Below are 72,089 nucleotides of genomic sequence, written 5' to 3'. Positions count from 1 at the left end.
TAACACACTACAACCATCTGTTTCACCATGGAAACTTTTAAATGAATATTTCCTACATTTGTTATTTAAAACTGGATACATTTTTTTAATTTAATTTAATTTTTTTTACATATTCACTTTGCATATCACTCACTGGCCCCCTCCTGGTCAACACCCAAGATCCTTCCCCTTTCTCCCCCTTCCCCTCTTCCTCTGAACTGGGCCTCCCCCGACCCCTCTACCCCTAGCATATCTCCAAACCCTGGTATTCCAAGTCTCTATGAGGTTAGGTGCTTCCTCTCCCACTGAGGCCAGAAAAGGCGGTCCAGCTAGAAAACTATATCCCACGTACAGGCAACAGCTTTTGGGATAGCCCTTACTAAAGTATTTCAGGACCCACATGAAGACCAAGCTGCACATTTGCTACATTTGTACCAGAAGGCCTAGTTAAAGTCCATTTATGTTCTTTTGGTTGGTGGTTCAGTCTCTGAGAGCCCCAAATGGCAAGGTTAATTGATTCTGTTTGTATCCCCTTTGGTGCTGCAATCCTTCCTCCTACTCTTCCGTAAGAGTCCCCAAGATCCATTCACTGTGGGTGCCTGTATCTGTCTTTGTCAGATGCTGGATGGAGCCTCTCAGAGGATAAACAAGCTCCTATATGCAAGCATAACAGAGTATTATTAATACTCTTAGGGACTGGTGCTTGCCAGCTTGGACTAGGTCTCAAGCTGGGCCAGCTACTGGTTGGCAATTCCCTCAGTCTCTGCTCCATCCCTCATGCCTGCTTTTCTTGTAGATAGGATCAATTTTGGGTTGAAAGTTTTGTGGGTGGGTTGGTTTCTCTATCGCTCTACTGGGGTTCCTGCCTGGCTACAGGAGGTGGCCTCCTCAGGATCCATATCCCCAGTGTAATAAGTCACAACTCAGGTCACCCCTGTTGATCCTTAAGAGCCTACCTTGTCCCAGGTCTCTAACTCATCCTGGAGATACCACCAACCTCTGTCACTTGAAGATTTCCATTCATTTTAATGACCATCTAGCCAATCTCTCTTGTGCTTCCCCACACCTGATCTTGAACTCCACATTCCCTTCCACATTCCCCTCCCTCCTAAGTCTTTCCATCCATCTGCCTGTTATCATTATTAAATCCCCCTTCTAAGTGAGATTCAAGCTTTGTTGCTTGGGCCTTCTTTTTCGTTTAGCTTCTTTGGGTCTGTGGGGGGAGTGTAGCATGGTACCTGTATTTTATGGCTAATATCTACTTATGAGTATGTATCATGCACATCCTTTGGGGCCTGGGATACTTCACTTACAATGATATTCTCAAGTCCCAACCATTTGCCTGCAAAATTCATTATATCCTTGTTTTTAATAGCTGAATAATATTCCATTGTTTAGATGTATTATACTTTCTTTATGCATTCATCAGTTCTTTTTTATGCTTTTTTCTTTCTTCCTCCCTTTCTTTCTTTCTTTCTTTCTTTCTTTCTTTTTTTCTTTTTTCTTTTTTTAGAAGAAAATGTGAGTTTGGTACCTATTTTCATGGCTTTTCTCTTCCCAAATGTTTGAGGGTTTGATTAAAATCCCTGTTTAAGATTGAGCCCTCTCAAGACAAAGTTTGGAGCTAAGACGAAAGGATGGAATATACAGAGACTACCCCACCTGGGGATCCATCCCATAATCAGCCACCAAACCCAGACACTATTGCATATGCCAGCAAGATTTTGCTGAAAAGACTCTGATATAGCTGTCTCAAGTGAGGTTATGCCAGTGCCTGGCAAATACAAAAGTGGATGCTCACAGTCATCTATAGAATGGAACAAAGGGTGCCCAATGGAGAAGCTAGAGAAAGTACCCAAGGAGCTGAAGGGGTCTGCAACCCTATAGGTAGAACAATATGAACTAACCAGTACCCCCAGAGCTTGTGTCTCTAGCTGCATATGTAGTATTCATCAGTTCTTGAACATCTAAGTTGTTGCCAGTTTCTGGCTATTACAAATAAAGCTGCTATACAGAGTTGAGCAAGTATCTTTGTGGTATTGTGGAACTATTCCCAGTTTTTTGAGAAACCACCAAATTGATTTCCAGAGTGTTTGAAGAAATTGGCACTTCCACCAGCAATGATTAATTCTTCCCTGTGCTCCATGTCCTTGCAAACATGTGTGATCTCTTGAGTTTTGATCTTAGCCTTTCTGATGGGTGTAAGATGAAACCTCGGAGTTGTTTTGATTTGCATTTCCTTGATGACTAAAGACTTTGACCATTTCTTTATGTGCTTCTCGACCATGTGAGATTCCTCTGTTGAGAATTCTCTGTTTAGTCCAGTATCCCGTTTTAATTGTTTTTTTTTTGGGGGGGGGGTTGTTGGTGTCTAATTTCTTGAGTTCTTTGTAAATTTTTGATATTTTCAAAAAATTTTAATATTTACATCTGTCAGATGTAGGGTTGATGAGGCTTCTTTCCCAATCTGCAAGCTGCTGATTTGTCTTATTGACAGTGTCCTTTGCCTTACTGAACCTCTGCAGTTTCATAAAGCCCCATTTATCCATCTTGGAGCCTAAGCGATTGGTATTCAGTTCACGAAATTGTCTACTGACCCATTGTGTTCAAGGGTATTTCCCACTTTCTCTTCCATGAGATTTAGTGTATCCAATTTTATGTGAGGTATTTGATCCACTTGAACTTGAGTTTTGTGCAGGTTGATAAATATGAATCTATTTTCATTCTTCTACATGTAGACATAGTTAGCCCAGCACCATTTGTTGAATACGCTTTCATTTTTCCACTGCTTGGTTATGGCTTCATTAACAAAAATCAAGTGTCCATAGATCTGTGAGTTCATTTCTTGGTCTTTGATTTGGTTCCATTAATCAGTGTGTCTGTTTCTGTACCAGTGCCATGCGGTTTTTATCACTATTTCTCTGTAGTACAGCTTGAGGTCAGGAATGGTGACTCCCCCAAAAGTCCTTTTATCATTCAGAATTATTTTAGCTATCCTGGCATTTTGTTTGTTGGTTGGTTGGTTGGTTGGTTTTTCCATATAACATTGAGAATTACTCTTTCGAGGTCAATAAAAATTGTGTTGGAATTTTGAAGATGATTGCACTGAATATGTCGATTGGTTTTGTTAAGATGGCCATTTTCACTATGTTAACCCTAATTATGGAAGATCTTTTCATCTTCTGAAGTCTTCATTGATTTCTTTCTTCAGGAATTTGAAATTCTTGTCAGATATATTTTTCACTTGCTTGGTAGAGTTACACCAAGATATTTTATATTATTCATTGCTATCGTGAAGGGTATTGTTTTCCTACTTTCATTATCAACCTTCTTATCATTTGTATAAAGGAGAGCTGCTAATTTCTTGGAGTTAATTTTTTTACCAAGCCACTTTACTGAAGGTGTTTATCAGCTGTAAAAATTCTCTGGTAGAATTTTTGGGGTCATTTATGTGTAGTATCATATCATGTGCAAATAGCAATACATTGACTTCTTTCTTTCCAATTTGTATCCCCTTGATCTCCTTTAGTAGTTTTATTGTTCAGGCTAGAACTCCAAGTTTATTGAATAGATAGGGAGAGAGTGTGCTGCCTTGTCTTGTCCTTGGAATTATTTCAGTTTTTCTCCATTTAGTTTGATGTTGGCTACTGCCCTGCTATATATTGCTTTGATTATATTTAGGTGTGTGTGCCTAGTATCCCTGATTTCTCTAATACCTTTAACATGAAGGGGTGTTGAATTTTTTTCAAAGGCATTTTCAGGATCTAATGAAATAATCATGTGACTTTTTTCCCTTTCAGTTTGTTTATATGGTGGATTAGGTTGCTGGACTTTTACATATTGAAACATCCCTGTGTTTCTGGGATGAAGCCTACTTGACCTTGATGGATGATATCTTTGATGTGTCCGGAATTTTATTTGCAAGTATTTTATTGAGTATATTTGCAGGTTTGTCTACCTTACTGATTTTCTCAAAGAATCAGCTCTTGGTTTTCTTGATTCTTTGTATTGTTTTCTTCCTTTCTAATTGATTGATTTTATCCATGATTTTGATAGTTTTCTGCCTACCACTACTCTTTGGTGTGCTTACTTTTTTCTAGAGCTTTTAGGTGTTCTTTTAAATTGCTGGTATGATAACTTTCTAATTTCTTTATGGAGACAGTGCTATGATCTTTCCTCTTTGCACTGCTTTCATCATGTCTTATAAATTTGCATATGGTATACTTTCATTTTCATTGAAGTCTAGAAAATCTTTTTTTTATTTCTTCCCTAACATAGATATCATTGAGTAGAGAGTTATTCAATTTCTATGCATGTGTAGGCTTTCCAGTGTTTCTGTTGTTATTGAAGTCCAGTTTCTTCCATGGTGGTAAAGCACAAGGAGTTATTTCAATTTCTTGTATCTGTTGAGGTTTCCTTTGTGACTGACTATATGGTCAATTTTGGGGAAAGAGCCATTAAATTCTGAATAGAAAGTATATAATTTTGTGTTTAGGTGAAATATTCCATAGATGTCTGTTAGTTTCATTATTTCCATTTTTAGTTTTTGTCTCGATACCCTGTCAATTGGTAGTGGGGTGTTGAAGCCCCCCACTATTAATGAGTAGGGTTCAATGTGCAATTTAATCTTTAGCAATGTTTCTTTTACAGATGTGAGTGTCCTTGTGTTTGGGGCATAGATGTTTAGAATGGAAATAACACCTTGGTAGAGTTTTCTTTTGATGAGTACCAAGTATCCTTCCCTGTCTCCTTTGATTAATTTGGTTGAAAAGTGGAAAGTTGTATTAGATATTAGCATGGCTACCTAGCTTGTTACTTGAGTCCTTTTGCTTTGAAAACTTTTTTCCAGCCTTTACTCTGAGATAATGTCTATCTTTATTGCTGAGGTGAGTTTCTTTTGTGCAGCAGAATTATGGATTCTGTTTTCACATCCATTCTGTTTTCCTGCATTGAGCAGGGGGGGTGGGATTGAGTCCATTAATTTTGAGAGACATTAATGACCAGTGATTGTTATTTCCTGTTGTTTTAATGTTGTTTTTGGTGGTGGTGTGTGTGTGCAAGCTTGCACTTTCTTTGTTTTGGCTGGTATAGAATTACTTATTTCTTGTGGTTTTTTTGGATGTAGTCATACTTCTTGGTTTTAAGTTTTCCTTCTAGTATTTTCTGTAGGCCTATATTTGTGGATAGATATTGATAGAATTTGGATTTGTCTTGAAATATCTTATTTTCTCCATCTATGGTTACTGAGAGTTTTGCTGGCTATAGTAGTCTAGGTTGGTACCTATGAGTTTTGGGTTTTTTGTTTTTGTTTTTGTTTTTGTTTGGTTTGGTTTGTTTTTGTTTTTAGAGGTTGCAAGATATCTTGCCAGGCCCTTAGCTCTTTGAGGTTGTTTGTTTGTTTGTTTTTGTTTTTGTTTTGAGGTGTCAGGTTTAATTCTGATAGGGCTGCCTTTGTATATTACCTGGCGTTTTCCCCTAACTACTTTTAATGTTCTCTCTTTGTTCTGTAGACTTTGTGTTTTGATTGTTTATGTGGCTAGAGGATTTTCTTTTCCTGTCCAGTCTAATTGATATTCTATGTTTCTTGTATGTTTATAGGCATCTCCCGTTTTAAGTTGGGAAAGTTTTCTTCTATTCCTATTATTCTTAGATTAGGTCTCTTCAAGGGATCCCAGATTTTCTGGATGTTTTATGTCAGTAATTTTTTTAGATTTAACATTTTCTTTGACTGGTGTATCAGTTTCTTTGCACTGTATCTTCTACGGGAGATTTCCTCTTCCATCTCCTGTATTCAATTGGTGATGCTTGTTGTATCTGTTGTTCCTGGTCTCTTCCTTAAGTTTCTATCTCCAGGATTTCCTCAGTTTGTATTTTCTTTGTTGCTTCTATTTCCACTTTCAGGTTTTGCACAGTTTTATTTATTTTCTTCACCTATTTCATTGTATTTTTCTGTATGTCTTTAAGGAACTTATGTTTCTTCTTTAAAGATCTCTGTTTCCCTGTATCTTCCTGTATTTCTTTAAGAAATTTATTTATTTTCTTTTTAAAGACCTCTATAATCTTTATAAAGATTGGATTTAAGGTAATTTTCTTGTGTTTCAGTTGTGTTAGGTTATCCAGGGCTTGCTGTAGTGGGTAGTGGGTAATTTTGCTTTGGAGGTGTCATGTTGCCCTTGATTTTGATTATGTTCCTTTGAGGGCCTTTAACCATCTGGATGTTTGTGGTCTCTGGATGTTCTTGTTGTAGTAGGTATTGGGAGGGGGTGAATCTCAATGGTCCTGTTCTTCCAGGCCTCTGATGGGTATCCTGGGGCTGTATTGTTTCAGACCTGTATGGTTCAGTAGTCTGATAGAAGTGGAGGAGAGGTGGCACAGAATGTAGAATAAATACTTAAAGCTCAATTAATTTATGTGTAAAACCTAAAATTAGACAGAAATTGTTTCTGTTACATTTATTTTTTCAAAGCACAGTTATAAATACATGCCACAGAGATAAAGATCTACCCAAAAGAAAATGCATATGCATAGAATACTAAATATGAAAAAATATATTCATAACAAGTTTACTGTGACCATATTTGTTTTACATGAAACACTAACCAGCTTTCTTTTACTGAAATTATGGACACAAAGTAAGAAAACAGTGCTTGATTTTACTACAACAAGCATTACAGAAAACAGGAAGGAAAAAATTGTTCCTTTTTCAACTCCAACCAAGGTGAACAAGGATATCTTCTACTTGGGAAAGGAGTCGGGGGATGGAGCTCAATTCTTATATATAAAATGTAGTAGGCCTGTCACAGAGATGCACAGTACCAAGCAGAGCTCTGCCACTGTGGTCTTTACAGCAATACTCACCAGCAGCCTTGGTACTGAATTGGGCAAGAGCTTGCCTTCTTCCCTCAAACATTTTCCCATTTATCACAGAGGATACAAGACTGCACTGATGGGGAAGGTTTCACAAAGTTAGTACTGACTTTGTCTTGGGGCTGAGAGGTGTGCCTGCTGTGGTGAGACCAAGTATTAGGCATAAGTAGTCTTTATATTCATACTACTGCTCATGTACATTCAGTCTCTGTGATGCAGCATAAATGGAACCTGCATATAATGTCAGTACATAAACTTGACTTTCAGCCTACATCATGCTATGATTTAGAAAATTCTTGAAGAACCACCCTATCCTGAGATTGTACCAGTATCTCTAGTTGCGGGCCTCTGTTAGAACCTACTTTAGTGTCAGATTTGTGACTGAATAACTATCCCAAACATTCTCAAACTTAGGTAGCACAAGTGTTACCTGGTTAGTGTATGCAGATTTAGTCTCTACACTGGCACATGTGTCAAGTAGAAACCTGTATATTATGCCACAGGCTCACATTTTTTTACTTCATACCCTCCATCGAATATGATGGGCCTATTTCTATCCATAAGTAAGCACTCCAGGACCTTGAAGATAAGAGATGCACACATGACCCAGCTCATCATCAGCACTGTGGCAAACCAAATAAACACACTATCTTCACCAACACCACTTGAACATTGGGAAGCATAGAGAAACACTGCATTCATTGGAGGTAAGAGAAGTTAGATATCACAAAACTGTGACTTGAAATTCAGTTCAACCTCATAATGAACACATCAGAAAACTTCCATCTCCTGATTAGTGCTTCTGTATTTAACCTCAGGAACAACCAACCCCATTGCCAAGTAGAAATAACCATACCTAATTTATCATATTCATTCAGATAAACATAACCTGAGACTGATTGAAGCCTCTTTGGGCCACGAGTTGACTTCGGCATTAAGCAGTGCACAGTAGTCAGTAAAGGGCACAGTCTCATCCCAGTACCTCATCGATCAGCGTGGACATTCTAAAGACAATCTTGCTCAACAATAGGGAATGGTCAGAAGAAACCTTTTCCACTGTAGTGCCAAGAAGAAGTTTGGACTATACTTCCAGGCACTCCCTGAGTCATGTGTTACAACCCAACTTTAGATTTCAGACAGACCTGGACTTGTGCTCAAACTGTAACACATCAGGAGTGATATCATGTCAATAAAAGCAGAAGGAATTACAGGCACAGAGGAAAAGAAAAAGCACGAAACAAATGGCCTGTTTAGAATTAGGAGACGTGCAGGGACATGCAAACATGATCAAGAGGATTGGAATATTCCTTCCACATTAAGATCAGATTACTTATGAAGAATTAAAAAAACACACTTGGAAAATCATTTATTACCTCACTTAATGATTAAAAGAGTTGTCTAAAAACACCCAAATTGTAACAAATACATAATAAAGATTTTAAACCACTGCTTAAAGGAAACATAATCTTTAGGAAAAGGCTGACAGATAATTTTAAAAACTAACAGGGGGATGGAATTAATTTAAAAATTAAAGTGGAAAACTTGAGACCCATCCTGAGCAAGAACCAATCTCTAACACTATTAGTGATACGCACTGTGCTTGCAGACATGCACCTAGCATATCTGCCCTTTGTCCATCCAGCAGCTGACCAAAACAGATGCAGAGAGCCATAGCCAAACATTAGACAGAGCTCAGGGAGTCTTTTAGAAGAGTTGGGGAAAAGATTGAGGGACCCAGAGGGATAGGAACTCCATAAGAAGACTAACAAAATCAAATAAGCTGGACCCTTGGGAATTACTAGAAACTGAACCAGAGTGTACATGGGCTAGACCTAGGTCCCCATACATATGTAACAGAAAGGTAGCTTGGTCTTGATTTGGGTCCCCTAACAACTGGAACAGATGCTGACCTTAACTCTGTTGTCTTACTATGGATCCTGTTCCCCTAACTGAACTGCCTTGTCTGGCCTCAGAAGGAGAAGATGTGCCTAGCCTTTCAGAGACTTGATGTGCCAAGGTGAGTTGGTACCCACGGCAGGAGTTTCCCCTTCTCAAAGGAGAAGGGGAGGGGGTGTTGAGGGAGGAACTATGTGAGGGGGAACCAGGAGGTAGGGGGTTGTTATCAGGATGTAAAGTGAATAAATAAATAAATAAATAAATAAATAAATAAATAAATAAATGGAAAAATCACTAAGATAAATTTAGAATATGAAAATTGAAATTATGATAGATACATCAACATGCTAAATCATATGGAAATAAGAATACTGAATGTAAAGACAAGCTGAAAATACATATTTGGAAAGGGAGAAAAGAAAACTAATCAGAAAGAATGAAGGAAGCCCACAGGAACTCAGAAATCTTGGGACAACATCGAAAGGTCAAATATTTGTGTTGTTTGAGTTCAACAAGGAAATGAGGGTGGCACAAGGACAGCATGATTATTTAAAGTAATCATAGCAAATGGTTGTGCACATGACATGCAACAGCTCAAGAACACACATTCTTTTCATTACCACATGGAACATTCTCCAATATATAATCAGATAAGTTACAAAACAAGTCTAAACTGTAATATAAGAAAGTAGACATCACTAGCAAGAAAACTGGAAACTATAAAAAGTGAATGTAAATTAATTAACCCACAGTTCAAGACCAATGGTTTGAATAAGCAATCAAGAAAGAAAATATCAAAATATTTGAATATATTGAGAGTATAGACATACTTTACCAAAATTAAAGGCCGGCAGCCAATGGCATTCAGGTTGATTGTATTCAGTACCTGTGCCAAAAAAAAAAAAAAAAAAAAAAAGTTACTAGAAAAACAAAACAAAAAGTGAAATAGAGAATGTAGATAGTAAAAAAAACAAAAACATTAACAAACCTAAGTGCTAACTCTTCTAAACTATAAACAAAATTGGCAAACACTTCGCTACGAAATAGAAGAGGAAAATTTCAAATAACCTCAGAGATGAAGAGGAAGACATTGTGACTGATAGCACAAAATTGCAAAAGATTGCTCAATATTTTCATGAGCAATACCTGCCAGCTAATTTGATCATCCCTCAAAATGGATAGATTGTTTGAAATTTATATAAAGGATATTAATATGGAAAAGTTTTCTCCAAGTGCAGATTTTCTGGTAAATAGAAATAATTAAAGATGGTATTAAGAATTATTACAGCCCCAGTTGTTTGTTCTGGTAAAGTCCCAGTTGCTTTGGGAGCCATGGATTACAGTGAAGACGTAGCCAAATCCAAGAACCATACCACATACAACCAGTTCCAAAATTGGAAAAGAAAGAGCATCCTTAAAACCTTAAAAAAGATTTGATTCATTTAAGGGGATCAACTACAAGTTACTGAGGAACATGAACTTTGCTAAAAGGTACGACCAAAAAGGTCTGAAAAAGATTTACATAAGCAATGTGAAAGCAATGAATGCATGCATAGCTATCATCAAGACATCTGTCAATCCTACGGTCTTTAAAGCTAAAACGCCAAAGGGCCCTGACTACAACCTGCTTTAATTGCCCACCACAAGTTTGAGAAGCAGATTTGTGGCTACATGGTCAAGGGTCACAGAATCGAAAACCAAAGCTCAAACCAGAGCTGAGGCCACAGCTCCAGTTCAGGCCTAGGCTTCTACTACTCAGGCTCCCAAAGGCACCCGTTTCCATGCAAGGTCACATAGAAAGGGTTTTTACCCACCAAGGTGAAAACAAATGGATTCCTGTGACCTACCATGCTATTTGCAGATGGTTCATGTTCTGTACTGTTTTTGATAAGTGAACTTGAGGCAAAATAAAATTAATAAAATAAATTTAGCCAAAGTGATAAAATAGTCTAAGATGAAAATTATATAAAACTGATTAAATAAATTGAATGGAACCGACATGTAAAAAAAATGGGAAGACAGTCCACTTTCATGGGATCTAAGAATTAATTCCATCAAAACAAACAGATGGGCCTAAAAATTTTCTCATGCCTAAAGATGTCTCAAGAGTCCTTACAGGGAAGCTACTACTGTCTTTTTAAAATGATTATGGCATTACATTGCCTTCAAAATATCTATTTTGTGTTCATTGAATTACACTGCTCCCAACCTTGGTTGGAGAAACTTCAGTTTGATAGAAATTAATGTAGACCCATACATAATTGATCAAAGTCCTGTAAATAAGTATCCCTCAGGTAGTCAGCCCTAATAGAACATGTCAATGTTTACCACCCTAAGTCTCAGGAAACAACACAAAAGAAGAGTCAGAAAATATACATGTGTGAGAAAGGTTGCTGAGAAATGTTTTATCTTAGAAACAATATGGCTGTTGTACTGATGGACTCACAGCAGGCATGGTTACAAAACTGCCACATATCAAGCTACTCAATGGTTCTACATGGGTCATGGGAGGGAACCATGCAGTTTTATGCTCAATTAAGGAGTTGTTGACAGCTAATGGCTGCTGGTAACTCTCTGTGTTTCTCTGGATGGTCATTTACCCACTGTGCTCTCATTGGTCTCATTGGTTGAAAATTAATTCACTAAAAATTCACTTTACATTTTTATACAACATATTTTGGCCATATAATTTTCTGTCCTCCAACTCCTCCCATATTCCCTCTGCTCATTACTCATACAGCTTCATGACATTCTCTCTCGCTCTCCTTCCCTCATTCCCTCCCTCCTTCTCTTTCCACTAAAAAAGCAAAACAAAAGCAAAATAGAATGTTAAAAATAAAAACAATCTAAAATATTAATAATATTAAAAATACAAAACAAAACAAAACTGCACAAAGAAGACACAAGGTCATTTTTTGTTGACCAACTACTCCTGGGACTATCTTTGAGAATGGTTCACATACCCAGGCACACTCCATTGGAGAAAACTGACTTTCCCTTTCCCAGTAAACTATCAGATGCAAACTTTTTGTTCTGCTGTTGTATGTGGTTTTAACCTCTACATGTCTTATGTGTGCTGTCACAGACTCTGTGAGTTTGTACATTTATCAGTTCTGATGTTTGTGGGAAATGCCTTTTCCTTGAACTCATCCACCCTCTCTGGCTCTTATACTCTTTCAGCCTTCTCTTCCACATAAATTTCTGAACCTAGAGTGGAAGGGTTTGATGACATTATCTCATTTACAGCTGAGAGCCCTAAAATCGTTCCCTCTTGGTACATTGTCCAGTTGTAGGAATCTGGATCTGTCAAAAGAGAAGGTGAACCATAGGTTGGAACTCTCTTCCACTGGAAAGGACTTTCTGAACAGGACATGGATAGCAGGGGCATGAAAAGCAACAAGTTATAAGTGGGATGTTATGAAGCAAAAAGCTGGTACAGCAAACTGGTATCATATAGAATGGAAACCATCTGTTTCACATGTGCTAGAGGATCAAAGGATAGTTCAGCCCCAGCAGAGAAAGTTCCTTCAGTATATGGTAAGTAACACAATTTTTAATATATTTTTTGAATAAAATAACTTTTAAAGTACACAAAGGTAGGAGAAAGACACATTGGACGGTATCAGTAGAAGTGGGAGAGGGAGCAAAGATGCATAGAATAAAGAGGCATGGCATACCCCTCTGCATATATCTTATGGCTGTTAGATTGGTTGTTTTATGGACTCTCAGTCAACAGTGGAGCAGGTGTTTCTCTGAATCTTTTGCCTGCTCTTGAGACTCTTATCCTCCCACTAGGTTGCCTTGTCAAGTCTTGGTAGAAGGGCTTTTGCCTTGTCTTATTGTGTCTTGATTTGTCATGTTTGGCTATTGTTACTTGGAGGCCTATACTTTTCTGAAGAGGAAATACGGCAAGAGTGATCTGGGGAAGAAGGTAAGCAGTGTGGAGCTGGGAGTTATGGAAGGAGGGGAAACAGTGCTCAGGATGCGCTGTATGACAGAAAAATCTACTTTTAATAAATATAAAGATGCATTGTATATGTGCATAATGTAATCAGAATAAAATACTAATTAAAATCTGAAGCCCTTCAAATAAATCAATATTCCTATCCTACATATTTATTTTGTTGTATTTTAATATGTTACGCAAGGAAACTCTATTTAAAAATATAAAGTCAAGCTGGAGAGATGGCTCAGCAGTTAAGAGCACCGACTGCTCTTCCAGAGGTCCTGAATTCAGTTCCCAGAAACCACATTGTGGCTCACAACCATTTGTAATGGGATCAGATGCCCTCTTCTGGTGTTTCTGAAGACAGAAACAGAGTACTCATATACATAAAATCAATTAATAAATCTTAAAAAGAATAAAAGGGATTCTGGTCACATACTTTTAACCCCAACACCAGCAGCACTGAGAGGAAGATGTGAATACATTTCTGTAATTTTCAAGGCAAATATGGTCTACATAGTGAGTTCCAGGGGAGCCAGGGCTATGTAGACCTTGCCAAAAAAGGAAAAAGAAAAAAGCATGGAGTAGAAATGTAGAAATACTACATACAGAGCTTCATTCTTAACATGACAAATAAATTATTCTCTTTGCATGGTTCAGTTTTACTTAAGGCCCATTCAGCTACATGAGTTGCAGATGTTCTCATGGCAAGGCCTTTGGGATGTGAATGAAAAGTGAAAACAAATATTTAAAAATAACTTAAGTAACAGACAGTAAAAAAATTACATTTGAAAACCATCACTGTAGTTTCACGATTACCCATGGCCCTCAGGGCAGTAGAATGTGCATCTTGTTGAAATTGTACACCCAGCAGTGTGGGTGTGTGGAAGGTCACAGCATGTCACTTGTGAATGTGGGAGGAGAGATGCTGTAAGAACGTCACTTGGCAGATGACAAATGTCCTCCGGGCCTGTCTAGATTAAAACCTGCCAAACATAAAATTTCTGCATAAAGCTGTCAACTGATCTGTGGCACTATTGTAGCACTAAAGATTTCAGGAGAGATAGCCAACAGAATGCAGCTGAAACAAATGCACCAAGATTAAAAGCAGCATTGAATGTTTGGGAGCAAAAGAGGACAAGGAAGCTACAAAGAGAACTTGAAATATGTGGAGGAAGAAGAAAAAAATATATAATGGACAAGATAATAACTTGACTGCAAGCAACAAAACAAAATTCAGATCTCTGGGCTGTCTATTTTTCATGTAAATTTCAAGTATGAGAGCTGAGAGGGATTCTAAGAAGGTCAGGGAGCAGGAAGATGAGAGTTCCAAATGTCTACACCATAATGGACCCCCTAAGCGTCATCCTTAGCTCATCTATCTGTATTTTATCTTAGTAAATCAGTTTATTGTTACTCTTCACATAAATATCCTTTTCTCTAAAAGGGGCAATGATATCCTTTCCAGAGTTCCAGGCTACGGGTTAAATTGTATAATACAGTCAGAGATCTTGGCTATACTGCCTCCAAGGTCCAAATGAATGGTACATACTTGTGCTTAATCAAACAATATGAAAATTGCTCTCCATAAACTAAATGACATTTTCAAAATCACAGAAAACTTGCTGTGATAGCAACCACTATAAGATTTTTCTGTTTTCACCTTCAGGTGGTATGCTGGAAGGACACTTGAATATGTTTTTTGTTGTTGTTGTTATTGTTTATAGATTGACATGGTCAGTTTTAGTTGGCAAAGTTGAGGTGTTTGAAATCCATTCAGTTAATGTGATCATCAGTAATCAAGATAAGTGGTTCACCCAAATTCCCATCATACTGATACTGAGTGATAAGTGACCAGGAGGTAGTTTATTTTATACCTGCATGTACACTTTATTCCCTTTTCATTATTTTTTTTATTTTTTTTATTTATTTTTGTTTTTCTGAGACAGGGTTTCTCGGTGTAGCCCTGATTGTTCTGGAACTCACTCTGTAGACCGGGCTAGCCTCCAACTCAGAAATCTGCCTACCTCTGCCTCTGCCTCTGCCTCTGCCTCTGCCTCTGCCTCTGCCTCTGCCTCTGCCTCTGCCTCTGCCTCTGCCTCTGCCTCTGCCTCTGCCTCTGCCTCTGCCTCTGCCTCTGCCTCTGCCTCTGCCTCTGCCTCCCAAGTGCTAGGATTAAAGGCATGTGCCACCACTGCCCAGCTTCATTATTTAAAAAAAAACAAAACAAAACAAAAAACAAAGTGGCAACATAAAGACCAGGTCTAGGAGGCACAGTCAGGCTTATTATGGTCTTACTAGAATGTCCTCAATGCTTTATATTTACTTGATAATGCAGCTTATTTCAAATATTTACAACTTGACATTCCATGCCTCCTCATGGGTTCCAGGAGCCTTCCTCATTCTGTGACTGTGTTGAAGATGAATTTAGGAAAGGTCATCTGTAATTATTAATGATGTACCCAGCATATTGACGTCAAACTTCTCACGGCTAGATGTGAAGGCAGTGGTGCTGCTGACTCTAATTGATGCCAGTGATCAGACTGCAAACTGGCAGGAATTGAATTGTTCTGAATACCTGCGAGCTTTCCTATTCTGTTATGCCTAACTTCTCACAAAACCATGCTGAAACTGGATGACTGCTATCTTAACACTATTCCAAGAATCCTTATTTCTCTATCCAAATCAAATGTGTGTGTGTGTATAATTTTCTAACTAAAAATCTATTAGCGTAATTTATATTTTGTAAGGATTCTAACTTTGATCCACTGTCATGAAATTAATATTATATTGTCCTAATTTTTTTAATATTTTTGGTTTTTCTATTTTTTTCAGGTTAAGTAGCATATTGTGATTTTTACTTTCATTTTCAGTTTGCCTAGAGTTGTAACTTAAGTATGTATGGCTTAGCTTTATATAAGTTGCTTTGTGGCCTCTTTTATGTATATGCCCAAGTCAGGGGATCTAGTCTCAACACTTTGTAAAAAAGTAAAAGATAGATAATCCAATTTTAGAACAATTTTCTACAAATCCAGATCATGGTTATATTTGTTAAACTAGATGTAACTTATGGAAATAGCACTAAGGTACTTTTGAAACATTATCATTACCATTAACTTATATTAAAATTATAGACCAAAGCTAAATTGTAGAAAGAAATCAACCCAATGAATGACACTGTACTTTCAAGAACACTCCACTCCACATAGGCTGCATGGGTTTCTCTGTGTAGCCCTGGCTGTCCTAAGACTTGCTTTGTAGACTAGGCTGACCTCAAACTCAGAGACCTGCCTGCTTCTCTCTCCCAAGTGCTGCGATTAAAAATGTGTGCCACCATGACCAGCTTTAAGTAGAAAAATAATCTCTAGTTGGCTTTGAAACAAAATTCCCCAATATAGTAATAGCTCCGTTTTTTGATTGTTTAACAATGTCATAATTCATATAACGAATGTAATCATTTTATCACATTCTGTTCCTTTGTCTGTTTTCCTCTCCTACTGAAATGCTGTTTCCCAGTGTTCCCCTACTACCTTCAAAACTTCTGACTTGTGTGTCTGCCCTGTATTAGTTTCTTCCCCAAGCCTGGGTCACAAACTTCCCTTGCTCCTCTGTAATAACTTCAACATGAACATGCTTCCACAAAGCCACAACTATATAGGGACTTTCATGGCTGTTATTAAGGCAGTCGTTGAGTTTATATATCTTGGTGTTTAATGAAGTGTCACAGGCAAGGAAGGAAAATCTATAAGTAGAATAAGCCTCGACTTCGTTAAGGAGAGATCTATGCCTTTCCATAATGGAAGAAGTTCAGTGTAATTAACCAGATATTTAATCTGTGTCCCTTGTGGAGTGATAAATTTAATCAGGGTTTGGTGTGGGTCACTACTGAAAACCAAACAGCATCATTATCCACTCCATGCTTTAGTGAAGGAAGTCCCATGGTACTGAGCCAATGCATTAACCCGAATCTTAAACTTGTGGCTGGTTTTGTCATTGGATCTAGGAACAGGAACCATGTTGGCTAAAGAAAGAGAATAACACATCTCTGGAGTCTAATTTTGATTGACTTTCCAGATTTATGGCTATTGTGGATCCTTTGGTGAGTGTTCACATTATCCACAAATATAAGTCTGTCCATATAAAATTGACTTGTATACATTCTCCTGTGTAAAATTTTGTCAGTTTTCCTCCACCTATCTATATTCTGTCAACTAATGGTCTCACTTTGGATCATCACTCTTTCCAAATAAAGGAATCAAACAAGTATTCTGCTTGAAGTTTTGACAACTGGCAAGTCTTCTCTGTTACCCAATCCTTCAGGTCATCTTGAAGCTGAGGTTTAATGCTACATAGATGCACATTTATAAAGGAACAGAATATTAAAAACATATATATGAACCAGACTAACAAGCTTTTTTCTTTCTTCTTTAAGAACTGATTGTGAAGAACATTGCAAAAACACATAAACATAGACCAAGAGATGACTTTTATTCGGAGCAATCTGAATAAAATCAAACTGAATCTCCTATTAATACATCTTGTAAGTTTGGAGCCTAACTGAGCTTGTTCTTTGACACCATTTCTACACGGCAATCATGTTTGCTGGAAATATGCTATCTACCAGAAAGCCAGAAAAGCACTCAGTTTGCAGTGATAGTCTTAGATGTTATGTTCATCAAAGTCTTCTCTGGGGCCTCGTTTCCAAGTCAGAACTTGTTTACCAAATGAGGTTGGTTAAGTTTGGAGAATGGCTTTGATTTTCTCCAAAACTGGTTTGCTCTGTGGTCCTGTTTTGTTGTTGTTGTTGTTGTTGTTGTTTTGTTTTGTTTTGTTTTTCCGTTATTGTTGTTGGTTTGGTTTGGTTTGGTTTGGTTTGGTTTGGTTTGGTTTGGTTTGGTGTGTGTGTGTGTGTGTGTGTGTGTGTGTGTGTGTGTGTGACAAACAAACATCATATTTCTAGGGTGACTTATCTATTCTTGGATATGCTGCATCTTAATGCCAAATAGTAGGAAATTTGAAATGAAGTATTAACTTTCTCAAAAGTCTTCCTTTTTTTTTTCAGCAGAAAGTGATGCTCTCCAGTGGATTCTAGATGTATAATTCTGTTACATGAACAGATGGTAAAGAGTTTATGGACATTTAGATTGTCTCAATATTCTTTTGAACATTTACTCTGACAGAGAAGGTCCATTGATTTATCTCCCACTATCTAGTTTGAATACATTTTATTGAGAATCTAAAGTAAATTCCTTCCCTGCATATCAGATGCAATAAATGTGATGAAGTTTATGGAGAGGAATTGTGTACATAGAATTGAGGGATGTGTTAAGAAGATGAAGACATTTATGAGCTGCTCATATCTGAGTAAAACAGCAGATTAGAAACTATCTTTAAGTGACCTGATAAAGGAGAAGTCAAGAAAAACAAGGTTGAGAACGACTTAAGGAAATAAAGCATGAATGAAAATGTTCTATAAAAACCCATGATGTTGCAAGCAAAGGAAATCTGTAATTAGAATTAGAACATAGGTGACATAAAAGAACACAGTGAGGGTTTATTTGAGGTTAATGGGTTAAGTCAAGATGGCAATAGGGGCATGGCAGTGAGACGCTACTAAGGGATGGCCAGGAGGACAGTGGTGTCACTGGAAGACATGGGTTACTGAAAATCTCACTGCATAGCACAGGTTACCTCACCAATATTTATTAGTCAAGGATGTTCCAGAGGCCCCTTAACAATTCATGCTATTGCAATTGCTTAGTTGCCAACCATTACTAGGTGGTAAAACCTTTTGGCTGAAAATATCACATTTGTAATTAAATCTATAACAATTAATCTGAAACAACTAGAAAACCCTCACCCTGTAAATTAACTTTCATAGTACTCTATGGTGCTATGCAGGCTTCTGGAAATACAAACACATCAGTGGTACTTTGCACTGTATTTTGACTGCTACAATAGCTATAAAATATGCAAGTTATGAACACTGGTCCAATAATGGTATGAGACAGTTTCAGAAGTTACCAAGTTTTATGATTGGACTTGAAGCTGCTCTATAGGAGATATATAATGCCTGTTATGGTACCCCTGGTTAAAACCCATGACTGCAAAGATCACTGGCCCTAGGGGAAAGCATACTGTTATTGTTTCATTAAACTGTCATGTTGTCAAATATTGTTCTATGTATTTGTAATCAAACTTCGGCCATAATAGTTTCTTTCTGTAGTGGAGAATGATTAATGCAGACTCTGAAAGCTGATCAAATTACTGAATATTAGCAATTGTGAAAGTTCACCTCTAAGTTGATATTTATATCAACTACCCATGCATCCCATCCAAGGCTTGTGGCATATCATGATAAAGGAAGTAGAAAGAATGTAAGAGCTAGGGCATGGAGAGTAAAGTTGTGAAATTCTGTTTTCTGCACACTCATGGCCTTTAAACACATGACCTCATTGCAGCTGTGACTGACTACCAAAATTCTTCACCAGTTCAAGCCACTAAAAATGTCCCATCAAGTTGGGTGAAGTCAAGAATTCAACTCTAGAGGAGTAGCTCTTGGCAATTGATGGCTGCTAAAGGAGGAAGAGTCACTTTTCTTTAGGAATATGTCCACATTAGTCTGCACATGTCACAGTAGTAGTACATATGGTCCACAATAATTATATTAAGGGGGTTATTGAAAATTAATTCTAATAAATAAATAAATAAATAAATAAATAAATAAATACATTTAATTAATAATAGAAGAGAACATTAAATTAAGAGAAAGATGGCTAAGGATCCAGGAAGAGCTGGAGGGGGGAGTAGAGTGTGCATGCTACCAAAATACATTGTATGTAAATATCAACTTTACTTTGAAGATTATTTTTAAAATATCAAAAGAAATCCCACAATAACTTTTTGACCTTAAGAAACACAAAATCCTAGGTGGTATCTCCACAAAAGAGTGAGTAAGAGAGGTCACCTAAAGTTAAGCAGCCACTCAAAGTTATGCAGCCATATCATGTAGCACATACCAGGACAGATTCTATATTATCTTGATGGAAGTTGATCTCCTTTGCTGGACATGAACCTTATAAAAGCCTAGACATGAGATTGACCTCATTGGAGAGACATGTCCAGGTTATAGAAACAACATACAGATATACAGAACTTGAGAGTAAAAATAATTAGCACATTAGTAACTTTCAAGGTCTTCTAGGTAGTGAAATTTGACAGACTATGTTAATATCATGAATTTAATTTACAGGCTCTACTATCACAGAGGTGTTCTTATTGTGTGTGATTCACTTCTCCCATTTGTTATTCCTCAGACTAAAGATTGCTACCTTGCTCTATTTGAATCACAACTCTTGACGTTCATTGTTTTAAACAGTATCTCCAAGATTTCCCTCCTCCTTTGCAATTGTGTTTCTGGCCTCTGATGCTATACTTCCTTCAAACAAGAAAATTGTTCAGCTTCTTTTTTATTTCTTAAAATTTCACAGCTTCTTCTGTGATCTGTGCATTGCTTTTCCAATGGAGCTTTTAAAATCATACTTGTTATTGTACTGTTTGATTATGTTATATATAATTAATTACATTTAATTACTGCTGTTTGTTTTGAATGCAATTGGTTGGACTAAAGGATTAGTGGTAACCACAGCACAGTCATTTTCCAAGATGACTATTTTCAAGAGCCTCATAATCCAAACAGGCCAGACCAACCAAAATGCAGCAAGAGAAGGGTCATGGGAGAAACATAAAGGGGGGGGGGGGTTCCTAACAGAGCTTAGGTGCAGAAAAAAGAAATTCCCAGAAAATCCTCATTTTTACAAAGTGGTTCCCTATCGAAGTGGAAGAGTGAGTTAACAAGTTGAGAAATACAACAAAACCCCAAAACGTTGAAAAGAAAAAGATACTACATAACAGTCCGAGGTCATTGGGGATCCTGACTAGAACAGGTGTGTGAACAACTGAGCAAGGGAAAGAACACAAAAGAGTTTGCACCATAGAATTTGGAATTGGGGAAATTTCTCAGTCAAATGCAGGATAGTGAACTTAAGTTTTGACTTGAAAACACTATTTTGTCTTTTATGAAGTCTTATATAAAGGTTAACCATAGAAAATGATGTTATTGTAAAAGTATTACTTTGATCATATTTTAAGTGTATTTGTTCACCTCGTGGAGTGGAGTGCTATTTCTGCTATTATGGTTTATTTTCTTCACATTCAGTAGTATTGGACCACAAACCTACAACAGTAGACTGACCCCCAAAAATAAGATTTACTAAGTGACATGACTGCAATGTCATAGAACTCTAGAAGGTGATCAAGAAACCAAGAGAACAGAAGGAGCAATGATAAACACTAACAGTACAAATGATCTATTCAAAGAAATTATAGAGAATAATTCCCAAAAGCTAGGGAAATAAAGTAGATATTCAAACACAAAAGACACACGGAATCTGGAAGAGAAATTTGCCACAAAATGATAGTGAAACTATGGAAAATGGAAAGAAAACACAATAAAAAGCTGGGTAAAATTTGGTGTGCCAGAATTTGGTGTGTATGTTTAGGTTTGTAATGTCCTTTTTGTTAAGTGTACCCTTGAGGAGTAAAAGATGCCATTCTTTGTCTTTTTTTATTAAATTTTATTTGAAGTCTTTTTTTGTCAGTTGGTAGGATTCTGGTGTCTGCTTGTTTCTTGGTCTTATTCACTTGAAAACATATTTTGGTTGGTGATTTAGTCTCTGGGAGCTCTGAGGGTACTGGATAGTTCATATTGTTGTTCCTCCTATGGGGCTGCAAACCCCTTCAGCTTCTTGGGTCCTTTCTCTAGCTTCTTCATTGGGGATCCTATGCTCAGACCAATAGATGGCTGGAGAATCCACCTCTGTATTTGTGAGGCACTGGCAGAGCCTCTCAGAAGAGAGATATATCAGGCTTCTGTCAGCAAGCACATGTTGGCATCCACAAAGCCGAATAGGACATCAATGGGAGGAGAGACTCTTTGACCTATGAAGATTCTATGCTCCAGTGTGGGGGAATGTGAGGGCTAGAAAGCAGGAGTGGATGGATTGGTGAGCAGGGGAGGGGGAGAGAATGAGGGAGGGTCAAAGGGGGAAGCAGGAAAGGGGATAACATTTGAAATGTAAATAAAGAAAATATCCAATAAAAAATATCCATATTTTGTATCCTGTTACAAGAAGTTAGTGGCCATACTTGAAGGTAAGATGACTTTATTTTATTTTTTTATTTTTATTAGGTATTTTCCTTATTTACATTTCCAATGCTATCCCAAAAGTCCCAAATACCCACCCTCCCCACTCCCCTACCCACCCACTCCCGCTTTTTGGTCCTTGTGTTCCCCTGTACTGGGGCATATAAAGTTTGCAAGTCCAATGGGCCTCTATTTCCAGTGATGGCCGACTAGGCCATCTTTTGATACATATAGAGCTAGAGTCAAGAGCTCCAGGATACTGGTTAGTTCATAATGTTATTCCACCTATAGGGTTGCAGATTCCTTTAGCTCCTTGGGTACTTTCTCTAGCTCCTCCATTGGGAGCCCTGTGATCCATCCAATAGCTGACTGTGAGCATCCACTTCTGTGTTTGCTAGGCCCCAGCATAGTCTCACAAGAGACAGCAATATCTGGGTCCTTTCAGCAAAATCTTGCTAGTGTATGCAATGCTGTCAGCGTTTGGAAGCTGATTATGGGATGGATCCATAGATATGGCATTCACTAGATGGTCCATCCTTTCGTCACGGCTCCAAATTTTGTCTCTGTAACTTCTTCCATTGGTGTTTTGACCCAATTCTAAGAAGGGGCAAATTGTCCACACTTTGGTCTTCATTCTTTTTGAGTTTCATGTGTTTAGCAAATTGTATCTTATATCTTGGGTATCCTAAGTTTCTGGACTAATATCCACTTATCAGTGAGTACATATTGTGTGAGTTCCTTTGTGATTGGGTTACCTCACTCAGGATGATGCCCTCCAGGTCCATCCATTTGCCTAGGAATTTCATAAATTCATTCTTTTTAATAGATGAGTAGTACGCCATTGTGTAAATGTACCACGTTTTCTGTATCCATTCCTCTGTTGAGGGGCATCTGGGTTCTTTCCAGCTTCTGGCTATTATAAATAAGGCTGCTATGAACATAGTGGAGCATGTGTCCTTCTTACCGGTTTGGACATCTTCTGGATATATGGCCAGGAGAGGTATTGCTGGATCCTCCGGTAGTACTATGTCCAATTTTCTGAGGAACTGCCAGACTGATTTCCAGAGTGGTTGTACAAGCTTTCAATCCCACCAACAATGGAGGAGTGTTCCTCTTTCTCCACATCCTCGCCAGCATCTGCTGTCACCTGAATTTTTATCTTAGCCATTCTACTGGTGTGAGGTAGAATCTCAAGGTTGATTTGATTTGTATTTCACTGATGATTAAGGATGTTGAACATTTTTTCAGATGCTTCTCTGCCATTCGGTATTCCTCAGGTGAGAATTCTTTGTTCAGCTCTGAGCCCCATTTTTAATGGGGTTATTTGATTTTCTGGAGTCCACCTACTTGAGTTCTTTATATATATATTGGATATTAGTTCCCTATCTGATTTGGGATAGGTAAAGATGCTTTCCCAATCTGTTGGTGGTCTTTTTGTCTTATTGACGGTGTCTTTTGCCTTGCAGAAACTTTGGAGTTTCATTAGGTCCCATTTGTCAATTCTCGATCTTACAGCACAAGCCATTGCTGTTCTGTTCAGGAATTTTCCCCCTGTACACATATCTTTGAGGCTTTTCCCTACTTTCTCCTCTATAAGTTTCAGTGTCTCTGATTTCATGTGGAGTTTCTTAATTCACTTAGATTTGACCTTAGTACAAGGAGATAGGAATGGATCAAATTCCATTCTTCTACATGATAACTTCCAGTTGTGCCAGCACCATTTGTTGAAAGTGCTGTCTTTTTTCCACTGGATGGTTTTAAATCCCTTGTCAAAGATCAAGTGACCATAGGTGTGTGGGTTCATCTCTAGGTCTTCAATTCTGTTCCATTGGTCTACTTGTCTGTCGCTATACCAGTACCATGCAGTTTTTATCACAATTGCTCTGTAGTACATCTTTAGGTCAGGCATGGTGATTCCACCAGAGCCTCTTTTATCCTTGAGAAGAGTTTTTCCTATCCTAGGTTTTTTGTTAATCCAGATGAATCTGCCGATTGCCTATTCTAATTCTTTGAAGAATTGAGTTGGAATTTTGATGGGGATTGCATTGAATCTGTAGATTGCTTTTGGCAAGATAGCCATTTTCACTATATTGATCCTGCCAATCCATGAGCATGGGAGATCTGTCTATCTTCTGAGTTCTTCTTTAATTTCTTTCTTCAGAGACTTGAAGTTCTTATCATACAGATCTTTCACTTCCTTAGTTAGAGTCACGCCAAGGTATTTTATTTTATTTGAGACTATTGAGAAGGGTGTTGTTTCGCTGATTTCTTTCTCAGCCTGTTTATCCTTTGTGTACAGAAAGGTCATTGACTTGTTTGAGTTAATTTTATATACAGCTACTTCACCGAAGCTCTTTATCAGGTTTAGGAGTTCTCTGGTGGAATTTCTAGGGTCACTTATATATACACTATCATATCAGCTGCAAAAAGTAATATTTTGACTTTATCTTTTCCAATTTGTATCCCCTTGATCTCCTTTTGTTGCCAAATTGCTCTGGATTGGACACCAAGTACAATGTTAAATAGGTAGGGAGAGAGTGGACAGCCTTGTCTAGTCCCTGTTTTTAGTGGGATTGCTTCCAGCTTGACACCATTTACTTTGATGTTGGCTACTGGTTTGCTGTAGATTGGTTTTATCATGGTTAGGTATGGGCCTTAAATTCCTGATCTTTCCAAGACTTTTATCATGAATGGGTGTTGGATTTTGTCAAATGTTTCTCAGCATCTAAGGAGATGATCATGTGGTTTTTGTCTTTAAGTTTGTTTATATACTGGATTACGTTGATGGATTTCCGTATATTGAACCATCCCTGCATCCCTGGGATGAAACCTGCTTGGTTAGGATGGATGATTGTTTTGATGTGTTCTTGGATTCAGTTAGCGAAAACTTTAATGAGGATTTTTGCATCGATATTCATAAGGGAAATTGGTCTGAAGTTCTCTATCTTTGTTGGGTCTTTTTGTTGTTTAGGTATCAGAGTAAACTGTGGCTTCATAGAATGAGTTGGGTAGAGTACCTTCTGTTTCTATTTTGTGGAATAGTTTGTGCAGAACTGGAATTAGATCTTCTTTGAAGGTTTGATAGAACTCTGCACTAAACCCATCTGGTACTGGGCTTTACTTGGTTGGGAGACTATTAATGACTGCTTCTATTTCTTTAGGGGATATAGGACTGTTAAGATCATTAACCTGATCTTGATTTAACTTTGGTACCTGGTATCTGTCTAGAAACTTGTCCATTTCATCCAGGTTCTCCAGTTTTGTTGAGTATAGCCTTTTGTAGAAGGATCTGATGGTGTTTTGGATTTCTTCAGGATCTGTTGTTATGTCTCCCTTTTCATTTTTGATTTTGTTAATTAGGATGCTGGCCCTGTGCCCTCTAGTGAATCTTGCTAAGGGTTTATTTATCTTGTTGATTTTCTCAAAGAACCAGCTCCTCGATTGGTTGATTCTTTGAATAGTTCTTCTTGTTTCCACTTGGTTGATTTTGACCCTGAGTTTGATTATTTCCTGCATTCTACTCTTCTTGGGTGAATTTGCCTCCTTTTGTTCTAGAGCTTTTAGGTGTGTTGTCAAGCTGCTAATGTGTGCTTCTCTAGTTTCTTTTTGGAGGCACTCAGAGCTATGAGTTTTCCTTTTAGAAATGCTTTCATTGTGTCCCATAAGTTTGGGTATGCTATGGCTTCATTTTCATTAAACTCCAAAAAGTCCTTAATTTATTTCTTTATTCCTTCCTTGAACAAGGTATCATTGAGAACAGTGTTGTTCAGTTTCCAGGTAAATGTTGGCTTTCTATTATTTATTTTGTTATTTCCACGTGAATGTTGGCTTTCTATTATTTATTTTGTTATTGAAAATCAGCCTTAGTCCATGGTGATCTGATAGAATGCATGGGACGATTTCAATATTTTTGTATCTGTTGAGTCCTGTTTTGTGACTAATTATATGGTTAATTTTAGAGAAGGTACCATTAGGTGCTGAGAAGAAGGTATATCCTTTTGATTTAGGATAAAATGTTCTGTAGATATCTGTCAGATCTATTTGTTTCATAACTTCTGTTAGTCTCATTGTGTCCCTGTTTAGTTTCCGTTTCCATGATCCATCCATTGGTGAAAGTGGTGTGTTGAAGTCTCCCACTTATTGTGTGAGATACAATGTGTGCTTTGAGCTTTAGTAAAGTTTCTTTAATGAATGTGGTTGCCCTTGTATTTGGAGCATAGATATTCAGAATTGATAGTTCCTCTTGGAGGATTTTACCTTTGATAAGTATGAAGTGCCCCTCCTTGTGTTTTTTGATGACTTTGGGTTGGAAGTCGATTTTACTAGATATTAGAATGGCTACTCCAGCTTGTTTCTTCAGACCATTTGCTTGGAAATTTGTTTTCCAGCCTTTCATTCTGAGGTAGTGTATATCTTTTTCTCTGTTATGAGTTTCCTGTAAGAAGCAAAATGTTGGGTCTTGTTTGTGTAGCCAGTTTATTAGTTTATGTCTTTTTATTTGGGAGTTGAGTCCATTGATGTTAAGAGATATTAAGGAAAAGTAATTGTTGCTTCCTGTTATTTTTGTTGTTAAAGTTGGCATTCTGTTCTTGTGGCTGTCTTCTTTTAGGTTTGTTGAGGGATTACCTTCTTGCTTTTTCTAGGGCGTGGTTTCTGTCCTTGTATTGGATTTTTTCTGTTATTATTCTTTGAAGAGCTCGATTCGTGGAAAGATAATTTGTGAATTTGGTTTTGTCGTGGAATACGTTGGTTTCTCCATCTATGGTAATTGAGAGTTTGGCTGGGTATAGTAGCCTGGGCTAGAATTTGTGTTCTCTTAGTGTCTGTATAACATCTGTCTAGGCTCTTCTGGCTTTCATCGTCTCTGGTGAAAAATCTGGTGTAATTATGATAGGCTTGCATTTATATATTACTTGACCTTTTTTCCTTATTGCTTTTAGTATTCTATCTTTATTTAGTGCATTTGTTGTTCTGATTATTATGTGTCAGGAGCAATTTCTTTTTTGGTCCAGTCTATTTGGAATTCTGTAGGCTTCTTTTATGTTCATGGGCATCTCTTTCTTTATGTTTGGGAAGTTTTCTTCTATAATTTTGTTGAAGATATTTTCTGGTCCTTTGAGTTGAAAATCTTCATTCTCATGTACTCCTATTATCTGTAGGTTTGGTCTTCTCATTGTGTCCTGGATTTCCTAGATGTTTTGAGTTAGGTTCTTTTTGCATTTTCCATTTTCTTTGATTGTTGTGCCGATGTTCTCTATGGAATCTTCTCTTTCATCTGAGATTCTCTCTTCCATCTCTTGTATTCTGTTGCTGATGCTCGCATCCATGGTTCCAGATTTCTTCCCTAGGTTTTCTATCTCCAGCATTGCCTCACTTTGGGTTTTCTTTATTGTGTCTACTTCCCTTTTTAGGTCTTGGATGGTTTTATTCAATTACATCACCTATTTGGTTGTGTTTTCCTGCGATTCTTTAAGGGATTTTTGTGCTTCCTCTTTAATGTCTTCTACCTGTTTAGCAGTGTTCTCCTGTATTTCTTTAAGTGAGTTATTAAAGTCCTTCTTGATGTCCTCTATCATCATCATGAGATATGCTTTTAAATCTGGGTCTAGCTTTTCGGGTGTGTTGGGGTGCCCTGGACTGGGTGATGTGGGAGTGCTGGGTTCTGATGATGGTGAGTAGTCTTAGTTACTGTTAGTACGATTGTTATGTTTGCCTTTCGCCATCTGGTAATCTCTGGAGTTAGTTGTTATAGTTGTCTCTGTTTAGAGATTGTTCCTCTGTTGATTCTGTTACCCTCTATCAGCAGACCTGGGAGACTAGCTCTCTCCTCTGAGTTTCAGTGGTCCGAGCAGTCTCTGCAGGCAAGCTCTCCTCTTACTGGGAAGGTGCACAGATATCTGGCATTTGGACCTCCTCCTGGCCAAAGATGAAGGCCCAAAACAGGACCTGTCCCAGAAGCTGTGTTGCTTTGGCCTGTCACAGAAGCTGTTAGCTTCTGTAGTGCACACTCTCACCTGTGCAGACTACTTTCTTAGGAGTCCCAGAACCAAGATGGCTCCCGCGGATCTTGAGGCAAAAGCCTCCTGTGCCGGGTGGACACCTGTCCTCTTGCAGGGAAGGTGGCTAGGTGTCCGGTGCCCGAAAAGGGCGCTGCCTCAGAAGCTCTGTGGCTCCTGCCTGTCCCAGAAGCTGTTAGCTTCTGTAGTGCACACTCTCACCTGTGCAGACTACTTTCTGTGGAGTCCCGGAACCAAGATGGTTCCCGCCGATCTTGAGGCAAAAGCCTCCCGTGCCGGGTGGACACCTGTCCTCTGTCCGGGAAGGTGGCCAGATGTCAGTAAGATGACTTTCTTATAGATAAAAAAAAAAAAAAAAAAAAAAAAAAAAAAAAAAAAAAAAAACCATGGATTTTTGTCTCTTATTCCATTCAACTAAGTATTATCTTTAGTCAGAGAAGCTGAGCACATTAATGTTGAAAGATATTATTGAAAAATATGTGTTGATTGCTGTCCCTATATTGTTATTTTTGACATTTATGTTCTTAGTCTCACTTTTTTGTCTGCTTTTTTGGTAATCATTCTATTTTTTTCTCTCTCTCTATAGTCTCTTGAGTATGCCTGTCCTTCTCAATTTGAAGTATTGTTTCCTGTATTCTCTGTAAGGATGGTTACATTGATAGAACTTCTTTAGCTTGTTTATACCATAGAATTTTTTTTTCTTCTTCAACTACCAGGTGGTTTTGTTGAGAACAGTAGCATGATTGGAATCAATCTATATTCTTTCAGAACTTGGAGTACCATATATTGCTTTAGACTCTTTTTGTCTTCTAAAGTTTCAACTGAGCTGTAAACTGTTATCCTAATGTGTTTGTCTATATATGTGACTTGAGGCTTTTCTCTTGTAGCTTTCAATACCCTTTCTTTGTTTTGTATATTTAGTGTTTATTTATGATACGCTGTGGGAGAGCTTCTTTTCTGGTCTTTTCTAGTTGTACTTCTGTGTGATTTTGTGTAAATCTTTCCTTAATATGGGAAAAGTTTGGTGGTTTTATATGAGATGGGTCTCCAGGTGGGGCAGTCTCTGGATAGTCCTTTCTTCAGTTTCAGCTCCGAACTTTGTCTCTGTAACTCCTTCTATGGGCATTTTGTTCCCCATTCTAAGAAGGAACGAAGTGTCCACTCGTTGGTCTTTCTTCTTCTTGGGTTTTGTAAATTGTATCTTGGGTAGTCTAAGTTTCTGGGCTAATATCCGCTTATCAGTGAGTGCATATCATGTGTGTTCTTTTGTGATTGAGTTACCTCACTCAGGATGATATACTCCAGATCCATCCCATTTACCTACGAATTTCATAAATTCATTGTTTTTAATAGCTGAGTAGTACTCCGTTGTGTAAATGTACCACATGTTCTGTATCCATTCTTCTGTTGAGGGACAACTGGGTTCTTTCTTGCTTCTGGCTATTATAAATAAGGCTGTTAAGAACATAGTGGAGCACGTGTCCTTATTATAAGTTGGGACATCTTCTGGGTTTATGCCAGGAGAGGTATTGCTGGATCTTCTGGTAGTACTATGTCCAATTTTCTTGCCAGTAAGATTTTGCTGACGGGACCCTGATATATCTATGTCTTGTGAGGCTATGCCAGTGCCTGGCAAATACAGAAGTGGATACTCACAGCCATCTATTGGATGGGACACAGGGTCCCTAATGAAGTAGCTAGAGAAAGTACCCAAGGAGCTAAAGGGGTCTGCAACCCTATAGGAGGATCAACAATATGAACTAACCAGTACACCCAGAACTGTGTCTCTAGTTGAATATCTAGCAGAAGATGGCCTAGTTGGCCATCATTGGGAAGAGAGGCCCTGGTCTTGCAAAAATCATATGCCCTAGTACAGGGGAATGCCAGGGTCAGGCAGCAGGAGTGGGTGTGTTGGGCAGCAGGGCGGGGGGGGGGTGTATCGGGACTTTCCGGATAGCATTTGAAATGTAAATGAAGAAAATATCTAATTAAAAAAAAGAAAAGAAATACGGGAAAAGTTTCCTCCATAATCTTGTAGAAGAGCTAGTTGATGTCATTCACCCAGGATTCTTCTCCTTCTTCTATGACTATAATCAGTATATTTGTTATTATCATGGTGTCCCAAAGTTCTTATATACATTTTGTGTGATTTATTCTTTGTTTACATGGTTCAATTCTTTTACGTTATCTAAAAGTCCTGCTATTCTGTTTTCTCCTTCGAAATTTTTATTACTTTTTTGAGAGGGTCATGTAGTTTTGCCAGGTTCACATCTTCCCATCTATCCCCTAGTTTTTCTTCCCATTCTACTGGCAATGCTTTCCCCTAACTTTAATTGGGGTTGTTGAATTTGGCAAATTTAGGTGTATTTCAGATTGAGTGTTCTTCAATTTTTGTCTCTTTACCTAATTTAGTTTTAATTATCTTCATCTTTTCATTAAACTGTATGGTCATGCTTTTTGGACTTCAATTAATAGTTTATTCCTATCTTTGTTAATATCTTTGAGATGTTTGTTTGTGTTCTTTTTAAACTAATTTTACTCTTTGACCGTGTTCATAATTATTTAAAAGTATGTCCTAAGGCTCATCTACTTGATTCTCGTTTGAACACAGTTCTACAGGACTTTTATATATTTTGTTTTGTTATTGTTGTTGTTGTTGAGGGAGGAATGGGAGTGGGGAGGATATTATCTTGGCTTTTCATGTTGTTTGTGGTTTTGTGATATGACTTCATGTGGTCCTTTTTTTTATTGATGTGTGATATTATATTCTAGCCAGATTCTGTTGAGTGAAAATATTTGTTGTTTCCAAAATTTTGTGACAATGATCCCCTAAGATCCATAGACTGTCTAAAGTTCCCCAGTGCCATGCAGGGAGAACTTCCATATGATTTGATATTCTTGAGGAGAAAAGTTTAAAAATAACCCTGTACAATATAGGTTATTTCTTTGTTTCTATTGATTTTTGTTGACTCCCAGAACACAAGACACTGTTGCTGAATACACTTCAGACATAGGACTGGGAGGATTTGAGCTGAAATTGAACTTTAAACCTTCTATGGAAGGACAATAATTGATAATATAGGAAAGTGGTATCTATACAAATTGCCAAAGGAAAAAGAAAACAGTAATCATAACTCAGCTACAAAGTTGGTGAATCACTGACCAGTAGTAACACACAGCAATGTGTGTGTTGTGGGGTAGCACACGGTATCCCCACTGGTGCAATAGTGACATATTGTGAGGCTAGCCAATAAATATCTAACTGGACTCATAACCTGGAAATTTGTGCAAGGTATTGTGTACCTTGCCATCCACCTGTGTCCAGAGAAGTCAGAGGTCCTAGAAAACACCTGCTACTACCACTTTCCTAAATCAGTTTGGTTTTTAACTATACTCTAAATTTTGTTACCCTTATAACAAAAGTAAGTATAGCTTTTATCCCTCACCAAAAGCTTCTTTTGTAGCATATATATATCCATATACATGTTATATGTATGCATGTGTACATGCATATACATGTTGTATGTGTGTATGTATGTGTGTGTGTGTGTGTGTGTGTGTGTGTGTGTGTGTTATATCTTCACAACTGGTCAGATACTAAGAATAAATGGCTCTAGGAAACACTAGCCTGAATTTGTGCATGTACAGTGCTAACTCTACACTTAAGGCTCAGAAAATATTATGGGAATGGGGTCATAAAGCTCAAAAGAGCTGACATGCCAAGACTGAGACAGTGTCTTTGAAACTTAAAAGTTGCATACATAAGACATCCATAGCCATAATGACCAAACCAGTTGACATGTCAATTGGAAATGAGACTTTTTTTCACAAAGCTTCACACCTGTATGTAGAGCTACAGGGAGTCAATGACTGCTGTGAGATGAAGAGTCAATTGTCTTCTACGATAAGTGCACTGATACGTTATTCACTCAAAACCAAGTGGTCAGCCTTAACCACATGTTATGAACAACACTAAGTAGGTTCCATAGGAGGTGAGTGTGTGTTTGAGTGTGTGTGTGTGTGTGTGTGTGTGTGTGAGAGAGAGAGAGAGAGAGAGAGAGAGAGAGAGAGAGAGAGAGAGATACAGAGACAGAGAGAACAATAGTTAAAAATGTTCATCAATTCGTGAGGGTGTGGTAGGGAATGGGAGGAGTCAGACTCATGAAAGGGAGAGGCAGAGCAATGTAAATGAAGCACCTATATATGAAATTTTCAGAAATAGAAGACAGGAAAACAAGAAAGGCAATAGCATAGCAAAGGTCACCACCCTGCTTCCTGAGTATTGTTATGGTATAACCTGCCTTCTCCCTGCTGCACAGCCATAGCCACTTTCATTCCTGGCAAACCAAGATGAACTTGTGTCCTCCTATACTGTCAGGCAGAGTAAACATCTCCCCCTTAAGTTGCTTCTCATCTAGTAACTGTTCACAGTGGCAAGACTAATATAGCCAAGGCTACACCTGCTCTTCTCCCTGCTCCTGGGGAGAAGTTAAGTCCCAATCTGACCAGCAGAGGGATGAAGATATCTCTTTTTTGTCTCGTGCAGTGTGGAGTAGAAGCAACCTCAACATCCTTACATAGATATACATGGGGAATAATTATAACAGGAACACAAAGTCAGTCTACACAGCAAATTCCAAGATAGCCAAGCTTAGATAGTGAAGGAATTGGAAAACAGAAAGCTGGCAATAATGTAATAGAACAAGGGGGCCATGTTCCATCCCCAGCAAGCAGCAGAACTTGGCATCTTTGGTCACATGGCTCTGGCTTTAGAGTCCAGACAATTGATGCTCGTTAGCTGTAGCTAAGAAATTAGAGGTGATTAAGAAGAGACCAGTATTACTGAGGTGAAATCTTCTGGGAAGTGTTTTCTGAGAGCACAAAGAAGCTGTGTTCCAGGCAAGGTTATACCTCGTGCTGCAGCTGTACTTAGTAATGTGTAAGAGTCACCCAGGTGGTACTGGTTTTGAAGACATGAAGGAGTCGTGAAGAGCAGCTGAGGCTCGGCTCTGTGAGAGAGCCATTGGTGAAGGTGCAGCCTTACTTGGCAGTTGACAGCCCAAGACTGAAGGAGTCATGGAAACAAGTTGAGGCTTGGCACTATGAAGAGAGCCTATGAGAGGCTACTGGTGAAGCCTATACATTGCTGGTCTCTTTTTGGATTTGCCTTGTTGAAGGCAAGGCCCTGGGGCCAGAACAGAGTGTCATAAGGGTCACTGGGGATCATCTGAATGGCTAATTTAAATTGCTTCCTTCTGGGGGAATTTTTTTTTTCCATTTTTTATTAGGTATTTAACTCATTTACATTTCCAATGCTATACCAAAAGTCCCCCATATCCACCCACCCCCACTCCCCTACCCACCCACTCCCCCTTTTTGGCCCTGGCGTTCCCCTGTACTGGGGCATATAAAGTTTGCAAGTCCAATGGGCCTCTCTTTCCAGTGATGGCCGACTAGGCCATCTTTTGATATATATGCAGCTAGAGTCAAGAGCTCCGGGGTACTGGTTAGTTCATAATGTTGTTCCACCTATAGGGTTGCAGATCCCTTTAACTCCTTGGGTACTTTCTCTAGCTCCTCCATTGGGAGCCCTATGATCCATCCATTAGCTGACTGTGAGCATCCACTTCTGTGTTTGCTGGGCCCCGGCATAGTCTCACAAGAGACAGCTACATCTGCGTCCTTTCAATAAAATCTTGCTAGTGTATGCAATGGTGTCAGCGTTTGGATGCTGATTATGGGGTGGATCCCTGGCTATGGCAGTCTCTACATGGTCCATCCTTTCATCTCAGCTCCAAACTCCGTCTCTGTAACTCCTTCCATGGGTGTTTTGTTCCCAAATCTAAGGAGGGGCATAGTGTCCACACTTCAGTCTTCATTCTCCTTGAGTTTCATGTGTTTAGCAAATTATATCTTATATCTTGGGTATCCTAGGTTTGGGGCTAATATCCACTTATCAGTGAATACATATTGTGTGAGTTTCTTTGTGAATGTGTTACCTCACTCAGGATGATGCCCTCCAGGTCCATCCATTTGGCTAGGAATTTCATAAATTCATTCTTTTTAATAGCTGAGTAGTACTCCATTGTGTAGATGTACCACATTTTCTGTATCCATTCCTCTGTTGAGGGGCAAAAGCCTACACTTGAAAAAGGCCTTGAAGGCCTCTAATTTTGGACTCCTTGTGGTGAGAAGAGGAATTCCCCATGACCGAAAAGGATGGAAATACTCAGTCAAAAGGCAAACATTCCCAGGTCTTCAGGAGTTCCAGAGGATTCCACTCAAACTGCTAGCCTGCCTACAAATTTAAGAAAACAGTCGACAGAGAGCCCTAAGAGCTTTTAACTGGCCATTGTGTTCCTGGGTTCTTTCCAAGAGATTTAGAGAGGTGAAGGGATGTTAGGGTCCAACCAAAGGACTTAAGGACCTTCAGTCAAACCCTGGATGAAAGATGTCAGTTGCCCTTTGCTGTAGTCAGTCCCTCCTGACAGCTCAAATTGAAGGTAAAGGAGAAAGGAAGAACTGGCCTGTCCTCAGATTGGGATGGCAAGGCAAACACCACTGTCTCTCAAATAGGAGTACTCAACCTCCTTCATGCATCCTGGAGGGTCATTGTTTGGATACCATATGTGGATGCTCTGTTCCCCATTGGAATTAAGCTCCAATAGTCACAGGATGTAGAGGATCTTGAGAGCAGGGCTTTGCAAGAGGCAGTGAGTACTTTGGGTATTAATGGCCCAGGAGATTGTTTCTGAGGAAGGCTTGTTTATTGAAGTAGTGGCTCTCAAATTGTGATGGTTTGTTTATGTTTGTCCCAGGGAGTGGCACTATTAGGAGGTGTAGCCCTGTTGGAATAGGTGGCTCACTGGGGGGTGTGGGTTTTAATATCCTAGTCCTAGCTGCTTGGAAGTCACTATTCTGCTGGCAGCCTTCAGATGAAGATGTAGAACTCTCAGCTCCCCCTGCACCATGTCTACCTGGATGCTGCTGTGTTCCTACCTTGATGATAATGGACTGAACCTCTGAACCTGTAAGTCAGCCCCAATTAAATGTTGTCCTAACAAGAGTTGCCTTGGTTGTGGTGTCTGTTCACAGTAGTAAAAATATAACTAAGACACTCATATAGCTACAGTTAGGGTGAGGGGAGGAAAATAACGACAAGGGAGGGTGTCCTGCAATGGAAGCAGGGGCCTTTCAATGTGTCAGCTAGATTAACAGACTTACAGTCACATGATTTCTGAGAAGCTAGTTGTCTGGTGGGGAACCAGAAGCCTAACTACTTTTCATCCTGTAGTCTTTGTCTTTATGCAGTTGAGTAGGCCCAAGCCTTATTGGGTAGGAAGCAGACCCACATCTGCCTTTGACTCTGAGAGATGTCCACAGTATGGGCAATACTCTACTGTCCCTTATCTGTATTGGGAACCCACACATAACCCTCTCTTTTCCCCCTCAGTTCTTCTTTTTCCTTTGTCTTCATAAATAGTCCCTCTTCTGCCTCCAGATGTGGGTATTTATTTTCTGCATGAGACAAAACATCACTGTCTGTTACTCTTATTTTTCTGTCCACTACCCCTTTTCACCCATGCATCTCAGAAATCCTTCCCTACTAGACTGTCTTCCCTGAAACATTACTGTACAGTTGTTGTCAATGATGGTTTCATTTCTTACTTCAGTTTTGACGAGTGATCTATGCAAGGAGATTGTTGGGAATTCTTTTGTTGACTGCCTCTTCGTGTTTTTCATAATCACTTCTGATTGCTGAGCTGTAAGAACTAGCTATCTACCAATATTTATTTAGAAATGCTTTTTTGTAAATAGTCTCGTAAAGTTTGTAGGTTGTATCTAAGTTGTCAAGTTTATGAAAATGAATTTGTGATGTTAACTTTCTGTTCGCTGACTGACAGCTCCATAGTGATGCTTTCTCTTTTAGAAACAATCCTGGAAATGAAAATTTTAATCTTCTATTCATATGCCAGCTAGAGGTTCTTGTGTTTTGGATCAAATGTATTTATTGCTTATAAGAAAGGCCCTGCTGGCTCTGACTCCAAGATATATTTCCATCATATCTTAAGTTTATTCTTCACAGTTACGGAAACAAAGAGGTTCAGACACTGTGTGATAATTCCCTCATTGATCTTCAAAACTGAGGCAAAATTAGTCTCTGTGAGGCCATTCCAAGTCCTGGGGAGAGCCCCACTGACAGTGTCACCCCTGGGAAGTTGGAGGGAAGATGCTTCTACCCAGCATCATTATGTGAGACACTCCCTTAAAATGGCAAGAGTATAATAAACCAGAGAGAAGGCAAAATGGAGAGTTAAATATCAGAAGGGTGGTAGGAAACCCAAATGCTAGCAACCAAACCAATTTTCTGAAAGTGCTCTGGAAACACACATACAGCAAACTAAAAATATGTTCTAACTAAACTAAGACAAAGCAGAAGAACGTCAAACAACTAGTTTAAATAAACCACCAGACCATCACACAAAGCAATGGGAAATAAGGCCTCATAAACTCATCAACAATAACCCAGAATATTAAACACTAAGAACCTGAGTTGCTATGTGGCACTGTTCCAGGGAACACCTCTTCTGAACATGTGTCCTCCGCGGAACTGCATATTCAAGCACCAAAACTGTCAACACAAAAGCACTCTCATCTCAAAGGGAATAAGAGATAATTTATTGTGAGCCAAATATGTGACCATGACCTAAGAACATTGATTCTCTTTCTTCCTAGCAATATATTCCAACTTGGAAGTGGTGAACAAACTTTTGTAGTTATAGAACAAAAGAGAGAAACAAATCAGAACCCTCTCCAAATACTTTGGCAGGATCATCAACCAGGCAGGAGGGCAACAGAAAACAAAAGAAAATCACTGCCACAGATCTCAGATGTTGTCCAATCCCATTCTTAGCTTTTGGTTCTGGGAAAGCCAGTGTCCTACTGAGAATACATTTGAAATATTTATCTGATAGTCCAAACCACATTAGGTCAAAGACAGAAATGGGCATAGATGGAGGAGACTCTGAAAGTGAGGGGACATGTTATGTGCTGCTGAAAATGGTAAGACTGTCAAGTCTCCTCATATATTACAGAACTGTAAGCAGTGGCTACAAGAAGACACTCTCAAAGTAGCTTAGATCCTAGAAGTAGTTCAGGGAGTTCAAAGCTTGCAGTATCCTTGAGGGAATCATCACCCAGGTGAAATGGGATTTTTGGTAATGTATATGCCTATGAACCAACCGTGCCTCTGTCAATAACTCCTTATCCATACCTCTGCAAGCAACATCAATAAATTCATTGGTTCACCAAATTGTATTTAGGTCTATCACTAGTTGCATATCGGGGAGTTACCTTTCCATTAGGAAAGACTCATAGAATACCAATTAATGGCTATTAAAGTGATTAAATACAGTCTAGGGTAATTTGGCTGTGGGCTGGTAACATTTTTGCTGTATACAAGCATGAGTTTTAATCAGCTACTTAACCTTGCAGTATCCTTCCTGCAAACTCTAGCCTTCCCCAGTAGGAAGCATAAGCACTATCAGTCCCTCACTACTACAAACTTTGAGGCTGAGTTTCCCACATATGGGATGCTGATGGTGTTGGCCCAGCCAAAGTGCAAAGGATAAGCTGTATGCTGTGAAACTGCCTTTGTGCTCAGTGTGTCTCCCCTCCCAGGTAAGGATAACACCACTATGGAGAATCTTGTGTGGCTTTTTTTCCCTGAAAATTTCAATTCACATGACACATTTTCTTTATCTTCAACTATTAATTTTAAATAATTTTTTTCTTTTTTTAATTTCTATTAGATATTTTCTTCATTTACATTTCAAATGCTATCCCAAAAGTCCCCTATACCCTCCCCTCCACCCACTTTTTGACTCTGGCATTCCCCTGTACTGGGGCATATAAAGTTTGCTAGACCAAGGGGGCCTCTCTTCTCAAGGACAGCTGACTAGGCTATCTTCTGCTACATATGCAGCTAGAGACAGGAGCTCTGGAGGTACTGATTAGTTCATATTGTTGTTCCACCTATAGGGTTGCAGACCCCTTCAGCTCCTTGGGTAATTTCTCTAGCTCCTCCATTGGAAGCCCTGTGTTTCATCCTATAGATGACTGTGAGCATCCACTTCTGTATTTGGCAGGCACTGGCAAAGCCTCACAGGAGACAGCTATATCAGGGTCCTTTTAGCAAAATCTTGCTGGCGTATGCAATAGTGTCTGTGTTTTGTGGCTGATTATGAAATGGACCCCCAGGGTGGGACAGTCTCTGGATGGTCCATCCTTTCATCTTAGCTCCAAACTTTGTCTCTGCAACTCCTTCCATGGATATTTTATTCCCTATTCTAGGGAGGAATGAAGTATCCTCGCGTTGGTCTTCCTTTTTGATTTTCTTATGTTTTGGAAGTTTTATCTTGGGTATTCTAGGTTTCTGGGCAAAATCCACTTATCAGTGTATGCATATCAAGTGGCTTCTTTTGTGATTGGGTTACCTCACTCAGGATGATATCCTCCAGATACATCCATTTGCCCAAGAATTTCAAAAATTCATTGTTTTTAATAGCTGAGTAGTACTCCATTGTATAAATGTACCACATTTTTCTGTATTCATTCTTCTGTTGAGGGACATCTGGGTTCTTTTCAGCTTCTGGCTATTATAAATAGGGCTGTGATGAACATAGTGGAGCATGTGTCCTTATTACCAGCTGGAACATCTTCTGGGTATATGCCCAGGAGTGGTATTGTTGGATCTAGTGGTAGTACTATGTCCAGTTTTCTGAGGAACTGCCAGACTGATTTTAATAACAGTTTTTCTTTTTAAGATTTGGGGAATTTTCTTTTCTACTGAGTTTTACTGATCTTGTTATAGAAAACATGTAACTTTCTAAGACACAAAAGAAATCTTTTCCCCCACCCCCAAGGTCCCTAGAGGACTCTCCACAAGATCTAAGGAACACCGGTGAGTGGAACACAACTTCTGTTCCATTCCAATTTCGCAGGACCAGCATTCGGGAAGCAGAAAACCCGACCTGACCAGGGTCATAAGTCTCTTCCAGTCAGCACCAGCACTGGTTCACCTTGGGCGCAGAGTCAGCAGACACCCCCAAGGTCCCGAGAGGACTCTCCACTCGATCTTAGGACTACCAGTGAGTGGAACACAACTTCTGTTTCAATCAAATCGCACAGGACCTGAAACAACATTAAGGAAGCCAAAAACCCCGCCTGACGAGGGTCACAAGTCCCTTCTGGTTGGCGCCAGCACCAGATCACCTGGGCTAGGAGTTGGAGGATACCCCCAAGGTCCATAGAGGACAGCTTCTGAGGCAGACCCCTTTACAGGCTCCAGATATCCAGGCCCCTTCCCTGCCAGAGAACAGGTGTCCTCCCTGCCAAGGAGGGCTTTACCTGAGCACCTGGGGAAGCCATCTTGGTTCCCAGATCCCTCTGAGACTAGTCTGCTCAGGTGAGAGTGTGGACTACAGAAGCTAACAGCTTCTGGGACAGGCCCTATTTCAGGCCTTCATCTTCTGTCAGGAGGCAGGTCCAAATGCCAGATATCTGTGCACCTTCCCTGAAAGAGGAGAGCTTGCCTGCAGAGAGTACTCAGACCACTGAAACTCAGGAGAGAGCTAGTCTCCCAGGTCTGCTGATAGAGGCTAACACAATAACGGGAGAAACAAGCTCTAACCAGATACAACTATAACAACTAACTCCAGAGATTACCAGTTGGTGAAAGGCAAACGTAAGAATCTTACTAACATAAACTAAGACCATTCACCATCATCAGAATGCAGTACTCCCACCTCGCCCAGTCCTGGGGACCCCAACACACCAAAAAACCTAGACCCGGATTTAAAATCATATCTCATGATGATGGTAGAGGACATCAAGAAGGACTTTAATAACTCACTTAAAGAAATACAGGAGAACACTGGTAAAGAGTTACAAGCCCTTAAAGAAAAATAGGAAAACACAACCAAACAGGTAGAAGTCCTTAAAGAAAAACAGGAAAGCACATCTAAACAGGTGATAGAAATGAATAAAACCATACTAGACCTAAAAAGGGAAGTAGACACAATAAAGAAAACCCAAAGTGAGGCAGCACTGGAGATGCAAATCATAGGAAAGAAATCTGGTACCATAGATATCAGCATCAGCAACAGAATACAAGAGATGGAAGAGAGAATCTCAAGTGCAGAAGATTCCATAGAGAACATGGGCACAATCAAAGAAAATGCAAAATGCAAAAAGATCCTAACTCAAAACATCTAGGAAATCCAGGACACAATGAGAAGACCAAACCTACAGATAATAGGATTACATGAGAATGAAGACTTTAAACTTAAAAGGCCAGCAAATATTTTCAACAAAATTATAGAAGAAAACTTCCCAAACCTAAAGAAAGAGATGCCCGTGAACATACAAGAAGCCTACAAAATTCCAAATAGACTGGACCAGAAAAGAAATTCCTCCTGACACATAATAATCAGAAAAACAAATAAACTAAATAAAGATAGACTATTAAAAGCAGTAAGGGAAAAAGGTCAAGTAACATATAAAGGCAGGCCTATCAGACTTACACCACACTTTTCACCAGAGACTATGAAAGCCAGAAGATTCTGGACAGATGTTATACAGACACTTAGAGAACACAAATAGTTGCCCAGGCTACTACTGTACCCAGCCAAACTTTCAATTACCATAGATGGAGAAACGAAAGTAATCCATGAAAAAACCAAATTCACATATTATCTTTCCACGAATCCATCCCTTCAAAGGATAATAACAGAAAAATCCAATACAAGGATGGAAACCATGCCCTAGAAAAAGCAAGAAAGTAATCCTTCAACAAACCTAAAAGAAGACAGCCACAAGAACAGAATGCCAACTCTAACAACAAAAATAATAGGAACCAACAATTACTTTTCCTTAATATCTCTTAATATCAATGGACTCAATTCCCCAATAAAAAGACATAGACTAACAGACTAGCTACACAAACAGGACTCTGAAGAAACAAGCTGGAGTAGCCATTCTAATATCAAATAAAATCAATTTCAAACCCAAAGTTGTCAAAAATACAAGGAGAAACACTTCATTCTCATCAAAGGTAAAATCCTCCAAGAGGAACTCTCAATTCTGAATATCTATGCTCCAAATGCAAGGGCAGCCACATTCATTAAAGAAACTTTAGTAAAGCTCAAAGCACACATTGCACTTTACACCATAATAGTGGGATACTTCAACACACCACTTTCATCAATGGACAGATCATGGAAACAGAAGCTAAACGGGGACACAGTGAAACTAATAGAAGTTATGAAACAAATGGATTTAACAGATATCTACAGAACATTTTATCCTAAAACAAAAGGATATACCTTCTTCTCAGCACCTCATGATACCTTCTCTAAAATTAAACATATAATTGGTCCCAAAACATGCCTCAACAGATTAAAAAAATATTGAAATTGTCTCATGCATCCTATCAGATCACCATGGACTAAGGCTGGTCTTCAATAACAGCGTAAATAATAGAAAGCCAGCATTGACATGGAAACTGAACAACACTCTTCTCAATGATAGCTTGGTCAAGGAAGGAATAAAAACAGAAATTAAAGACTTTTTAGTGTTTAATGAAAATGAAGCCACAACATACCCAAACTTATGGGACACAATGAAAGCATTTCTAAAAGGGAAATTCATAGCTCTGAGTGCCTCCAAAAAGAAACTAGAGAGAGCATACACTAGCAGCTCAACAACACACATAAAAGCTCTGGAACAAAAGGAAGCAAATTCACCCAAGAGGAGTAGACAGCAGGAAATAATCAAACTAAGGGGCAATATCAACCAAGTGGAAACAAGAAGAACTATTCAGAGAATCAATCAAACAAGGAGCTGGTTCTTTGAGAAAATCAACAAGATAGATAAACAATAACCAGACTCAATAGAAGGTACAGGGACAGCATCCTAATTAACAAAATCAGAAATGAAAAGGGAGACATAACAACATATCTGAAGAAATCCAAAACACCATCAGATCCTTCTACAAAAGGCTATACTCAACAAAACTGTAAAGCCTGGATGAAATGGACAAATTTCTAGACAGATACCAGGTACCAAAGTTAAATCAGGATCAGGTTAATGATCTAAACAGCCCTATATCCCCTAAAGAAATAGAAGCAGTCATTAACAGTCTCCCAACCAAAAGAAGCCCAGGACCATATAGGTTTAGTGCAGAGTTCTATCAGACATTCAAAGAAGATCTAATTCCAGTTCTGCACAAACTATTCCACAAAATAGAAGTAGAGGGAATTCTACCCAATTCATTCTATGAAGCCACATTACTCTGATACCTAAACCACAGAAAGACCCAACAAAGATAGAGAAATTCAGACCAAATTCTCTTATGAATATAGATGCAACAATAGTCAATAAAGTTCTCGCTAACCGGATCCAAGAACACATTAAAACAATCATCCATTCTGACCAAGTAGGTTTCATCCCAGGGATGCAAGGATGGTTTAAAATATGGAAATCCATCAACGTAATCCAGTATATAAACAAACTCAAAGACAAAAACCACATGATATAGTACTACCGGAGGATCCAGCAATACCTCTCCTGGGCATATATCCAGAAGATATTCCAACCGGTAAGAAGGACACATGCTCCACTATGTTCATAGCAGCCTTATTTATAATAGTCAGAAGCTGGAAAGAACCCAGATGCCCCTCAACAGAGGAATGGATACAGAAAATGTGGCACATTTACACAATGGAGTACTATTCAGCTATTAAAAAGAATGAATTTATGAAATTCCTAGGCAAATGGATGGACCTGGAGGGTCCTGAGTGAGTTAACCCAATCACAAAAGAAATCACATGATATGCACTCACTGATAAGTGGATATTAGCCCAGAAACTTAGAATACCCAAGATATAAGATGCAATGAAACACGTGAAACTCAAGAAGAACGAGGACCAAAGTGTGGACAATTTGCCCCTTCTTAGAATTGGGAACAAAACACCCATGGAAGGAGTTAGAGACAAAGTTTGGAGCTGAGACGAAAGGATGGATCATCTAGAGACTGCCATATCCGGGGATCCATCCCATAATCAGCTTCCAAATGCTGACACCATTGAATACACTAGCAAGATTTTGCTGAAATGACCTTGATATAACTGTCTCTTGTTAGACTATGCTAGGGCCTAGCAAACACAGAAGTAGATGCTCAAAGTCAGCTATTGGATGGATCACAGGGCCCCCAATGGAGGAGATAGAGAAAGTACCCAAGGAGCTAAAGGGATCTGCAACCCTATAAGTGGAACAACAATATGAACTAAACACTACCCCCTGGAGCTCGTGTCTCTAGCTGCATATGTATCAGATGATGGCCTAGTTGGCCATCAGTGGAAAGAGAGGCCCATTGGTCGTGCATACTTTATATCCCTCAGTAAAGGGGAACACCAGTGCCAAGAAGTGGGAGTGAGTGGGTAGGGTAGTGGGGGGGAGGGTATTGGGGACTTTTGGGATAGCACTGAAAATGTAAATGAAGAAAATACCTAATTACAAAAAAAAAAAAAAAGAAATCTTTCTAAGGTACCATCTGATGGTTCTACCTGCTTCCTGTTTTCTGTTTTCTGTACCACTAGGAGGTATTATTCTTTATCTTTTTCCAGCTGGAATATCTGCTCTTCCTATGTACTGAAATTTAAGAATTGGACAGAAATTATATACAGGTTATTTTTGGATTTATCTCAAATCTCACTATGAATGCACCCCAACTTATGCTTTGACCCTCTTATAGCATATAACCCTGGGCTTTCTCATGAATGTGTTTAGTCTTATCAGCTCTATCATCATCTTGAAAAGCCAGTGAGGTTATATATCATCACTGTATAAATATGAGGAGCATCTTCTCTTATGAAGACACAGTTTTGAAGTTCTTAACTCATACAGACACTTGCTCCAATATAAACATTTTGCAATTTTTTATTCTTATGCTTTTAAATGCTTACTTATCCTTATTTTTAAATATGTTCTAAGTTTTAATGACAAATTGTTACCTGCTATTGGAATTCCTTCAACATGATGCCATTTATGGGGAGAGTTTACTATGTTTGCTATATAATTAAAAGAACTTTCTACTTAAGTAGACTCAAAATAATTCAATTGAGTGTTATTAGAGAAGGTGTTATATTTGTGATGATCAACTCCAATGTGCAACTTATTGTCTAAATTGAAATTCTCATTTAATACATGAATTATATAATCACATATCACTGAGAAAAATATCTGTGAAACTGGACATGTATAATTGAACTTTCTTGTGACTTTTAGCAAGAGTGATCAACTCATGCTGAAATAAAACAGATCCATCCCTTATTTCATGGTTCATAGGATAAAAACAGTTTCCTGTTTTATGAATTCAAAGTAATTCTTGAAGACATTCATTATACATCCAAGACAGAAATTCATTTGAATACAAGCAAGAAAGATTAGGGAGTTGCAATATGAGAAACCTTATATTGCCCAACTTCCCACATTTTTTTCCAGTTAGGTTTAAACTAAATTTAATTTGCTCTCATTTCTTTCAGTTTTTTTCTATTTTATTCAGTTTAGATACAACTTAACCTTATGAAAAGTCACTGGAATTGGCAAAATATTTCTTCCCATTTTACTTGATGAAGTATATCAGAAATTGAAGAGGGTTCTAATGTTTTCTCAGTGCTTATTTAACACAGTTGCCTCTTCAAGAGTTGTATAATATAATTAGTTAATTGCTTTACTTCATTTGTTTGTTAGTTTGGTTTTAATAAAAATATAAAAAAACTAGGGAGAGGGAAGGGGAAGAAATAATGTAATTTCATAACAAAACCTAAAAACAGCTTTTAGTCATTTTACTAAAGAGGAATTATAGGACATATAGTCAACATTTGTGCATGTGTAATAGATTGTACTAGTGTCACTCATGGGCAAGAAGCATCTTGAATTTAAAGAGGCCTATAAACATCCTTACATCCTTCAGAGAATACCACAATATCTGGCAATCATCCTTTCATGGAATTAATGAATAAATTTTGAGTTTCATTTTCTGTGCCCTTATCTTCCTTGACACTTATTTCCATGTAAGTCAAACAGTTCTCTAGCTTCTGTAGAAGAGAAAATCAGTTCATAGCTCGGCAAGAAAACTGGCAGGCATTAAACCATTCAACTGTACAGAAGACTTTCCAATTGACCTTTCAGACATAATCAAACTTTACTCATGTAGCAAAAACATCATGTCAAAGACCTTGTTTTTCTGGCTAACTTTCAGTATGCTTAACTGTTGTTCTGACCCCAACACACTAGGGTTTTATAGTAGATAATTAGATAGTATACAAAAAAGATTGGCAACAAAGTCCTTAGTCTTCCTTCTAGATATGCCCACAACAACCTGTACCATAGGCTTCTGAAGAAATCTGTATAACATCTTTCATGCTACACCACTTGGTTCTGGGAACATGACTGGGATAACAAGGGAATGAGGAATGGCACAATAATACACCAACAGAAAAGCTAGAATCATACTTGCTGTCATATATGCTGTGAATACTCTGATGGAGCCCCACCTATCATACCATCACATAGCACCTTAGGGAACCTATTGTACAAAGCCCAGAAGAAAGGAATCAGGCTAGTCTTGGTAGGAGACTGTAAATATCTGAAAGGAGGAAGCTCCAGCTGCTATTTTTTGCACATGCTGCCAACATGTGTACCTGGACCAGAAAGTTTTGCCATTCCTCTAAACCTGACACTAAGATAGAATAGGCTTTGCATTTTCTGTGGGTCAGAGGCATTAAGTAGTGAAAGTAGAAGAGAAGACAGAATATAAACTCAGGAAGTGAAACAGATATTACAGGAGACACAATCTCACAACAACCTCCATGATCCTCTGGCTCTTAAAATCTCTCCACCCTCTCTTTAGAAGTGTTCCTTGAGCCTTAGGTGTAAAGAGTGTTTTGCAGATGTGTCTACTAGGGACACAATGTGTAGAAGTGTCACTAGGGAGGAAAGGAAAGGGAGAGACAAGAAAGAATTCTTGCAATCAAATCATAATCTCAAATAAAAAAAAGATAAAACTCCCTAGAGGGATCTTGGCCACCAGTGTGTGTGTGTGTGTGTGTGACAGACAGAGAGAAAGAGAGAGAGAGAGAGAGAGAGAGAGAGAGAGAGAGAGAGAGAGAGAGAGAGAGAGAGAGGATGAAGAAGGAGAGGGAGAGGGAGGAGAGGGAGGGGGAGGGGGAGGAGAGGGAGAAATTAGTTATGAAATTAATTATGAATAAAAGTTCATACTGTAGAGTTAAATCCTGGCAAAGGGTTGCTACCCACCTCAATTGTTTATGTTTTCGAACAAAAGACACACACACACACTCACTCACACACACACACACACACACACACACTCATGCACAGACCCTTTATATTTTAGTATGTCTTGTGCAGCACAATAGCAGTGCCCAGCCTCTGGGCTAGAATCTGCCTCCTGCTCCATACCCACTTGAGGTGCCATCTGGGCTGGGCTTTCTTGGCTCAGAGTCCAGGGTGGTCTCCTTACTTCTCTACCCCATGGCAGCCTCTGTGTCTCTCCACTCTCCACACTCTCCTAAATCATGACTGATCTTCTTCCTCCTCTGGAGTCCCAACCTCCGAAAATCCTAAAATCCTACTTCTGTCTATCCTCTCCAGCTATTGGCTGCTGATGTCTTTAATTACCAATCAGAATCAAGTCATGAGAGGTTCTAAGAAGCTACATGTAGACCCTCTCCTATAAACATTTTTTGGGGGAATGTAGTGTTCATAATTCAGTCAGCTACATAATAGAGATACAGGGTTGTAGCCTCCATAATCCAGATGAAAGGGGGTCAAAGAAGGTTAGTGTCCTGTAGAACTGGAAAAGACAAGGGTAAATACTCCCCCCTTAAAGAAGAAGCTTAATATATACCTTGACTTTAGCCCAGTAGAATCTGTATAAGAATTATAATCTCCAGAAATATGAGATAATATATTCAGGTTGGTTTAAGTAACTAAATGTGCAGAGATTTGCCTCAAATAAAAAACAAATGCAAGTATATTGTATACATAATTTTACAACATGTTCCTGCAAAGCAGGATGCTTATGCATTTGTAAAATAGAATAATTAATGCTTTCCCTTTCAAATGTCAATAACTCACAGCTTAGTTATAAGATTTCAGGCATGCAACCCCAGTTCTGGCATTGATGCCTAACATCTCCAATATTTAACTTAAACTTATGCAAGTCTTCAATATGTTGTCTATGTGAGTTTGTGTGTGCAACTTCATGTTGTGTCTGGACAATACCACTTGCTTGAAGTTATTTCTTCTTTGGATTTTGCTTGCATCCTGTTTGCTTTACGTTGAAGTTCCCTGAGCATCTGTAGGCATGTGTGTAATATGTGTGTGCCATTTAGGGATGAATTTTCTACAGCATCTTATAATGTCTACATGTTAATCAGTTGTGGATCTCTGTGTTAATTACCATCTAACTGCAAAATGTTTCACTGAGGAAAGAGAGATGTACTGTCCTATGTATATAGAATTAAGTTCTTTAGGGATAGTTTTAACACTGAGGAAACTAACTTTTGATTAAGGCTAACATGGGAAGACAGAGTAATAACACTATACAGAGAAAATAAAGGTAGTATAACTTAGGGAGAGTTTATCTTTTACCCTTTGACATAAAAAAATGTAGGTATCTGAAACTTTCTAGTAACAGATAGAATCATAATGTTTTCAGTGCTGTGGATCACCATACCTCAGACAAGTGTTACTGTGAATTACATATACTTACTGTGGAATATATTATAATAGGCAGCAGAAGTATTATGGATACATCCTGTATTTGTCTTATTTTGACTCCTGTCCATATCATAGAACTAGATGGTACGGATAAATTAAAAATTCTATATATATACTAAGCATATAGGAAAGAATAATATGTTAGCCAAAATAAAATCCCTAGATTTATGATCACTTACAAATACTTTAGTACCATAAGAACAAATATCTGAGTCAATTACTTGAGTTATGTTAGCCATAAGTGACTTGAATAAGACAAAAATAATAATTTATACCCATCTTTGTTTATATTATCTACTTGGCCGATGTGAAAAGTGACTGCATCTCATTGGTGGGTTCTTGCTAATATAATCAAAGCATTATTACAATTGTAACTTTCCTCTGTGTGTGTGTGTGTGTGTGTGTGTGTGTGTGTGTGTGTGTGTGTGTGTTTGTGTGGTGTTTTGAATTGGGATATGTCAACACAGCCAGCAAGTGGCATTTGATGTGGCAGGTCAACATTTTCTATTGGTAAGGCTTACCTAAAGAAATTTGAGTTTACCTGTCAGGAACATCAATATACCTTTCTTATCATACCTCAGGTCTGAGTTATTTCTGATGTATATAATAATAGAGTTCACAGAAATTTCACTTGTCTGAGGTATGATGGTTCACAACACTGAGGAAATGATTCTGCCCAAGATTAGGAAACTCCAAATACCTACATGTTTTATGTCAGAGAATAAAAGATAAACTCCCCCAAAATTAAGCTATTAACATTTATGTGAAATTGAAGAGATTTGGTGGTCAGGGATTACATAATCCTTCTATATAATAAGCTCGTTTCTGCCTGCAATATCTATAAGCACATGTGCAACATATGGTGGGCTTCTTTAAACTTGGAAAGTAACACAAACTACATTTGGATGTGTTGGTTTTACCAGTTAAATAACATAAAAATTAGCAAGCCCAAGGACAGGAGATAGCTTTGCAAAACATTTAACCTATGATGTGATTAGTTTTCACACCTAATTTTTGCAGTCTGGTAGAACTAGTCAAGATACCTGTGGCAAGCAAAGGTACTCTCTTATAAAACCATCTGTTGACTGCTGAGTCAGACTTGGCCATGTAAAGGATGGCATGATATAGCTCTTGCCTGTAGAACAGAGCCAGCAAGGTGTAGGCCTCCACAAGTGTTGATGGTTGGTTGCTATGGGTGTAAGGCTTTTTATATAATAAAGTACACATTTTCATATTCTTCCTTGAGGAATGTCCTCTCTGCCAAGGATAATGACTCTAGGATAATCAGAGATAGCACAAGTCCTCGATGCTAGCCTGTGACTAATATATCAGCAAAATGGTAAATGCTGCAGCCTTCAATAGCCCTTAAGGCTATGGGAAAGAACTCTGAAAACATGAGTTCAAACACATATAATTTCTCAACTATGCAAACTATAACGATGCAGTATGAATTGTATAAGGAGATTCACAGATCTAAAAGAACAGAGCAAGCTGCACTATGAACCATCTTGTCCAAAAGACACTAAGGAAGGAAATAAAGAGATTTAGGGAGTGGTAATCACAGGGCAAGATCCCGCCAAGTTAAGATTTTTGTTTATACTTACAAAGGCAGGCAGATTTTCTAGTTCAAGTTCAGCCTAAGAGAGAGGGCACTTAGGTTCGGCTCAGGGATGGTAAGAGTGGTAATTTCTTGGCAGGATCCCACCCAGCTAGCTTAGAGTCCATGATTAATAAAGGCAAGCATATTACTGAATTCATTTGCAATGTTAGATAATAATATGCTTGCTGTTTCTTTCTAAGAATCAAGGGGCAAGGGTCTTTCGAGGCCATGCCCATTCACGGAATAAGCAGAAGGGAATCTGGAGTAATGGTTGGATTGATATGTAAATAAAAGACTAGGCCTTTGTCCTTCAGGAGAAGAGGTATATAGAGTTTTTAGAGTTGTAAGAAAAAGTTGTCTTGAGAGAGAGAGAGAACAATCTGGAAAGCTGTCTTGAGTAGAACATAGGCCATCAGCTTATAACCCACAATTTAACTTCAGGTCTTTTTTTCACCACTCTCAAACACCTACTCTCTCAAGAACCCCTCTCTGAGCCTATGCTTGTTCTTGGCAGTTGATCCAAATAGCAGAATCAGTACAAATCTCAAAGGCTATAAAAGGGATATATTTTCTTTTGTATGATTAAGTAATGTCTTTGTGGACATTGTGTTTTTGACATTAAACTCTTGTAGAGATTGAAAACCTAAACGATCATTATGTGGCTATATAAATTGAACTTCTTACATTAAACTGAGTGTTAGTGGATCCAAGATGCCATGAGACTAAACTAATTCAAGATTCTGAGTTTATTATTGAGCGGTGATGACACATAAACAATATGTTTTATTGGTCAAAAGATACATCATTTAATCATTTATTCATATTCTTATAACATTTATACCCACGGAATTGATGATCCTCCATGAACTCACAATCTATAGTTTCATGTGGAATTTCATATGGTAACAGGGATTAAAACTACTTTCTGTAAATGAATCTGGACATAATATAATAGCTGGATTACAAGCTACTTCTCAAGAGTGACTATGACATTTCTTGCTAAAGGAAGTCCTGTTTAGATAGAATTTCAATCAAGTACAACATGTGGCTGTCGATTCTAACCAGGAAAAGAAGTGACATGACTTAGGGTTATGTAGTAGACAACACAAACAGGTTGTTTGATTGGTCTGGTATATACAAAAGACTAAACAGGAAGAAAAGTAGTTTTGGATATCCTGGGAGAATAATACAAATGAAATACATCTTTAGGAAATTTTGTCATTGTGTAAATATTATAGAATATATGTACATGAATACTAATGGAACAGACTACCATACATCTAGGCTGTTTGGTTTAGTCTATTGATCCTACCTTATAAACCTACCTTATAAATAGCATGTGACTTCACTTAATACTTTGGGAATTTTACTATAAAGTTGATGTAATTTTGTATATGTAAACATATCTAAAATATTCAAAGGGAACAACAACAATATACTTTAAATGATTTTTAACACAGTGTATCTGCAAACCCAGTACCACGCTTATGGGCTGGCAGTTACTCCATGAAATTAGTAGAAAGAAGGGAATTGTGGGTTAGTTCCTTATGTTATTGCTCAATTTTATATTCTTTATAAACAATGTATACTTAAGCCACACACAATTTATAGAAAGATATTTTGTTTCCTTAATAGTGAATTAAGTATAGGTCAATGCAACTTTTTACTTTACAAACTTTTTAATGTATATCTTAAGCTTCCTACTCTTGTAATAATATTTATATTAAAAGATTAACACAATAAACCTTTATTTCTTTATATTTATTCCATGGCCTCTTCTGTATTTGTAATTGTTTTTAATTTGTGCATTTAAAATAGTTTACTAAAACACATTTCAAGTAATTTATTAAAAACGAATACAGGAACACACTCATTGTAGCCCTACACAGTCACAAGTTCATTACTATCACTGCTTTCTCTCTCCACATCTTTCCCTGCTGAACAGCCTTCAGGGCCATAACACACATGTGGCCATATAATACAGTGACAGGTCCATCTTCTAGAATACATCTTAAAGTGCCAACCATCAAACATACACTCAAAGAAAAATTTTCACAGAGACTTCAGAATCCTGGCAAAGGGATAAGATCTAAAAACAGTGATATCCTTAGTTAAGGATTCATGACCACCTATATAACATAACAGCTACTGACTGCCTAGGTAGCAAACAAGGCTTCCTGCCTTAAAGAGATTCTGAGGGCTTTGTGGTTTGCAAAGCAAATGTAGCAACTGCAACTTTGGCAAGGTTCACACTTTTCTCACAGTATGTATCATCAGCAATGCCAAGGGAAGACTTTAAATTCATTTAGACTCTCCAAATACTAAGGTGGAAAAGATGACATATCTTGCCTACTGTTGGAAGGAATTCCTCCAAGCATAACGAACCAAATACCTATGGAGTGAAATAAAATATGGGTGTTCTGCTGAAGCATGTGATAGGTTTGGAAATACATTTTAAACCTGAGGTTTTATCCATGTTATAAGCTGTGTAAGTGATGTATACACTAACCAGCTCTTCCTATATGAATAGTAAGGAAATAAATCTTTTACAGATAATATTTAAATCTCAGTTTCATTTAAGACCCATCTATTCCATTCAGTGAAAACATAGAAACTATTACTATTACTTAAACTTATCAAATTTAAAATAAATTTCTCCTCTAAAATTTTATTTGATTCAAGTGAGTATAAAACATACTTTTAAATGTTAAAAAATTTAATAAAAATTAAATAAAAAATAAAATTATTTTAAAATTTTTAAATATTAATCTAGTCTCTAAATACAATGTTTATTGGTAACAGCTTTCCTTTTTTTGTATGCATTTTTACTGTTCTCATAACAAGAAAATTTTAATTGCAAAGAAATAAACAAAATTTCCTTAGGAAAAAAATGGGTCACACTTTGAGGAAACAGAGCTAATACTCAAACAAGCAGCATCTGACAGAGTCTCTTTGTCTTAACTAATAGATTTTCAATCCTTTGAACAACAACAAAAAATGATCTTTAGAAGTATTACAAAATAAGAGACTGGGTCACAAAGTTTTAAAATGCAAGTTAGTTATTTAAAAATCTGTGCATTCTGTACATTTCATTTTGACGCTCCACCAGAAATATGTAATACATTATTTCCTAACAAAGAAAAAATTAAATTAGACCATAAGTATAAGAGATGAGCTTGGATATAATCATTTATATGTAAGTTATATGGACTGGAAAATTAAATCAGTATACCAAGTTATAACATAGAAATATATACCATAAATGAAACACAGGAGTTATTTGAAGACCATCCAGAAAAACAGAAATAATTAGTGGTAAAATGAATTTTCATCAACAAATGGATGTTCTCAAGCTCCAATAGCTAACAATAAATTAAACTACTTCCCATATCTATACTGCATTGGGCTGGAAAGATGAATCATCTGTTCAGAGCATATTTTGCTCTTCTAGAGGATCTGTTTTCAATTCTCAGCATTCATATGGTTCACATCAGTTTCTCTCTAGTCTCAAGGGGTCTAGTGCCCTCTTCTATTCCAATGTAATTTTCCATTAGCACCAGGTATTCATATGGTGCACATTCATGAATGCAGGTAAAACATTTGAATATAAAACATATATAAATATATATGTATACACACATGTGTATGTATGCATAAAGCAAACTGATAACTATACTATTCTGTGCAAGGAATTTTAAGCTAATGTGTAGAAAAGGTAAATAAAATGAAATGTAATAGGAAATAAAGGAATTAAAACATAACACTCTGGAATATTAGACAGAATATATAATATAGATTATTCTCTTTTTATGCATGGCTGATATGTTCCAAGATGCCTAGTAATATCTGAACAGCAGATAGTACAAAACCTCATAGTAGTTACATTTTTCCTATATATGAGTAACTCTGGCAAGTTTGAGAAAAGATTAAAAACAATGGCATAATAAAATGAAAAAGTGTAACAGTGTCCTCTAATAAAACTATAAAATACATTTTATTCCTTTTTAAAATAAATAACATCTCATTTAAAGAAAATACTTTCGACTTCTTTTAGTACAACTGAATGGCCAACCTCAGTCTTGGGAATTACTAAGTAAAACACAGTGACTTGGGTAGAGTCACTGTGACAGCATGGCAGTAGATATGAGAACCAAAATGTCCATTAAGTGATTAATGGTCAGGAAGGGAACAGTGTGGATGCATTGGACAAAAGGATGATTCATGGTCTGGGCAAGATGGAGTGGCCAATGTAATATTTCATTAAGCGACTCACAATAGTCTACAATGTCAAATTTATGAATTATGTATTTCTGGAACTTTCCATTTAATATTTTTTGGGCTGTGGTTGAATGAGGGCAACTAAAACCACAAGGAGTAAAACCATGGATAAGGAAAAACTACTATAATTACAGAAAGAGAGAAAGACTCCAAGGCAGAAGGAAATGCCATGTAGCTTTGGATCAGGTGACTATCCTTACAAAAGAGGCATTTATGTTCATATATTCCTGCTTCATATCTGAAAACAAATTCTATTTAATTTCTAAAGCTACAAACCATTTGCATACATGCAACAAATTTCTTCTTTAGTTTCTAACTGACTAGTTAAGAGTTTCTTAGTTGACTATCTTGTTCACAACACATCAAAACAATGGACAGTTAAAACATGCTATTTAAAATCTCCAACTTTCATCATGCATTCCTCACGACTTTCACTTCCTAGTGAATTTAGAATCAGAGCAGGGTATGAGTAAATGGATCACCTCTGACTGTTTGTTATGTATATTCGGAACAAAGACAATTAAAGCAATATGTAAGAATGACTCTTCAGCTACTAAAAAGAAAAGCATCATGAACTTTGCAAGCAATGGATAAAACTTGAGAATATAATCCTGAGTGAGGTGACTCATTGTAGGCTTAGATTTTTCAAAACCTTACTTTTAATAAGGGTTCTCAAACACTTTGAGACTACACTTCTACCCTGCCATCCAACGGAAGGAGAGAAAAGATGGTAAGTAGGATAAGGAAATGTGGACCTGTTTAGAAGTAGTTGTTTGTTAAAATGCCAACAGTACAGTTCAAAAGTGTTACCAAACAAAAAAATCAACAACTGCAACATAATCCAACAGAAACACCCAGGCCTCTGTTGAATCAGCATAAGTCAGCAGTATCTACCAGAACCAGCTGGAATGCCAGAACAAGTTCTCTGCCATGCCTCTCTCAAGGAAGTGAAAATCAGCAATGACAGAAAACTAACGAAGCTTTGCAAGGCTAGCTATGCAAGTGCCATATCATTGTCTGTTGAGTCCTACTTACACTTTCTCCAAAAATCCTCTATCATTCCACGGGTCTTGTCTCAGCAAAACACCACATAAGTTGGCCTCACCAAGACATCATGTGAGTCTGTATTACATGTAACAAAAACTTCCTCTTCAACCCAGACCCAAAAGGACATGAATGGTATATACTCATGTGTAAGTGAACATTAGCCATAAAATACAGAATGCCTATGCTACATTCCACAGACCCAAAGAAGCTAAACAAGAAGGAAGATCCAAACAAGGATTCTTGAATCTCACCTAGAAGGGAGAATAAAATAATTGTAAGAGGCAGATGGAGGGAGGGAACTGGATGGGAGAGATAAAGGAGAGAGGAATGTGTGGTTTAGGATCAGATCTGGGGAGGGATAGGAGGATAAATAGAAATCTGCAACTGAAAGGGCTGGGGAGGTAAGAGGCATCTCAAGGATATGACAGAAACCTGGGATAGGAGAGGTGCCCAAGAATCAATGGGGGTGACCATAGCTGTGACTAATATGGCACATAGCATTGGTAATATGGAGCCTGAAGATACTACCTCCTATAGCCAGGCAGCAACACCAATAGAGAAATAGGGACACCAACCCACTGACAAAGCTGACATCCACCTCCCCCCCTTCCCCAATTAATACTCTCTACCAGAATACCAGAAATGCAGGGAGAGGGCATAGAGCAGAGACTGAGGGAATGGACAAATAATAGCCAGCCCAACTTGAGACCCATCCCATGGGCAATTACCAATTGTTGACAATATACATGATACTCGGTTATGCCTGCAGACAGGAGTCTGGCATGGCTGTCATCTAAGAGGCTCCACCTAGAAGATGACTCAGAAGAATCCAGAGACCCACAGTCAAACAGTTGATGGAGCTTGGGGACTCTTATGGAAGGATTAAGGAGGCAGAAGGATTGCAGGCCAGGAAAGAGATATGAGCTCCACAGGAAGACCAACAGAGTCAACTAACCTGGAACCCTTGGGGCAGTCAGAGACTAAAACAACAACCAAAAAGCACACACAAGCTGGACCTAGTCTCCCTCCCCACCCATCCCCAGACATATGTAGCAGATGTGCAGCTTGGTCTTCATGTGGGTCCCAAATAACTGGAATGGGGGCTATCGCAAAAGCTGTTTCCTGTCTGTGGAATATGTTCTTCTAGCTGGGCTGTCTCAGTAGGAGAGGATACACCTTGCCCCATAGAGACTTGATGTGCTCCCCATAGCAGAGGATAAGGGGAAGGGGTATTGAGGGTGAGGATTGTGGAAGGGGGTAACCATCAGAAGGCAGGAGCATGAGTGGGATGTAAAGTGAATAAATAAAAATTAAAATTTTGCAAAATAACAATGTGAAAACATGAATATAATTAATTTGCTTGGCATATTTACACACACACACACACAATTCCAGAGGAGGCCCCTGAGGAAGGTATCTGATATTTAAATTATGGATATAATAGGATATAGCAGATGAAGATTTGCAGGAGATATAGTTCAAAGATGATCCTAGGAATATTCCCTGATATAAATAATATCGTCAATATATCATATATGAAACTTCACAGAGACAGTTTTCCAGAAAGTGATGTTTGTAGATGACCAGTAGAACTCATTTTTAGAAACTAACATTTGTGTTATATTGTGAAGGCAAATGGTCTAAGTTGAAGATCTCAGTAGGTGTTCACCCAACATCCCAACATTGGGTTGACTTTTATAGAGGAATGAAATAGATGGCTCTTGCTCCACTGATCCTAGATCTAAAGGAAAGGTATAGGATATACCATACTTGGGAAAGACTGGACTGTAGGTACAAGCTGCACAGCTAAGACTCATTCTTAATGAGTGGGTGAGAAAAAAGCTTATGGCAGAGCACTTTGTGGTTGAAGAAGAGGTAGGAAGGGGAGCCTAGGCAACAGATTGGAAGGTCAACAAAGGAGGATGGAAGTGAGGAGTGATGAGGACAGAGGGCAGATGACAGATGCCCTGTTCACTGCTAGTTATTCAGAGGTCATTTCAGGGCATCCTGTTTAAGGGTTTATTCCTTTTGGTTGTGCTTTCATTTCCAAATTAAGTCTGAATAGTATCTCCACACTCTTGCTTTGACAATTAATCATAGACATTTCTTCCCCATTTGTCAACACTGGCATCTGTCAGTTCAGTCAATTATGTGACCCTCCCATTTTTATTTTAGATGGGAACTCTGTTTGGAGAACTCAGATAAATCATTCAAGACAACATGATTGATTATTGCTACCTATTTAATGAAAACTTCGATCTTCCGGACTTGTCAATCAAATGGGCCTGTCATTCCACATGTGCCTTGCCCATGATATATATATTTCATCCTATAGTCAGCACCAGGGTTGTCAAGGATTTGAAAAGAAAAAAATCAGAAAATAGAGTTTATAGAGGAGATGGAAATGTTGAAAATGCTTAGAAATACAAATTAGCATGCACCTGACATACAGGTGTCAATTTTAGCTAAATGTTGCTTATCTTGATCATTTCCATCGTGAATCAACTAAGAGTCTAGCCTCTTGGTGAGTCTGTGAAGGAAATTCCTAAGAGAATTAGTAGAGCAGAGTAGAGAACCTTCTACTAGAATGGGCAGCACAGTCTGTAACCAAGAGATTAAGACGTCTGAGGAAAAGCTATACTGGTTGCCTGTCTACCTTCACTTCTTGCTGAGTGTATCAACTCATTGTTGCTAGTTCTCTTAGCATTTGCTGAACACAGTTCTTCAGGTTTCCAATGTGTACTAAAGACCAGCAGATCTCTAGTCATCTTTCAGGCCTTCAGCATCAGCTTGGGATTGCTCAGACATCCAATTTTGTGGATTGGGACTGCTCAGGCATACAGCTTTGTGGACTGAGCAGCTACTGGGGTTTCAGACTTTTCAATATGTAGGCAACTATTGTTAGATTAGTCAGATATATTGAGTAAGTCCATCTAATAAGTCCCTTTCTATATCATCTATTCACTCTATTAGTTTTGTTTCTTTGTAGAATCTTGACTAATACTTTTAGACTTTTTCCACCTGAAGGAATTGATGTAATCATTGCCAAGTCACTACAGTTTATAAGCACTTATTTTAAAAGTGTGGTGAAAGCAAATACGCTACCCCAAAGACATAGCTATAATTTAAGAGTCTTGTGATATGCACCTTCAAATTATTCTTTAACAAAAGAGATAAGGCAAATTAAAGCAATATTCAGCAGGTAGTACTAGTTTGCATTGGCTCTGTAGACTGACAGGTACAGCGACAAGAGCCACAGGTCAGAATAGGTAACTGCAGCAAATCAGCTCAAACTATATCCCACAGTGTCTCCTTTCATGGACTCAGGAGGGAAATCTGATACCATCACACTGATTTCTGTTACTACAACCATCATTTGTCTCTTACTCTGATAGATTCAAGCTAGATTCATTGAGAACATTGGTAACATCCTATTTTAACTAAAAATGCAGACAGGCTAAAGAAGGGTTTAAGGCCAAATCTTACTTGAAGGGAAAGAGGATTTAGTCATCCCTATATAGAGGCTTTCTGCCTTTAACTTTAAGCAAGCTTGACATGCCACTCCTCAGCCAGGTCAGCAAGCTCTGTAGGAGATGGCATCAGCAGAATTCTCAATGGTGAATGTTTTCTGAATACAACTGCATGGATAAGCCCAAAATTAGCTACTAGCAGTCAGTGATTCCTTGCTTTGAACTGACATCAGTATATCCCAAATGTGTTTCTATTCTATAGAAGTTTCAAAGACCCAGGACAAACTAGAGTATTCACTGTGTTACTGTCTCATTGCAAATCCTTGGCTTTTGCCACGGCAAAGTTTTCCATGGTACAGAGAAAATAGTTAAGCATATATTTTATGTAATGTAAAGAGAAAGTTACAAGTATTTCACATATGCAATAAAAATATATATGAAATGTACATCAGAATGATTAATACAAATAGACACTCAGGAAGTTGTGGTGAACTTTGGCTTTATTATCAAAGATTTTAAAGATTCTTGGAGTCCAGCTATCCAGATATTATTCACTTGTAGTTTTATACTCTTCATCTAATTATTAGAAGTCGAAAATAATAATAAAACCACAACTCATTGCATGTCCTTTTCTCAAGAAGGTAAACACTGCTAGCTTACTGGAATTAGAGCTGTATACTTAGTTGTTGAAATGTGGTGCATGAAAATTTGAGAGAGGGGTTAGAGAGATGGCTTAACAGTCAGGAGCATCCTATGCTCTTGCAGAGGGCTTGAGTTTAATTCCCACCATCCACTCAGCAGATAACAATAGTTAGTAAATAGTCCCAGGGGATCAAATGCCCTTTCCCAGCCACTGTGGGTACTACATGAAAGAGTACACAATGATACATTCAGACATGCATAAAAATGAAATCCCATAAAAGTTTAAATTTGAGAGAAATTGAATGAATTCAATTATTGATAAAATATAAAGCTACCAATAAAACTGTGACATCAAAATGTTCTAATTCACAGTCATTTATTGTACTTTTTATAAAGGAACAGAGTTAGAATTAAGACTCTAAAATTAAAATACTTGAATGTGGGGTAGTCACAACTTAGAATAAAATATAATGTTTCTTAAAAACCAAGATATATACCACCCCCTCTCTGTCTGTCTGTCTGTCTCTCTCCTGCCCTTCCTCTTTCACGTCCTCCCTCCCTCTATCTGTGTGTGTGTGTGTGTGTGTGTGTGTGTGTGTGTGTGTGTGTGTGTGTGTTTATGTGTTCTAAAACTTGTGCACAAGAGATAAAAAGTAGACAGAGATGGGGGGGTGAGCATGACTCTAGCACAATGCCCAGCATGTTTATGAACAGAAGCCATCATAATACATTATTCTTAGCTGCTGCCTGTGCTACTGTCTGAGTCATCCTATGCTTTATGGGACAACACTCATGGCATTGTGAGTAAACACCTAGAAAATAACATTCATTTTCCACCCCATACCCTCTCAAAGTGCTATTGGGTAACTACTCTACAAAATTAAGGGAGAAAGGCTGTTAAAAACAAGAATGTCTCTATTTTCCATGTGATAACATTTGTAATATAAATATACACTAGAATTCCTCTGAAGTGTATATGTACTACATCTCTCTTAATGGACAGAAATCAATTAATTGATAGAGAAGACAAGTAGAGAAAATAAAAATATCCTTACAAATTCATGGCCTAAACTTTTAACCTAAATTCTTTATTTTTTTTAATGGCTCTGTCATATTTTGAAGTATCATATGATTTTTATCCACAAAGCATAAAACTAAGAATGTCTTGGCAGTTCATGTCACTTATTCATTTCTTCATTTTTATAGCCAGAATAGGCAAGTTATATTTGATTCATTTTATTATAAAACTAGCAATTTACACTTGGTTGTTATATCTTCTCCATTTTTATCACAATCTGGTCACCTGATGAACATAGGAGCAAATAAACCTTTCAGAGTTATACGGAGCTATTTGTCCTCTTCTACTTTGGAGATATTTTGAAAGAAAAAAAAACCTGCAATGGGAAAGACATTTATTTTTCTTCAGCTGTGAGTTTGCTGTACAGCCTGTAAACTCTCCAATCCAATATTAAGGCATAACCACTTCCAGCAGTTATTCAGCAAAGCAAAGATTTTTTTTAAATTCAGACCCATTGTTATCTCAATGAGAAAATAGTGATTGCTGATTCTGATAGTCTCACCTCACAAAACCATCGTTTGAGTTCACACACTGACAAAAGTATAAACACATGAAAATCACCTTATTCCAGAAATGCCTGTGAAATATAAGTTGCTTATATAGAACATGCAATACAAAGAGATGAGTGTATTTCAAATGTCAAAACAGTACTCTTTCAGCTGTTATATGAAGGGCTGATGTTTCCTGACATACCGATGTGCAACAGTTCTTGGTTATCTGTGATGGAATTGTCTATAGAGATCATAATGATTAAAAAAAAAAAGTCCTTACAATTTAAAAGAAGAAGAAAATGGGAGGAGAAGGAGGATAAGAACAAAAACAATAAGAAATGAAGACAAAGAACAAGAACAAGAAGAATAAGAAGAGAAAAAAGAGGAGCATAAATGTAATTATCATTTTTATTTCCTTAGATGAAAGGGAGAGATGTGAGCTGTATCCATGCTTTACAAATACATAGCTTGGGCTGATTCCACAGTGTTTCTATGTACCTATCCTTAGGCCTAAAAGCTTCTAGCCTCTGAGACTTACTACTAAAAATCCTCATCATTTTTAGCTCTTTCTGAACTTTTGATGGCTGGTTCAACTCGGCTATCAGGCTCAAACTCCTCTCCATGCTGATTCAAACTGACTTCTCTCAGCTTCTGACTGAATTGTTCTGCTTGGAAATACTGCCTCTGGTCTCAAGGAACTGAACTGATCCTGGCTGAACTGAACATGAGTGAATTGAATTGAGTTGAATTGAATTGAATTGAATTGAATTGAATTGAATTGAATTGAACTGAACTGAACTGAACTGAACTGAATTGAAATTGAACTGAATAAATTCTCTCTCTCACACACACACTGCTATTTTAATAGCTTCTTTTTCATGTCTATTATCTTGAGAGTTAGGTAAATTCTATCTCTGATTCATTCTCTCAAATCTTTCTCTGATTCATCACTTTGTCTATCCCTCAATTAGTTATCATTGTTTTGGATTAAAATCTTGCGAAGAACACATGCCCCAGTACAGGAGAATGCCAGAGCCAAGAAGCAGGAGTGGGTGGGTTGGGGAGCAGGGCAGGGGAGGGTATGGGGGACTTTGGGGATAACATTTGAAATGTAAACAAAGAAAATATCTAATAAAATAATAATAATAATAAAGTGTGTACTAAGGACATGTCTATATTCCAGCCAGAGGGATTAAAGGTATGTAGTGTGTCTGCGTTCCAGCCAGATATGTGATACATTGCTAGAGCAGCCATGTTGCTGGATTAAAATTCTTCTAAGTGGAGGGAGTTGAGGGAGGATGAGAACAAGGAGGAGGAGGATGAGAAGGAGAAGGAGGAGGCAACTTAACTGAACCTGAGCTGAGCTGATAACCCCAGTACTAAGGTGGAGACAAGGGAAACAGGACTTCAAATCTAGCATGGACCACATAATAAGTGTGAAATTATACTGTGCATCATAAGACCCTGTTTCACAAAGTTAAAATAATTTAAAAAGCAAAGAATTTATTGAAGCAGACAAACGATATAGTAAAGAGTAATAAGAGATGTAGAAGGATTCAGGCCTGTCCTGTCTTGTTTGATATCATAAAATACTTAGCAGAAAAATATTAAACATGATAATAGGGGAAAATTCATGAATGCATATTAAAACATACAGTTATATTTTAAAACTTTTTTGTTGTTGTTGTTTTTGTTTTTCAAGACAGGGTTTCTCTGAGCAGCTTGGCTGTCCTGGAACTTACTCTGTAGACCAGGCTAGCCTCAAACTCAGAAATCCACCTGCCTCTGCCTGCCAAGTGCTGGGATTAAAGGTGTGTGTCACCATACCCACCTCTTAAAACATTTTTTAAAATATTTCCTTTAATGATCAAAAAACACCAGTTATTGATGAAGAATCAGAAGAATAAAGGGGAATTATATTTTAATACACATAGCTAACAAATATTATGGTCAGGATATGCTTTCAAAATTCTTCTGTCAATACTTCCCAGTACAGACACTGTGACATGTAATACCCAAGTGCAGCAAGAGGTGAGTATACCAGCTTTTAACTTAAAATCAGATACATAGAATATATATAAAATCAAAAAGAAGCCATCAGTTTGAGAGGGGGGAAGGGGAGAGATGGGAAGAAATGGAAGGAAGGACATGGGAGGGGTTGGAAAAAGGACATAGAAGGAGGAAGTTATGTAAGTTATATTTTAATTTAAAGAAAACTTTTTAGCCTGGAAGAGTTCCTTCTCCTGCCTCTACATTCTAGGTGCTCACATTACAGAAAAGTGCCATTGTACCTGGCTCTAAACGTTTTATTTTCTTAAGACAAACTTAGACAAAACTTAAGTAACTTTCAGAACTTTAATCATAAATGTTACCATATCACTAATTAAACAACAACTACTTAACACAACCCCTTGATCTATGACTTAGAAAGTTGGTCTATGCCTGAAAGGCACATGAGTAGACTCTGCAGAGTTTTAATTAATGTTTTTTAAAAATTATACTTTGGGAATCTCATATATACATACAATGTGTTTCAATTATATTTTCACCCTCTTGAATTCCTCTTACCTTACCATGGCTCCCTCTCAACCTCAAAATTAGAACATTCTTTAGAGAGTTGTATGGTAGCTAATGGCAGGAGTCCTGTAGAAATGGAACCTTCACTCAGGATCATCTAACACAACCTTCTTTTTTCTAACTGCCTGGTCTCTCTGCAGTTACTGCAGAGGTGAGGCAATGCCGTTCTTAACCTTCCTCTTTATTATTGAATAGTTCACATCTAAACCTATGAGAACCTTTACTGTATAATGAATAAAGCAGTTTATTTATTAATAGAGTTATTAAATACCCCAAAACATCTCTCTCTCTCTCTCTTTCTCTCTCTCTCTCCTGCGTCTCTCCCCAACCCCGAGTTTGTGTGTGTGTGTGTCTTTGTGTGTGTGTCTTTGTGTGTGTGTGTCTTTGTGTGTGTGTGTGTGTGTGTGTGTGTGTGTGTGTGTGTGTGTGTGTGTGTACTAGCTCACACCTTTAGTCAAAGCACTCAGGACACATTGTCAGGAAGATTTCCATGAGTTCAAAGCAAGCCTGGCCTCCACAGTGCCAGCTAAGAATTACTTAGTAAGATGCCTTCAAAAAAAAATCAATCAAATAAATTAATGACATTCCTTAAAAGAAACATATTACTGATCTCTGAATAATTTGTTTCCATAGTTCAACAAATGTTTTCTCCTTTAAGAAATGAATTGCAAACTCAACTCCTGAATAACATTTTTAATTCTACATAATGAAAATGGATTAAAATTGCTGGGAAAAATAACACAGTGGATATTAAATGTATGTCATCTACAGTGTATTTTCTGGTCTTTTTGTATGCATGCTTAAACAAGACTCTGAGGAAAACAAACTTCTGAAAGCCAGGTACTCACTCCCAGTGTCTTCAGCTTCATCATAAAAACAGCTCCATAAATGTTTGCTAAATCAAAAGAATGTTAAAATCTTTTTCTCTCCAATACAGCACTTTAGTTGAATTTAGAGGCAAATAATGTGTGAATTTGGTCCAAATGGACTTACAATGTTTCTCTTTTGGTGACTACCATAATTTAAGGATTTGAAGCAAAATACACTGAGAAATAATCTAACTTTACTCCTCTCATGATTGCATTCCTTTTTCTGTTGTATACATATTTTTCTGAAAGTTTTAGATTCAGACTTTTTCTCTTCCTGTTGGAAGGATACCACTGTCTGCTTACTGGGCATTGCTGTTGATATCCACAAGTAACCACCTGTGGTAAGGGAAATCACAATGCCCATGGAGTGACAGCCTATCCTAAGGGGCTGCTTTCTTTTCTTAGTTTCTATACTGAGTTAAAAGGTCAGTATCCCAGAAGAAGGAAAATATGACTCCAAAGCAACAGAAATGTGAAAATATAGGCCAAGTAGTTACATCTCAGATAGCAAATAATTCTGGAGGTCTTGAAATAGAGGACTACTGTACACATCAGAAAGCTACCTACTTTAATGCTGTCACCTCGCATTGCCGTGATCTATTCAAAGAGATGTCACCATGACAAACAAGAACCTTTGGCAGATACTTCAGCCTTTGCCAGCTTTGCTGAGTTTTCATTCCTTGAAATTTTACATGCTTTAAAATAAAAGAAAAGTAAAAAATTCCCACATGCAAGTACATGAGTTACCATATGAGAGCTTGCCATGCTCACTAATTCTCTGTTTAACCCAGTCTTAGAGCTTGGTACCAAAAACACAGCAAATACTTAGGGAGACAGGAGCAGGACATCACTAGAGACAGTCTAAGCACAACAAAGCTGACTGACTGCACGTGAGCTCTTCCTGGAGATTTCATAACTCTGTGCACACAATTGCCAGGCTTGCTTATACTGCACCTATCCTAGTGGTTAGTCCCCTCCTTTAGCAAGTGTCATCTTGTTAATACAAATAAATTTATTTGTGTCCTTGTTTCTTGTTCAATATGTGCTTAGTGAGACAAATGCCCACTTTGTGTTTGTATATGAAATTTTGCTTAGAGCTATCATTATTCTTAATAACTAGACTATCTGTCCATGTTTAAAATTAAAAAGAAAAAAGAGCAAGCACCTGTTCATTGACCTCTGCTACTTAAATGCAAAGGTACTGAGTTCTGAATGAGTTCAGGCCTGTGCAGAAGCACCTATTTAGTATTTTATTTACAGATAAGAATTTTTGTCATTAACTCTGGCACTGTTTGATAAAGTTTTATCCATGAAGCTCCATACTTCCTCGGCAACATTTTTGCAAAGCACTGGTTTCTGGATTTATTTAATATGTTCAAATAATATTTAGCAGAATTCCAGCTTGTTCCAGCACATCAGGCACAAACAGTCTCTTTGATCTTTTTGCCACTTGCAAGAAACATCTGCATCTTTGTAGTAGACCTGGCAAGATGAACCAAACTTTGAGAAAGGACACAGCCATGCACATGAAGAGAGAAAGATCTGCTTGGGGAGCCAAGTGCCCTTGTTAGATCCTGGAGACCTCATGAGAGATTGAAAGATGTGGGGCTTGTAAAGATGGAGTCAATTTCAAGATGTGACCTTCGGAGGTGACCTATTCATTCCATCTTCTGATTGAGCGGACACCGAATGCTAGGCATCGTTTCTAGGGTTATCTAAACTCTTGACAAATAAAGCAACTCTCAACCAAACAAGGCATACTTTGAACTTTTTTCTTGATTTTTTTCCTCCAAGATGAATCTTAAAACTTTTTTTTGCCAAAGCCCCTTTGTTGTTTAGAATTAATTCTGACAGTGAGAGATAAGAATCTACTTTGTAAATATTCAACACGTGTTAATGCCTTGATTCACTCCAGCATCTGTGCCCCCCACCCCTGCCAATTTCACCAGTGCTTGGCACTTTCTGCTGCTCCTGTTGCATGCTTGAACTGGATTGAACTTACTTTGTTCTAGTCGTATTCTAAAGTGTGCCAAATAAAGTAGCACTCAAACACTTTCCCTTCTGAGTGGTGTGGCAAAGACATGATAGCAATTTTGGGAGCAGTATACTGGTTCCAAGGAAGGTAGTGAGCACCCAACATGGTACTACGGATAAACTAAGATTCACCTCCCATTGCTTCTGTTGCTCAGTGGTTTATTTTCCCAAGTAGGTGGAAAGGTACCAGTGAATGAAAGAGAAAGTGAAGGAGAAGTTGACAGAGAGCAGACGTTTTCAATCTTAGCTCTGACCAGGTTTCTAGCACATGTTGTAGATTCAGTGTTCTGTGAAGCCCAGAAAGCATGAACTGAACAGAACTTTGAGCCAAAACTCCTGACGGGTTATTGAAAACATTTCCAGGCCCTGGAAATACATCCTAATAGGAATTCCTATCATTTCTGGAAAAGCCAGTCAAACCAAGATGTTCTGAGAACCCAGTTCCCTTTCTAGCGTGAGAGACAAAGCAGACAGTTTAGGCATCTCATGATCAAAAATAAGTCAGTTTCAGAACTTAAAAGACAAGATGAGAAAAAGCTTTATAGAAAATCTCACAAAATTCTTAATTTTCACTTAAACTTAGATATTTGTATACAGACATGTATGTGCATGTATATATCCACATGTTTGTGTGTATTAGTTAAAAAATAGAGTTGAAGTGATTAAACCAGATTCTAACCTATGTCTCTTTCCTCTTTATATACAGATCAATGTGATCTCTAAGGTAATTTCTATCCTGGTGAACATCATTATACTCTATTTTATCAAGTTCTTTATAGAACAGTTAATGTATAGCAAAGTAAATGCATTTGGATTATGTAATTATGCATTCTGACAAGTGCACACACCCATGAAACCACCAAGGGCAGAACATATCCTTCACCTCCAGTGGATGCCTGTGGTGCCTCTATTGTCACTTGTTTCCTCTATTTCTACTGCAGACAACTATTGGTCTGTTTTCTGTCAACATAAAGGAGTGTGTATTTGTGCAAACAGAGCACACAGTGCATCCTCTTTCGTGTCTGGTCTGATTCTCCATTCCAAGTGGTAATGGTTTTGTTTTTACTCTGGGCATCTGCTGATGGGCATCAGGGTTATTTCTCAGTTTGATTTATTGTGATTAAATCTGCTATGCACATTTCTGTACAACCTCTTCAAATGGGTGTTTCCATTATTCCAAGTTAAATGCTTCAGAGTAGAATGACATACTAGGTCAGTTATATATTTAAAATTATAAGATCTCAAATTACTTTTCCAAGCTGGCTACCTTTACTTTAGAGTTCAACCATTGTATAATAATTCTTCTTCATTTTCACCAATATTTGGTCCTCTTAGTGTTTACAATTTCAGACATTTAACTGCATGTATAATAGAGTATGCAGAGTCCACATTCTATCTAATTTCCTTGAAGATAGTAGAGTCAAAATATTTTCATAGGCAGTAACTTTATCTTTTTGTGTGAAGTCAGCAAAACTCATCATTATTTTGTATGCTATGCTATTATTTTTTAATATGTTGATAGAAATTCTTTACAAGAGACACACATTGTAAACGTTTATTGTATGTTTTTGACACATTTCTGGTTTCCTTATTTGTGCATTTTTGAACTAGCATACAAAGCAGCAGGTTTTCATATGGCCTTTTCACATCATTTTAGTTTGATTAATCGGTTACACATGTACACACACTCTCCTTTCCCATCTCCCAACACCTCCAATTTATTTTCCATAATACTATTAAATTCCACCCATTTCCCTGTAGATCTTACAACACTTTTCTTAGCATCTGGACAAAACCCTAAGATGTGTGTATATCCCATTTTCTTTGCATGTGTATGCTCACATTCACGTGTATGAGGCTACATGTGGTTGTCTGCACAGGTGAGTCCAGAGTTCAACCTCAGGTATCATTCCTCAGTATTCATCTACCTTATTTTATAAGGCAGAGTCACTCTTTGAGGCCTGGTACTCTGTTTGTTTTGCCTACATAGGATTACAAGTCTTTATTGCTGTGTCCAGATTCTTATGGGTGCTGATGATTGAACTCAGGTCAGCAAAATTGTATGTAATTTACTAACTAAGCCTTCTCCCAGCCCTGTACCATTATTTTCATCTTATTGAAGACATCTATACTAATTCTATTGTGTTGCTATTATAAATACAGCAGCAATAAGCATGAATGGACAAGTATCTCAGTGGTGGGATAAAATTCTTCTGTGACCATGCTCAGGAGTAGTACAGCTGTTTCATCTGGTAGTTCTACCTCCAGTTTTTGAGACTTTCCCAGACTGTTTTCTACAGTGTCTGAACCAGGTTATACTTTTATCACATAAAGAGTGAGATAGCATCTCAGCTACAGAACCTATATTTTGTCTTTCAAGTTGATAGCTGTACTTGGGCTGGCTCCAGAAAGTACCAGAGGCACTAAGTCCTCAATCTTGAGACATTGTTGGATCTCATTGTTTTTGAACCTTGCTGCAAGCAGTGAGTTGACATTGGAACACACCATGCAGAAACAATGGTGCACAAAATATGCTAGAGTTTTATCTCAATTCAAAGAGATAGCTCCCAGATACAACAGCAACTAATTATTTCCCACAGACATGTATGTTCAAGAAGAGGAACACCAATGTCAGTTTTCTTTCAAGTATCTTATCTCAAAATCCTCTCTGAGCATGAAAACTGATCAGAGCAGCTGTGTTCCTCCTTGCTGGAACGCTGGAATGCTGGAATGGAGTGGGTACTTGTGTGTTTGAGGCTTGGACATGAGCTTTTGTGTCCAAAGCTAGTACATTAATCTATAGGACCTGGAAGTGGTAGGGAGAATTCAGGAGTGAGTAAGCTTGCACTTACCTTCCCTGAATCCTTCTTTATATTTACTTTGCAGTAGCACAGTAATTACATTCATTAATGTTTTCTCGAGTGTTCAATTTAGTAAAAGATTTCCCAACAGAACTCTGTGTTTCTTGATGTACTACTCTTTGTTTCTATTGATTTCTAAATTGACTTTCAATTATTTTATGTTATTTTGCTTTCCTTGGCCTTTCTATTGTGTGTTGGGAAATTGGGCCATGTATCTCTGTTTCCCTTGTCTGCCCTAGTGACGAAGACACAGGCATGTAGTGGGATCTCAGTAGTATGATCTGAATGTTTAATATTGTTATGTACTTTACTTTCCTGATTTCTGTGCTTCATTATTTTGCTCATGAAAATATGAGCCATTCCTATCTTTTGAGAAAATTTATCCAATTATTTCTACCTTTGTTTAAGAAAGAAAATTCATTTTCTAGCTTTTTCTACTGTATTGTTCTCTCTTCTAACATGAACTTTATTCCATTGAAGTGATGACCGCTCATTGTAACCTCTAGATTTCATTTTGATAATTACCTTTTCAGTGCTATATATTTAGTTAAGTATATCTCTGCCTAATAAATCAAAATAATACAAATTATCCTCTATAGTAAACCTGAGCACTAACAACTGTAAATCTCGCTGTATTTATTTGTAACTAGCATTTACTTATAACACCTTCTGTAATTGCCAACACATTAAAACTAGCTGCAGCCTCACCTTGATCACCTTTACAGCTGATAAAGTGGACCTGACTACAAGTTTGTTATTCCTTCAAGAGTCAGAGGAGCTCATGCAAGTCTAAGTAAATCTCCAGTTTCAGTTATACTGAATTAGCATGCATATGTGTCTTATCATGCACATGCAGAATCAGAAGGAAGAGTCTTAGCCTCCTGGATGTCTCTACGTCCATAGAAGCATCTTTGTGGGTCTCACTATACTTTCTTAATAGAGTGAAAGAATGGTTTGGAATCACTTAATTATTGGCGGGAGTCATTTCTCTTTTTGCTTTGCTTCAACCCATTTTTTGACCTGCAGTGAAGCTCTCTCCCATATTAATTCATGTGTGTATCTGGGGAATACATTTTAGATATCTATTATCATCTCAGTATAAATATATTTATGTGAAACTGTATGTACACAAGCACAGCAACAACGAATGATGCCACCCACAGCAACATGGACTCCCTAGAGAATATTAATTCAGGCAGGAAACCATTTTCTCTAAGTTCCTCTCTCTTTCAGTCTTTTATTGCATCATAGCATACTGTACAAATACATTAGAACTCATACAATGATATTTTGTTATTCCTACCATTATTGTTATTTCTTTGTGTGTAGACATTCATTTGTTTATTTATATCATGATCACAACATGGATTTTATTAATTCAAATTATACAGACTATTAAGAACACCTGTGTATTCTTACAAGTCCAACATCCTTTTTCAATTCACCAAAGGTTTCTTTATTTAAAAGATGGGACATGTGATATGCAGAGCAGAAAAGTTCTTTTCCTAATGGTCTCACTGATGGGGCCCGAAATACAAATTTAGCTCTCTGGATCTTTGGTGTAATGAAATGGCATTTTTTATTAAATAGAAGATGCATAGAAAATAAAAATTACACACTGGTTCTCCACTGTATGCTGTAAAAGAGTGTAACCAATTTTACCCTTTTTAACTTGTCTGCTTCAAGTACTATTTAGGAGATGAGCCAAAAGACATCTCTGCAATAATCAAAATCGAAAATCATTAAAACTCATGCTATAAAATATTAATGAAATATATTCACTGAACTTCCCCCTCATGTTCATAAAATGAGCATAACCAATTCTATTATGAATGTCATTAGAAATTATTCAAGCTAATCATGATAAGTAAAGAACTAAGTACTGATGGAAAGTTTAAATTTTTACTTGTAATTTATCAAGAAATGTGCATGATAATTTAATATGTCTATCTCATTGAAATGTCTTAGAGCCCAGTGAGATTGCTCTTCAGTAATATTTTATTTACTAAGATAATCCTTTCCATATGTAAGTCATATAATTAAGCAGCAAAATGAAGTTTCAGCCTGCAAACCACCATATCCTAATAAGGCATAATTCTGAAACTCCTCCTTTTGCACTTCTAATGGTGAATATGAAACAGAATTCCAATTCTGAGGAAAGAAACAGAAGACACTACAAGACAGAAAGGAATCCCATTCTTATACGTTGGAAGACTGAATACCATGCAAATGGCCATCCTAGCAACACAAATCTACAGATTCAATGGAATCACAATAAATATCCCATTACACTCTTTACAGAAATGGGGGTCAAGGAGCATCGTATAAATGCAAACAAGATACCGGAGAGCCAAAGTGATCTGGAGCAAAACCAGCAGTGCTAAAAGGTATTTTCATATCTGATTTCAGTTTATACTATAAAGCCGTAGTAAATAAAAACATCATGATATTGGCACAAAACAGACAAGACTACTAATGGGATAGAGACTTGGGGGAAAGTTGATGAATTTATACCCAACTTATTTTCTTTTTATATATATTTTTAGTTAAATATGATTATATCATGTACTCCCTTCCTTTCTTCCCTCCAGCTCTTTCCAATTTCTCTCTCTTGAACTTGTTGTATATACCCCAACTGTCATATTAATAGCTTCTTTTCATTATCAAAGCTGCATATGAATATATACATAAATATATTAATACAACCTATTGAGGCTGCTTTTGCTTGCATGTGTATGCTTTCTAGACTGATGATATATTTGCACAGAATAACCAGTTAAAGGGCTTATCCTTGGGGGAGGTTAATTCTCATTTCAGCAACCATTAGTTACATGAGATTTCCCCCCCTCATTATCATGTCTATTGATACTATCATGTTTAGGTCCTGTTGATGCAGCTATTTCTGTGAAAGACTGTTTCACGACAGGCATCCATGTTATTCTGGTTTTTTACATTCTTTCTGTCCCTGGTTTTGAGATGTTCCCTGAGCCATAGATTCAGAAATTGTATTCAGATATAAAAAATTGATATGAGAAATTTAGGTGAGTAGAAAACCTGACAGGAAAAAAATGAGAGAAATAACCAACAATCAAAGAAAAAAACTCTACCAATCTTGGGGGAATGAGTATCCTAACTTCAAATCTTGAATTTTGTGCATTCAGCATGAATTGCCTGTTGAAGACAAGAAATGAGAAAGAAGAAATTTGTAAGAGAATACCTTAAAAGGGGAGCAGAAATAGATGCAGGAACTATGAGAATAAAGAAGAAGAATACCCAGGGCGGAAAGATTTAAGCAATGGAGGGTGACGCTGAGCTATGGGGGAGTATGAGGAGACAGCATGTGAGGGCTGGTGAAAGCAAAGAGTC

The 72,089-nt window shown here is 37.8% G+C and overlaps 1 non-coding gene across 1 annotated transcript; it reads right to left on the bottom strand.

Annotated features, from left to right (window-relative positions):
* Positions 1–37,437: 37,437 nt before the first annotated feature.
* Gm26126 lies at positions 37,438–37,599 on the bottom strand. The gene has a single exon (XR_003948519.1). It is a non-coding gene; the product is annotated as a U1 spliceosomal RNA (small nuclear RNA).
* Between the last annotated feature and the right edge of the window lie 34,490 nt (positions 37,600–72,089).

This window comes from Mus musculus, chromosome 9 (genome assembly GCF_000001635.26).
Source record: "Mus musculus strain C57BL/6J chromosome 9, GRCm38.p6 C57BL/6J".
NCBI classification, from domain to species: Eukaryota; Metazoa; Chordata; class Mammalia; order Rodentia; family Muridae; genus Mus; species Mus musculus.
Note: the sequence above shows the minus strand (reverse complement) of the source record. Positions and strands in the feature narration are given on the sequence as shown.